Here is a 72,089-nt window from a genome sequence, read left to right on the forward strand (position 1 = left end):
AACCTGCCCCTAACAAGTTTCTGCACAAAGGGAAAGGTTTGTAATCTTTCAGCTTCAAATAGATGCCCAACAAACCATCCAGAAACTTCTTTCCTGACTTATATGGAAATTTCCTAGAACCTGATTTTCCTGGCTCTGACCTGCTTTGATTCTTAAAGGTGTAAGGACAAAATATTGTGCTCAGAATATTAGCTGTCATTAAGGGGGGTAAATGTATGTGAAAAATGTGTGAGTGAAAATGCAAAGAGGGTTACACAAAATTTTAAGACACGGTATGATTAAACACAGGTGTGAATATGTACTCAGGGATTTCTTTCTTTTTTTCTTTGTGCCCATCCTGAGACTTGAACTCAGGGCCTAGGCCCTGTTGTTTTAGCTTTTCCCCTCAAGACTGGAGCTCTACCAATTGAGCCACAACTCTACTTCCAGCTTTTTGGAGGTTAATTGGAGCTAACATTCTCATGGACTTTCCTGTGTCTGCTGGCTCTGCACTCTGATCTTCAGATCTCATCATCCTGAGTAGCTAGGATTAATGATGTGAGCCATCAGAGCAAGATTTAAGATTTCTCTTAGCAACTTAATTGCAAGGAGTTGTCCAGCTATGTTTTGGCCCCTTCGGATTTTGGATCCACTATTTATTAGGCCTTGGTCTAAGTGAGCCTTCGAACAGCTCCAATCAGATAAGAAAAACCATAGCCAAGCATTCCGTAATACTGATTTAATCCACTGTAATTATTTCATTTTTTTCCCTTCCCCTCTGAGGTGGGAGTTTATGGGACTATCAAGAGTTCTATTTATTTTACTGTTATTATTATGTTAGAATTGTCTCATGTTGAATCTCCACAGTTCATTTGGGGCTTTCCACTCCTTGTATTCCAGGGTCATTTTTTCACCGTTTTCCTTGTATTTGTCTTGTGAGGCATTGGGCGGCTTGATCAACTTCCTGCACCTCTTCCTAGAACTCGTGCAGTGACCAGAGAACCCTCTACTGGCCAAATTCAGAGGGACTGGGAGCGGGGTCGCCCGGTGCCCGGGGCTCCTCCAGGTCCATTCAACCCGGCTATGTTGCCTGGGCTCTGGCTCTCTTCCGTCCACAGAGGCTGTTCTAGAAGGGTCAGGCTGGTGATCCTTGATCCGCCAGGGGCCCTGCGGAGCGGACAGGCGCCGGCCGAGGAGCGCGGGATGGGCCGGCTGCGGGAAGCGGCCGCTGCACTGAGACGCCGGGCGCAGGGCCGGGCCGGCGGTGGCGGGAGGCCGGCCGGGCGGCCGGGGCCTGGACCTGGAGACGTAGCAGGTGGCCGGCGGCCTCGTGGACGCCCAGCCTTGGAGGGTGGAGCGGGCGCTGCAGGTCAGGACGCGCCTCCAGTGGCCTTGGACACCGACCCAAGGCACCTCCTCTTCCTCCTCCTCCGAGAAGCTCTCCGAGGAGTCTCCTTCATGCGTGGCGTCTAAACTTGAAGCTGGGGATGGTGGAGGCGTGACCGTGACCGGGGCATGGAAACAGGGGACCAAGAGGACCTCGCGCTTCCTCCGCGCGGGAGAACTGTAAGGAAGCCGGAGGGGCAGCGACATCTGCGGGCGAAGGCGGCGCCGACGACCGAACGGGGCTGCCGGGTCGCGGGGCCGAAGCGAGGCTGGAGGGTTCACGGCGGGGCTGACAGGCCTCGCTGCCTGGGGGTCTGCGGGCCGGGGAAGTACAAAGTAAAGGCCCCTGGCTGCACCCTCACGTCCGGCCTAGCGCCGGAGACCCGGCGAGATGCGCGAACCCTAGGTTCGCGTGCCTCCAAGTCACCAGGCGCAAATTCGGAGGGGCCGGGGTTTCTCGTCGCCTCGTCTTTATAAAGTTAGTCCAACACTTTGGATCATCTATCCTGAGTAAGAAGGAAAAATAGACACCGGGGAGTCGGCCCCCCGAGGGGATGTGGGGGGAGCAAAGAGGGTCCAGTAAGTAGGAAAAAAAAAAAGCCAGTTTTAGCCCGCCGGGCCAGTACAGACCATTGACAATTCAGCCCTGGAAAGGGTTAACTGCATCCCGCTGGTTCGGTTTACAAGTAAATAGAGAGCAGCTGCTCCGCGCGGGCTCCGGCTGGCTCTTTTAAGTTTTTGATTGGTTGCCAATGACATCACCGCCCGTGTTATAACACCGAGAGCCCAAAGCCGCGTCAGATAAACCCTCCTTTAAAGAGACGAGGCCACGCCTTCGGCTCCGCCCTCTCCGGCCTCCGGTTGGCTGCGGGCCTCTGTGAGGTAGCGGTCTTCTTGCTTCGGAATTTCATTGGCCTCCAGGGCCGTCGGTCGTCAGGCGCCCCGCCCCCTCAGAACCTTACATTTACAGTGTAGCAAAAGAGAAAGTAACTATGTTGCTGCTGGAGATCAATGAAGCTAAGTGAATGGGAGCTGAACGTGGCGAGTTCAAAGCAGAAGCGGAGCTCCGGATTGTGGGAGACTATACTTCTTCATGAAGTAAGTGGAAGTCATCACGGCTACTCCTAAGAGCCCAGGAGTGTGGTACCTGTGTGTGTGTGTGTGTGTGTGTGTGTGTGTGTGTGTGTGTGAGAGAGAGAGAGAGAGAGAGAGAGGGAAGGAGAGAGAGATAGGAGAGGAGAGGAAAGAGAGAGGGAGAGAGAGGAAGAGAGGGAGAGAGGAAGAAAGAGGAAGAGAGGGAGAGGGAGAAAGAGAGAGACAGAGAGAGAGACAGAGACAGAGAGACAGAGAGAGAGGAAGAGAGGGAGGAAGGAGAGATGCTGACTGAAGAGCCAAAGCAGGTAAGGTTATAAGGTTCCTACCGTTGGCTTGGGTTGCCCGGTGCGTTTACTCTCTAATGCAGTCAACTTGGGTTAGGGATGAAAGGGAAAATGAGGTGTGTTGGGATGCTTTGCGGCAGTTTTGAACGCCCAGGGCTTGTTAGTGCGCTGTGTGAGGAGGAAGCAGCATGTTGACTGCCCCAGGAGTAAGGAAAGAACATTCTCTACACACTTGGTTTTTCTCTCGATTTGCCTAATGGTGGTAGGGAGACTAGGGAGGAAGGCGGGCGGGGGGGGGGGGGTGGCGGCGTAGGTAGCTGAGGATCGAGAATTTCTCTGGGAGGTTTACTGGGCTGGATTGGATTGTTTCACGGACACTTTGCACACCGGACCCTCACTGCTGCAGGAATGCAGATCTCGTACTCTGTGCGTGTGCGTGTGAGCCGCGCACCCCGTGTGGAGCTGGGGGGGGGGTGGGGGTGGTCCCAGCCTGTGTCTCTGGGAGCACGTTTCTAACAGTCGCCCCACCAAGGAAATGCACTGCTGATCCCGGACATACCCAGCCAGGTAACAATACTAGCAAAATCTTTTACTGCCTGGTCCGGGCTGGGGAGTAGTTATAGCTTGTGGAATAGTACTCGCTCTTAAAAAAAAAAATACTACGCAAGGGAGAGAGAGGGAGGGAGAGAAGCAAGAGGTTGGATCCTTCGCTTGCATCCAAACGTGGGTGAGAGAAACCCGAGTCGACCTGATGGGTAGGTGCCCCTGTGTGTGCGTGTGTTGCTTCTGCCTGTGATACCTTGGCTCTGTGTCAGAGAATGGTGACGGCCCCCCCCTCCATGTGGACAGATGGTACATGACAGTATCCACCCCCCACCCCTAAAGTTCCTTTAGGTCAGAAAGGCTCTTGCCTGGCTTTGCTTACATAGCATGTCTAGTAGAGAGAAGCTAGCTAGGGCCATGTTGTAAAATGGCCCATACTTAGGATGGAGAAGGAATTATGCTTTTGCAGTCACCCTAACCTGCCCCTGTTGAAGGGGGCAGTGGAGTCCTCTTTATGGGAGCCATACTCTCTCCGAGGGGGGGTGGGTCTCTCAGTATGTGATGTACATCTATGCAGCCCAAGGATGTAAATTCTGTGCTTTGCATCAGATAAAGAGAGGAGAGTCCAAGTGGTCTTGTCCTTAGAGGCAGGAATGGAAGTGGGTCTCTTAGGGATGGACTGACAGGGTTGGGATTGCCAGGCCTGGTTCCTTGGCTTGAGGACTACCTTGTGAGACAGTGAAAAGAGGAAATGCAGCTTAACTTGGAAGAAGCTAGCAGAAACTATGAAAGGTTTTAGTATGACTATGTTGTGCTTTTCTAAGGACCCTAAATAGAATGGAGTAGCAAAAAATATCTCAAAGTTAAGGAGATTCACTTAGGAAGGTACTTTCATTCTAATTTGAAAAAAAAAAGTTGAAATCACCCCTGATAAGTGTATGTAATGTGTGTGTATGTATGTATGTATATATGTTGTATATTTCTGTGAGCTATGTCAGTGCTCTTGGTCATCTCTGCCTTTGTGGGTATGTGAAGGAATTAAATGGAAAGCATGCAGGAGTGGGCAAATGGGTCTCTCTAAGTGACAATATTCTTCTGTCTTGAGAAGGCCCATAATAGATATCCACAGAATGTTAATTTCTATCTTCAGATTTTTCTCACTCATTGTGCCTGTGTCTTTCTCTAAGGCTGAACTTTGATGTAGGTCTGTGTTGATTTTTGCATTAATGTTTCCCACAGCAATTCTAAATGTAACCTCAGACTTAGAAGTCAAATAGATGGGACCCTTAGGTTTGCATCCTCTTCTTGTACATCTGAATGAATTTCTAACTTTGAGAGCAGCATGATAAAGGTACCTAGGATGACTTTGTACTTAGCAATAGCCTTTCCTAGGGATGGGGTAAGACTGCTGACTTGTGTCATATGACTTTATTCTTTCTTTCCCCCTTCCTCTTCTTTACAGACTCTTGAGTTCTTCTTGAATTGCCAGTTTTCAGCCTCCTCATGCCTCCATCTCCTTTAGACGACAGGGTAGTAGTGGCATTGTCTAGGCCTGTCCGACCTCAGGATCTCAACCTCTGTTTAGACTCTAGCTACCTTGACTCTGCCACCCCAGGCAGTAGGAAGCACCCTCCTGTCATTGCCACCACTGTTGTGACCCTCAAGGCTGCGAATCTGACGTATATGCCCTCATCCAGCGGCTCTGCCCGCTCTCTGAATTGTGGATGCAGCAGTGCCAGCTGCTGCACTGTGGCAACCTACGACAAGGACAATCAGGCCCAGACCCAAGCCATTGCTGCTGGCACTGCCACCACCACCATCGGAACCTCTACCACCTGTCCTGCTAACCAGATGGTCAACAACAATGAGAATACAGGCTCTTTAAGTCCATCAGGTGGGGTGGGCAGTCCTGTGTCAGGAACCCCCAAGCAGCTAGCCAGCATCAAAATCATATACCCCAATGACTTGGCGAAGAAGATGACCAAATGCAGTAAGAGTCACGTGCCCAGCCAGGGCCCCGTCATCATTGACTGCCGGCCCTTCATGGAGTACAACAAGAGTCACATCCAAGGAGCTGTCCACATTAACTGTGCCGATAAGATTAGCCGGCGGAGACTACAGCAGGGCAAGATCACTGTCCTAGACTTGATTTCCTGTAGGGAAGGCAAAGACTCCTTCAAGAGGATCTTTTCCAAAGAAATTATAGTTTATGATGAGAATACCAATGAGCCAAGCCGAGTGATGCCCTCTCAGCCTCTTCACATAGTCCTCGAGTCACTGAAGAGAGAAGGCAAAGAACCTCTGGTATTAAAAGGTAATGGCCCCTCCTTCTTTCCCAAACACACTCCCCATTTGAGTCGGCTTCCTTTGGGTTTTTCTTAGCCTGGCTACCAAAGACCAGAGTTGACTATCTTCACTACCATGCCCTTTCTTTATTTTGGTATGTAGTAAGAAAAAAGCATCAGCTTTGGTTTGGAAATCAGAAGATTTGGGTTCTAACCTCAAATTGGCTTCTAATTTGCATTGTACAAGTCATTTCACCTGAGATACTGTTCTTCTTACCTTTCCAGAGAGAGAGGCTTTATACCACCAGATGATGTGTCAGGTCATGCCTGGTTTTTAGTAGCTCTATTCAAATCCATAAGCACTTGGGAAGTTTATTGTCTCTAACCAATGGTCAAGTACTAGAGGAAGAAATAGCTGTGAATTCCAAGTAAATCAGTAGGTGCCATTTCTCTGTGTGGTAAGCTTTTCCTCTTTTTCACCTCTCTGACCATCTTGACTTTGAGATGGTCTAGAAAGTAACCTTCAAGAATGACAGAGATCTTTTATTTTTAAGGTGTCATGAAAAGTAGTTTCACTAAATACATCCATTCCTCTACTAGAGTTTCAAAGCCAGAGAGAAATTTTTATGAAACACCCTTCAACCCATTGTTCTTTCTGGCTTCACCTGAAAATGTTTGACATCATGACTCTGCCCACGACTCAATAGTGGATCACTTTCCCCAGTCTAATACACATACAATACCTCTGAGGTTATTGGAGCTGACCTTCGGTGACCCCAATAATAATGTTGTTAACTTAGCAAGGAAGCCCTTGACCCTGTGCCAAGTTCACTTCTATCTCTCTGCCTCTTGATACCGGCCTTGGGGACCCTACATACCACTACCCTTCCACATCCTCGGCTGGGTGATGGTAGCAAGATATGGTCCTCTGTCTCCTCTCTTCTTGTGCTTTGAGCCCAGATACGGAGTTTCTGGATCATATCTTCATCCAGTCTCCCGAAGTGTGTTGATCAAAGGTATTGCTGGGTTCCTTTGAACACACTGCATATTTAAATTGCAATGGGCTATGTAAGTAGGAAAATTAGTTACTTATCTTTATGGGACAGCCCTGCCATCGCCATGTCTTCCAAAGAGTGCGTTCGAGCTTCTTGGAAGCATATTTGATTCCTCTGCTATGGCCTCTTTCCCATTCTCCCATTCTTTCTTCAAGTTAGCTTTCATTGGTTTCAACTACCACAAGAGCACATTTTTTCCTATGGAGAGTAGGCTCTGAGGGGAAGGAGAACATCATAGAACTGGATGCAGAATCCCAGTTCTGGAAGCTCCAGACCCCTGCCCCTTTTTTGAGGTGCGGATGGCAGTGGGTTTTCTTGGAGTGACAGATATGTTCAGGTAGATCTCGTTTCTGTAGCTCTGTATTTTATTTCTGTACTTGTATTCGGTTGACTTTTGAGTATTTCCCCATAGATTTACCCAGCTGTTCTCTCTCCATGCTCTTGGCTTTTCCAGATGAGAAAATACCACCTACAGATTTTGCATTTGTAATGATAGTTTGTCTTGGGGAACAAAGACAGATGTTCTTGCTGCTGTCTTCTCTTCTGTAGAGTATTCTCCATGAAAAACAGTCCTTTTTTGTTTGTTTCTACCTGATGGAAGAGAGTTATCGAGAGACACAAAACAGATGACTCTGAACTTGAATATAGGTAGAGCTGAAGACGCTGCCCTCTCTTTGGCGATGGGCCTTGTGGAATAGAAGAGTGGCCTCTCGTTGCTGGCAAAATGAATCTCCTGGGCTGGGAATATGGCCTAGTGGCAAGAGTGCTTGCCTCATATACATGAAGCCCTGGGTTCGATTCCCCAGCACCACATATATAGAAAACGGCCAGAACTGGTGCTGTGGTTCAAGTGGCAGAGTGCTAGCCTTGAGCAAAAAGAAGCCAGGGACAGTGCTCAGACCATGAGTCCAAGGCCCAGGACTGGCAAAAAAACAAAAACAAAAACAAAAAAATGAATCTCCTGAGGGCTAACAATGGAGACGGGGATCCTTCTTCCCCTTTCCCATGGATGCAGCTGAGGATAGGGCAGGCTGGGCATGCTCCTCAATGTCAGAATAAGGTTGCCTCAGTGGGGCGGGGCCGGATGTGCTACTGACCTCACCGCCAGGCGCCCTGGGCGGCCGCACTGAGGGCTCCTCAGTTCGGGTTGGTGAGAGTCCGCGGCGGTCGACTTGGAAGACGCTCTGTGGTAGAGGTTGGATTAATTGTAGTTTGGGGGGGAATTTTGCTTCATGTATCTGGGCATTTGCTAGAGAATGGGTAGTTGGGGAGCAGAAGAGTCTGCCATCTATTTAATGATTACCATGATTAATTTGGTATCTCTGGAAGGGGGCAGGGGAGAGGAGGATGACCTAAACTCTTAAGGATGGCCCTAAGCTAGGCAAGAAGGAAGAAGGATAGATCATTCTTGGAACCCTCCTTCATATCATTGCATCTGCTCAAACCAGTGGTTAATTCCATAGTACCATTGACGCAAAAAATGGAGTGAGTCTGTCTTAACAGGCTTGGTCAGCAACTTTTCCTAAGTCCTTGAGTGAGTCCAGCAGACCCATCCTGGTCTGGCTTGTCTCTGAGTTTATTTTAGGAATCCCCTCCCTTGATGATCTGCTATTATATTTCAGCAAGAAGTAGTGGTGGTGCCATTTTGGAATGAGTCAATTTTGCAGGGGAGATAAAGCAATGTGTGTGTGTGTGTGTGTGTGTGTGTGTGTGTGTGTGTGTGTGTGTGTCGGGGCTTAGAATGTGTGGTAGGAACATCTGAGGCCTTGCTAATTTATTTTCAGTTTTCAGTACAGTCGTTTGTAATTTATGCCCAGTCCCTCTGAGTCCCTGGTTCATGTTTGTAAGCACTGGTTGCTAACCTCCCTGTCCAAGTTTTATATCCCCCTGTTTCATTTCCAGGGTCTCCATTTTTGGTGCTGCCTGTCATCCAGAGCGGCTGCTTGGTTGCCATTTTTGTAATGCTGTGTCAGGTTGGGAAGAAAAAAGCTGATGAGAGGCACAGAAGCCCCTGGGATTATGTTACTGTTCTAATTTACAGTCCCCACCCTCTTGTGACCTATGTCTGAATCCACATTTTCTTCTCATCTTCTGCAGAATAAATAGTACCCTTCCCTTCTGTTCAATCCAGTAAAAAGGATTCCAGAAAATTACATATTTAGGGATTTGAAAAGAGTGGTAAAATGACAATCTCCTTTACCTAAAGGTGAATTAAAAAATCAATTTAACTTTGTTTCTTAGGCAAACTAAATTTTAAAAAAAATGCTATGCAGTTCTTGATGTTCTGCAATGTTTGGCTATAATGTTTAAAAGGTATCTTTTCTCTTCAACCAAGTTGGATTTAGGAAAATCATTTTGCTTTTCCCCTGAGTTATCCCCATGTAGGATGAGAGGTGTTGATTGCTACAGCTTTCTTTCTTTTTTTTCTTTCTTTTTTTTTTTTTGCTGCCAGTCCTGGGCCTTGGACTCAGGGCCTGTCCCTGGCTTCTCTTTGCTCAAAGCTAGCACTCTGCCACTTGAGCCACAGTGCCTCTTCTGGCCGTTTTCTATATATGTGGTGCTGGGGAATCGAACCAAGGGCTTCATGTATGGGAGGCAAGCACTCTTGCCACTAGGCCATATTCCCAGCCCTGCTACAGCTTTCTTAAAGGTAACACATGTCTTTTAAACCTGGTGATAAAAAATTCCAGACACTTGGAGAAGTAGAAAAGTATATGACTATCCTTATACTTGTTAACCAGGTAAAACAATTACTGGTATTCTTCCTGTTTTTTATGCCCTTTTTGTTGAAATACTTGACAGCATTGATGATATTCTAGTACATTTAGGTATGTTTAATGTTTAAAGTTAATATTTTAAAATTTGATAAATCTAGGATTTTTTTTTTTAGGATGGTACAGACAGGGTCACTGATAAATACTTCATATCATGAACAGATCTGAGTACTTTTTTTTTACAACTTGGAATCCTACTGTGGTTGGCTGATGGTTACATCTGAGGAGATGCTTTCTTCCCTCAGGGTAGGAAGGTCTTAAGGGCGACTTTGACTTTGAAGCCACCTTGAGCCTTTGTCTCTCCCTTTCTGCATGGAGATGTCAGAGCCTGTACTTGCTGAGTGCTGTTAAGAAACAAACCCACTGACTGCTACAGGTCTTTCATACCCCTACCCTGTACCAGAGGTTTTGTGGAATCAGGGAACAGGGGAGATGCAAGGAAATCATTTATAAGGCCAATATGCAGGCAAGAGTCACAGGAAAGTTAGATTTTTACATGGTGAAACTTTCCCTCGTAATTCCTCATAGGTTATTTTCTGTTCCCTAATCAAACAGGCTTCTGAAGTAGGCAATCCGGAGTTGGGTGACAATGCATATGGCTCTACTCAGAAACCAGACGTGCTGTGAAAATATTCTTTTTTTTTCTTGTCTTTATTTTGGAAGGAAGAGATAAAACTTATCTTCCATCTTTGTCTTTCAAGATTATAAGGAGGAGTTTTTAAAAGTATTTGGAATAAAGACATATTTACTTCACAAATTATTGCTATTATTTGGAGCCTTTGATTAATTCCCAAGGCTAAACATCAGACTTTAGCTTTGTTCCCAAAAATGGAGAAATGAAGGCAGAACCTTGAATCCAGTAAGGCTGATTTCTAGTCTTCATTCTCCCTTTCTGAGACCTTGGAAAAATTGAACACTTAGTCCTTCAGTTTCCTCGTTTACAAAAAGAAGATACAACTATAACCATCTAGAGTGTTAGTTTTGGAATTAAGTAAATGAATGCTTGTTGAGTATTCAGAATAGCTTTTCCATGGTAGACACTATCAATATAGATCAAATAATTATTATTACTACTGATTGAGCAGAAATGATCGTATCAATGAAAATGTTATTTTGGTTTTACTTCCCAAGGAGTACAAATAGTATAACGTGGGATGTGTGTGTGTGTGTGTGTGTGTGTGTGTGTGTGTGTATATGTGTGTGTTGCTATGGTCCCAAAATAACTTGGTGACTGTTACCTAATTTAAGTAGTATACAGTTGGAGTGCCAAGTAATTGCAAAAACATGTTGGGTCAAGAGGCCGGAATAATTTGGGCATAGCCTAGAATTATTTATTTATAAAGGAATTTATAAAAACTTGATGATAAATCTGTCCAACTAATGTCCCATAACTGAATAATGAAAGTATAAAACTTTGAAGCTTTGCTTTTTCTGGCCTCTCCTCAGGCCAATTTATTTTTAGAAGAAGGGTTGTAGTCTGACTATAAAAGGGTGGATGGATGGGAGGGGGTGTGGGCTCCTGGATTGTGAGGAGGAGCTGAAGCTACATGCCTGCTCCTTCCTTCCACTGAATCCTGACCATGTCCACTAAAAGAGTGCCCAGTGCATCTCTCTGAGCACTGACATCTACTCTCCTGCTTTCTCATTAACATGTATGTGGAAAGAGAATGGGTGTGAATCACCCCAGCCACAGTCTGATCCAGCTGTTGTTGTTCACTGTGTACTTAACAGAGTGCAGTTCACTCTCTTATCCCTGGCTTCAGACCCACACTTCTCTGCCAAACTAGATGGATGCTTAGGCCACTCTGGTGACATCTCAGAGGCCCAGGGTTTCTCCATTGTAAGATGGGGATAATTTCAGCATCATAGGATAAAGTGAGAGGATGTATATAAAGTGCTGGGCACATTAGGCAGCGCTCTATAAATCAGGCTTCTGGACCCCACTTCCCTGCCCATGTCCTTTAAGATCCTCTTACATTAGAGGAAGAGGAAAGTGACATGTTTTTGACAGAAGACTAGGAGAGCTTGTTAATTATGAATATTCTTATCCTTATTAATTCAGATGAGTGAATTAGCCATCTGGCTTGTCAAGGACAAGTTTAAGGGACTCTTGTCTGAGTAGTAGTAGATAATGATTATAGACTAGGAAAAAGATAAGACTATGGGGAAGAAACCAAGTAAGCAAAGCAGTTTGCCTAATTCTGTTTCTAAAGCATGTTTATTTAGGAAAGGGAGGGGAAAATGGTGCATATGTGCACTTATTTACTTGATCCTTCCTCCAGACAGAAGTTGTACAAAATCTCAGAAAATTCTCTCTGCCATAGTCTTGAGCATATTATCATCAGGACTGGCTGGCATTTATAGCAGATTTGGCTTCCATAGATCCTGTATTATCAGCAGCCAGAATCTCTACCATAGTCACCATCTCTAGAGCAGGTGGGACATGAAAATGTACCATATTGCACTGTCCAGGGAATTTAATCCAGGCTGGAAGAAACAGATGCCTTATATATTAAGGTTGGAAGTTCTAATCCCCACATTTCGCCTTTTCTGAATCTAAAGTTCCAGATTTTTTAATGGGAGGGAATTTGGGGAGTGGAAGTAAGGGTTAATCCCATAGTTATTAATGCTGGTTTAGCCATCCTTAGCATTCCCATCTCCAGAGATTCTGGCTAAATTGATCTGGGGCATAGTCTGCATGTACAGCAAGGGTTTTTTTTTTTTTTTAAGGACTATGTAGAAAGATTTGAGAGCTGTTAATCTTGTCATTATGCAGTTATGGAAATGAGCCCTAGAGAGGTTTGCATCTTGTCTAAGGTCAGATGCGTTATTAATTTTAGAGCTTTGGTTTTTTGTGCTAAAGTAGGTTTGCCAAGTTGGAGTGTGTGTGTGTGTGTGTGTGTGTGTGTGTGTGTGTGTGTGTTCCACTAATTGTAAGGTCCTCCCTGGGAGGGCTATCTCACATATAAAAATATATAAAATGAGATATTTCATCAATCATTTGTAGTAGTACTACCTATTTTTGTTTTGTTGTTGTTTGTGTCAGTTCTGAGGTTTGAACTCAAGGTTTCTCTCTCTCTCGGCTGTTTTGTTCAAAGCTTACTACTTGAGTCATACTCCCACTTCTAGCTTTTTGCTGATGAATTAGAGTTGAGTCTCATGGGCTTCTCTGAACCAGCTGGCTTTGAACTGGGATCCTCAGATCTCAGCCTCCTGAGTAGCTTGGATTACAGATGTAATTCACCATTTCCCAGTTTGTTTTTTGCATTAATTTTGAAATTTTACTAATGAGCCCAAAAGATCTGTAAGTCTAAAGACTTTGGAAACTATCAGCTCATGGTCTCAAAACACAAACCAAGTATTAATCTTAATTTAATTCCATCTTCAAGGGATGGCCTAAGGAATAGCTAAAAAGCACTTATCAAACTGCACCCAGACATTTCAGGCTGTTAGTGACTTGTGGCCTTGTGGTTGGATAATCTGGTAGGTAGAAGAGGGTTCGCTCATTTGTTCCATAACTATAACTCAGTGCCTTTTGTACTCCAGGTGCTAATATGAACCGAGGTATCTGTCATCACCACATAGTCTAAATACCAGCTTGCATGCATGTGAGGATAAAGACAGCCTCCTAGTTCTCCATGCTCCTGTACCACACAGTCTTGTTTAGGAAGCATCATTTTTAGGAAATGTTGTTCTCCTGGGAAGTACACTTGTACTTTTCTCTAATTTCTTCTTTCCAAAGGAAGGAAGGAAGGCAGGGAGAGAGGGAGAATGGAGAGATAGAGGGAGTAGGGAGAGGGAGATAGAGAGGAGGACAAAAGGAGAAGAAGGAAGGAAGGAAAGGAAGAGAGGGAAAGAAAGGATAGGGAGAGAAATGGAAAAAGGAAAGAAAGGAAAAGAAAGGAAACGAAAGGAAATAAGAAGAAAGAAGCTAGCTCTTTCTAAGTACAGCATGGTCCAGCAGAATATTTCCCCAGTGTTTTGATCTGAAAAGAAATTATTGGCTGGTTTCTAATGAAAAAGGAAATGTGCCTGGTCTCCCTGTCTCCGAAGCTCAGGGGTAGCAGGTCTCCTCTGAATATCAGAGTAGAATGTTGTCATTTGCGCTCTAATTTTGAATGTGTTTCTGATAGGAAGAAGGCCTGTGTTTATTTTTCCTGCACGTTCCTTATGAAACAATCCTGGTAAATATTTCAGAGACAAGGCATTGGCCTGCTTAAACTTTGTATTATTTTTTTGTCTCCCCTTTGAAGGGTGAGGCTGGAATTAATGCCTATATTATTTCTCCTAAATGGTGGTGAAGCTGTCTCTTTGGCAAGCTTTCCATGGCCATGTTTCTATATACCACATACTCCCTATTCATAGAGTATAATCTTACTACTTCAGAAAAATTGTGAAGAAAACAGTGAGTATGCATTTTATTTCAAAATTTCATTATGTTCAAGTGGATATCATTTTTAATTATGAAGTACTTGGCTCTTCAGATATTTTCATTCATAACCCATCATTTTTGTTTCCAGAGTATGTCTGTGTCATCTATTATGACTTAAAAGTTGGAAATCTTAATTAATCCCCACCCCCTGTTCCTCCTGCAGGACCTGCATTTCACATAACTTAAAGAAAAAGGAAGGTTGAGCCTTCTTTGCATAGAGCTGAAAGGCCTGGTACTTAAGAAAGAGGCATTTACCCAATCAATGTCCTGCCCCTAGCAAAGTGGAAGTTTATAGGAAGAAAAGGGATTGTGAGGTTTATCAAAAGGAATGGGTTTTGTTGTTTGTGTTTTGTTGGTTGTATGGCTTGAACTCTGCCTGAGGCTGTCCCTGAGCCTCTTTGTGCTTAAGGCTAGTGTTCTACCACTTGAGCCACAGCACCACTTCCAGTTCTTGTGTGGTTAATTGAATGTAAGTGTCTCACAAGGATTTTTCTGTCCAGGCTGGCTTCGAACCATGATCCTCAGATTCAGCCTCCTGAGTAGCTAGGATAGCAGACCTGAGCCACCAGCATCCAGCCAACTATAATGTTTTATTTGTAATTAGAGCCTGCTTACCCTCCTCCAACTTCAGATTTGAGCTTCATAAAAGGCAAAGCCAAGGCCACCCCTTTGTTGTGTTTTTACAAGAAGTTTTGCCTGCATGCCTTCTAGTGCAGGTAGGGCCTTAGTGAGGTATCTTCTGTCCACTTCTAATTTCAGCCAGTCAGTGAAACTCTTCATCCAGGGATTAGTGTCAGACTTTTCCTGCCTGTGAGAAGTGTGACTTTGCCTTTTAAAATAAGACCTCAGCTGATCTTACTTTGTGTCCTGAATAAGGAGTCAATCACTGCCACAAATCCCAGGATCGCCACTATCCAATTCTTCCATCACTCACATTCCTTCCATAGAAGAAATAAATCTCACATTCTTTGAAGAATCATGGACCCTGTGTAGTCCACTTCCATCAGACTGAATATTGCCACTGGGAAATAGGAAGAATAAGTAAATGGAAAGAGAGGAAATGGAGCAGGAGGAATAGAGAAGAAAACACCTTTGGAGGGCAGAGGTTATTGCCAAAGCAATAATAGCAGCACAACTTCCAGTCCAGGACTTGAGTTCTGAGCTCCAGGGTTCTAGACAGTATGATTACCTTTAATCATTATGGAGTCTTTGCATCTGTTTTCAAATAGTAATACACCAACTTCTAAGAGGGCCTTTCTTCGAGGGATAGAAGGGAATTTTCTTGGCTCTTCTATTTCTATCAAAACACTACAGTTTCATAATCATATGTTGAAAGGCTTGGTCTTAAGGTTTCCATGGAGTGATATTTTAATCTCCAGCACGGCATCATAGAATCACATGTAACTACTCTGGGCCCAACCAATCCATTATCTCTGAAGCTTATTTTTTTTTTTCCCCAGACAATTTGGAAAAAAAAGTTTAATAGCTATTGAATGGGGGCTGGGGATATGGCCTAATGGCAAGAGTGCCTGCCTCATATACATGAGGCCCTGGGTTCGATTCCCCAGCACCACATATACAGAAAATGGCCAGAAGTGGCGCTGTGGCTCAAGTGGCAGAGTGCTAGCCTTGAGCAAAAAGAAGCCAGGGAAGGTGCTCAGGCCCTGAGTCCAAGCCCCAGGACTGGCCAAAAAAAAAAAAAAAATAGCTATTGGATGCCACTATTGAATATCTTCTTGTAACTAGCCCTGGTGCTGTTGTTTTCTGTCTCATTTAGTTCTCAGAATTTGGAAACAGGGTGCATATTTTACCTTAGAGATAATGAAATTAGTGGACCAAATTCAACATTTCCACTTGTATTTTTAACTAGCAAATGGGAGAACAAAACTTAAATCCCAAGCTGAGAGCTGGTGGCTCACACCTGTAATCCTATCCACTCAGGAGATTGAGATCTGAGGATAATGGTTCAAAGCCTGCTCTGGCTGGCAGTTAAGTCCATGAGACTCTTACCTACAATTAACCATTAGAAAACTGGAAGTGGCACTGTGACTCAAACTGGTAGAGCACTAGCCTTGAGCAAAAGAGTTGGGGACAGTGCCCCAACTCTGAGTTAAAGCCCCACGCCTGTCAAAACAACAACAACAGAAACCCTAGTTCTTGGGATAGAGTTGTAGGCCACTGGTAGTGTTTAGCTTGTACCAGGTTCTTGATTGAGTCCCGTAGAGCTAGAGATAAAGATAAATGAGCAAGAAAATATGAGGGTACACTTCAGTGTAAGAGCACTGGCTAAGCAGATGTGAGGTCCTAGGTTTTGTCCCCAGCACCACAAAAGAAAGAGAGAGTCAGACAAAGGGAAGGAAGGAAAGAAGGAAGGAAGAAAGAAAGGAAAGGAAGGCAAGCAGTAATTATTCAGAGCCAAAGTTCCTTTTTAGGCTGACACAGTCTATTTACAAGTGAGCTATGCATCTTGTTCTTTTGTGTGTATGGTATTTGGGATTGAACTCAGGCTTCATGTTTGCTAGGCAGGTACTCTACCACTTGAGCCATGCCTCCAGTCCATGTGTCTCTGATAGTTGTTTAGCTGTACTTTACTCTAAGGTGCTTCAAGTCTCATGCCTCCTTCCTTTCCCCAATTTATTATATATCCTCAAGTGAAAATTCTAGTGCTAAGAATAGCACTTAGAGTAGAACAGGCTTTTCAGAGGCCCTTACCGATATTGTGATCCAGCCCTTGGAAACTTTAAATGTGGTCATGACAGAGCTTTTCTTAAAAAAAATCTTTTTATTTTTCTTTTCTTTTTAAGGAGTGAGAAGCCAATCAAAGAAACTTTTAAGAATTATAATAGTTTCTAGCATTCATGAAGTATTTCTTATATACCAGACCACATATATGGTCAGTGTCATATCGGGACAGTGCTACTTACATATTTGAGACGGGAACTCTCTCAGAGATCCAGATATTTACCTAAGGTTATTCAGTTGATATAAGATAGAATCTGAACATAGCATGATGATGGTTCTGCTTGGAGAATTTGTGTGAGTCCTGGGACTAGAACTCAATGCATGAGAGCTGCCCTTGAGCTTTAGAACTCTAGACTAGCACTCTACCACTTGAGCCACTTAAGCCACTTCTGCTTTTTTGGTGCTTAATTGGAGATAAGAGTCTCCTGGACTTTCCTACCCAGGCTGGCATCAAACCATTGTCCTCAGATCTCAGCTTCCTGAGGATTAAGGTGTGAGCCACTGGCACCCAATGATGTGATGCATGTTTAATTCCTGGAACCTTAGAACACATTTTCTTAGTGGTCTATGAATACAAGAATGACGTTCCTTTGTTATGTATTAATATATGTACTCACTTTCCAGAGTGAGCAGTGGACGAGTGAGAAGAAAATCAGATGCAAAGTTAGGTATAATGAATAAGAAGGAATATGTAACAGATGGCTCTGTATGACTCTCTCCTAAAGACCTGAATGTCTTGTTCATTCAGTTGTGCTTTGTATCATTCTCCTGTTAGTGGGGAGGATAACGTTAACTATAGAATTCTTTACCTCATTTCTGTGAAGAAACAATAGCTACTAGATTATCATTTTTCTTTGAGAAAGTGAATTCTCCTGGATGTGTTAGCAGAGTTTCCATCAAATTGTGGACTATTTTTTGGCTTTGATTTCTCCTTTCCTCGCTGCTCTGATCTCTGCTTCCTCATGGTGCAGTCTAAGGCTTACAGACACTCTTGTAGAGATTTGAGGGAAAAGAAGAGATGGTAAAGTGGGCCCACAAGCCCTGAGTTTAAAGCAGCATTATTTTCTGGCAGAATTAATTCTATCTTTGGACAGGGTGTCCAGCCTTATACAGTGGACTATGTGGTTATGCTATTAGGTGTCAGCTATAAAGTGTCATCTCCCTACTCATCCCAAACTATTTCAGGTCCTCCAGAGTTAGGGTAAAAAGAGGTGGGTGGATGTGATCAATGGGGTAGAAGTAACCCACTGAGAGGAAATTCTAAGACTTAAGCCTGCTTAGGTCTGAAAAATAGAAGTAGTCCGTTTTAAGCTTATTTTCCCCAAATTCCAGGGTATTAATTTCACCAATGGTAGATTGACATAATAAGGAGAATTTTCTGGGACACAACCAGGACAACTTCAGAGCAGTTACAGGACTGTGTTGATTATTGTCCCATGCATAGAAGGCATTCACTCACAATATGTTAAAAAAAAAATTTAAAGGGGGTTGATTTTTTTTTTTTTTATGAAGCATGGTATTATATAGTTAGAAAAGACCTTAATGAATATTTGGCTCAACATCCCCATTTTAGAGACATGGGAAAGAATACTTTCCTCGGAAAGAGGTAAGTAAGTGGTTAAGAGGTAAGAGTTTGGCAAAAGATTCATACCCTAACTCTTAAGAATTTTCTTTGTCTCAATGGGTTTTGAATCCTCTGCTGTGTATCCAATGAAGTAGACAAGTCTGGTGGGTTCATATGTCACTTCACGATTCCTTTCTCTTTCTCTTGTGGGATTTCTGATCTAGCTTCTCTTAGAATGAGTACCACAGTGCCCCACACATTACATTCAGCCTTCTTGTTATGAATTTATATATTTTCCCAAAGAGGAAGTAGAGTTGGTGGTTAAGTAGGATTGGGTGGAGCACATTGCTGAATTGGTCTTCTGATTTTGCCACTTAACAGTAATTATAAATATGGACAATATAACTCCTCTGCCTCAGTTACCTCATCTGTGAAATTGGGAGAATCATAGGATTAGTGGAAGACTCAATTAGCTAATGCTTGTATAAGGGAGAATAAACATCGGAATAATGCAGCTGACCTTGATTAAAAGTTTACCACAATAATTTCAAAAATTATAGGAATAATTGAGAGTTCTGTTTCTGTAATATGATCTCTTGTCAACACTAATGTTTTGTTGCTGTATAAATCCTTATGTTTTCAGATTTAGGAAAAAAAACTCCAATATTTATAATGAGGTAGACAGATAACTGCTGCATAGGTGTGTTTTTTTTCCTGAATTGATGCCATGATAAGCTGTTTCTATGTAAGAAAATCTTATACAATGAAGTCTTAGCGAAAGCCACTATGTATCATTGTCTGAACACTAAGAAAACTTAGTAAGGAAAAAAATAGTACACTCATCTTGTTCTGAGCAACCTAGTTTCATTTTTATATGTTCTCTTAATTCTTTACCATATATGTGCATGCTTTGCAGTTTCTTGTATAGAAACTGAGCTTTGTTTTCACTTTATGCTGCCTGTACTTTTGCTGCCTGTATTGCCAGCATAGACTTATTTCTCTAATGCTGTAATCTCTTTTATGACTGCATTCTACTTAACCAACTTGTCTATTAATGGATACTGAGATCATTTTTTGAGTTTGTAATATGAGAAATTTATTGATGGAATGCTTTGTTTGAAAACCTCCCTAACCACTTAGAGGCAAAGATGCTTTCTGTTGGCCAGTTGGCTAATTTGGATATATCTTTTTTATTCTCCTGATTCACTATTTCATTTTCATTCCTATTTGTCACTCCAAATGCCTGTCCAAGTCCTTAGTTTTAAGAGAATTCTTTCTCCTTGACCTCAGGTCCTTGCACAGGTCCTCTGAGACACTCATGGTGATCTTGAACTTCTCCTTTGGTGGGTGCGGTATGGAAGTGTGCAGGCCACAATACATAGCACATTGAGCACCCAGAACCTGTGATGGAAATGAAAGATTTGGCAGGGCCAAACAGCTTGTTCCATAAATATGAGTCACCTCTTGCTTTACAATATTGATAAAATACTTTAAAGGGTCAATAAAAGCAGAAAGAGTTAGATGTGGAGTATAAATATTTGTTTCCCCATGGTGCTTTGTTTTGAAAACTTAGAATGTTAATGCAGGATTGAAGTCCTCTCAAATCCTCATACAAACCTCAGGCAGTAAGAACGCAATCAGAATGGAAAGATTAATTCCCATTAGTTCTTTTTTGCCAAATGGAGGTAAAATGCCCTTTAAACAGAAGATAATTCCTTGACAGTTAATTAGTGTGTCTTCCTTGATAAAGGATGTGAATTGGATTGAATTTATTATAATTGATTTTGCTTATCATGTAAAAATGTATTTGTCTGCCCTTATTAGGTGAATCTCTTCACTTCCACCAGGTAAGAGACTGAGAAGCCCAGCTTACTCTAGTGACAATCAGAAGGCTAGAAAAATGCACACACGAAGATGGAGACACCACTGTTGACATGCACAACATAGTAATATCCACATCTTTTAATAAAAACAACAAGTTGAGAAGACATTGATGCCTGGAAATCAGGGTTGTAAAGCTGTCCAAATAATGACCCTGAAATCAATCTTCTACAAGTGACATTCTTCTAGATTCACCCTGTAAACCTTTTACCAGGGACTGGAGTGGTGTGGTTGCCTGGAGACAATTAGCTAGTGGCTGGTCAGTGGCTCTGGGAAGTGGCCTGAGAGCACAAGGAACACTATCTAAGGAGTCAGCCTGCCTCCGCAGCTTAGCTTCCCTGCCCGCTCCAGCCATTCATTTTCTGTCATGTTGACTACATAGTGCTTTTCCTGTGGCTTTGTCCATCAGGAGCTATCATGGTCCAGAGCTACTTGATTTTTCTAGCATTCAAAAATGTGGCTGGGGCTGGGAATGTGGCCTAGTGGTAGAGTGCTTGCCTAACACTCTATCTCAGCACCACATATACAGAAAAAGCCAGAAGTGGCATTGTGGCTCAAGTCGTAGAGTGCTACCCATGAGCAAAAGGAACCCAGGAACAGTGCCTAGGCCCAGAGATCAGGCCCCAGGACTGGCAACAAACAAACAAAAACAATGGTTCCTTGATGTTCTGGAAGTGATTCTTGTCTTCCTGGTACAATATGGCTAATAGCTTCATAAACTTTAGTCATGGGTCACATCCCTCTGCATATGTGAGCATGCACATATACACATATCAAAACCTTCTTTTAGGTGACATTTGTAGAATGGGGTGATTATGATGATTACGACACTCAGTGTTAACTCATTTACTGGGGATAGCCAAAGTGTTCTTTTCTTTGCCTGTGCTGTCCATTATGGCTGACATGAGCTACATGTTAACTATTGCAGGCTTGAGATAAGGCTAGTTCAAGCTGAAGTATGCTATACGTATCAAATAAATACTGGATTTCAAACACTTAAAGAACAGTGCAAAAAGTATTGATGCTAGTACTGAGGCTGAACTCAGGACCTGGGAACTGTCCCTTAGCTTTTTTGTTCAAGGGTGGTGCACTACCACTTGAGTCACAGCTGTCCTTCTTTTTGCTGGTTAATTGGAGATAAACATCTCAGGGACTTTACTATCTGGGTTGGCTTCCAATTGTGTGCCTCAGATCTCAAGCTTCCTTGGTAGCTAGGATTACAGCTGTGAGCCACAGTGCCTAGCCTTTCATTCTATTTCTTTCACATGATGCAGATCTCTCTGTGGTTATAATGACTATTATTATCCCCACCTTTGTTGAAGAAACTAAGAGTGAGAGAGGTTAGGTAAGTTACCTCAAGCCTATATTCTTTTGACACTGTGGAACTGTTGCATAATAGAGACCTGGGCAGGTCTTTGCTTTCAGTTCTTAGGGACAATCTAATCCTTTAGAATTCCCAGAGTTCTAGAGCTCTTAGGCTCACACCTGAGTTTATGCTAATGAGATGGTGGGAAAGTAAGAGTTTGGTATCTAAAAGACCAACCATGTGATGATAGGTTTGATGCCTTATATTAATTCAGTCTAGTCATGGGGAAAATTACTAAATATGTCTGTAGTAATGAAACCCTAATCAAACTCTGGCTACCAGTTGAGTTCCTCATGGTTGTCCATGACTGTAATACAATTCCATGGGACCTGGCCCAGAGGTATCATGTTCAGGGCCCTCTCCAGGGTTACCCATTGCATCTCATCATTAGGATGGTTCTGACTTCTAGCATTAAAATTGCAATCAAACTGTAGTGCTTTTCTGCATATTATCCTAGTGAATTCATGAACCTGAAAGAACTGCAGAATTTGTAACCAGTTAGTCAGAAATGCGAGTGAGTGGAGGAGACCTGAGCTTGCAGCTAGTGGGTGGAAAGGAAGACAAGATTGTTAGGGACCGTGGTTTAGAAGTGTGGAGTCTATGCTGGATCAAGTTAGTGTCAGGTTGCATTGTGGTATTGTGAGAATAGATTGCCTTTCCTTCCTTAAGTGCTAGGTATCGAGAGTGCCCTGTGGCCCTTGATTGCTCTCTAACCCTATATATACCCTTGGTGACAATGGCCAGTTGTACTCTAGTAAAATGGCACAGTCTTTTGGCCACTGGTTCAACCTGGAGACAGCAGACCTGTGGTGCGTTTGCTAGTTCATCGCATAGATAGCATCATTCTGTTTGTGGTAACTGGTATGTGTATGTGTGTGTGTGTGCATGTGTGGGTGCACACATACTTGCTTTCTTGGTGCAAATACTTGTTGGCAAGCCCCTCTTTGATACCACGGATTCCTAAATATCAATGTTGAGGTTGAGTCCCTTCCAGGAACTAATGTAAGGTACTGGTATTACAGGAAAGGAGTGTTTGGAGGTCTTGTTTTTGCTGCTGTTGTTTGTTTTTGTTGGAGTCCTACACATCTCGAAAAGATTGTCTTTTCTCTGGGTGCTTTTATTTGGATTTTTTTTTTTAAGCCATGATCCTACTGATAGATTTTTTTTTTCCTTTTCTACTTTTGCTTTCTCCTTCCTTGCCTAAAATAGATACTGTCTCTTGTTCTGGTCCTGCTACCCATTATTCTTGAATGTAGGGTCAGGCCCAGCCTTCGTCCAGCTTAGGGTCACCAATCCTAGAATGCTGCCTTTTTATGAGTGCATTATAAGGCTACCCTGGAAGGCAGAAAAGATCAATACAAACTTTGTCTTTACTTCCAGGAAGGTTTTCTTCATCCATAGAAAGCAGGAATAACACATAGAGCTTCAGAGTTGTCAAAGAGAACAACCCATGATGGCTTGCTTGATTGTTCTAACTTGGGGCCAACCTTGGGCACTGTGTGTAATCTGCCACTATGCTAGGCTTGCTCCTCCTGAGTGATCAGGTATAAATGGAGATGGCTCAACCAGATACCTGTCAGCGGCTCCCCCCTGCCATGCTCAGCCATGGTGGCAGTGTTTTGGAACGGTTGCTAAGAGAAGTGGAGCAGATTCATCAGTACCACTTAGAGGCCCCAGTGTTACATACTCTCTTTCCTGAATGTCTTCCCTTTCTGGCGATCCCAGGCTTCATGTCTACATTCCAAGAGCAAAATGCCCTGTACCATTGAGAGATCTAAGGCTGAAACAGAACTTTTTCGGGAAAGAAGAAATTTGTTATGGTATGATCATGTGTCTTTTTTTTTTTTTTTTGCCAGTCCTGAGGTTTGGGACTCAGCGCCTGAGCACTGTCCCTGGCTTCTTTTTGTTCAAGGTTAGCACCCTACCTCTTGAGCCACAGCACCACTTCTGGCTTTTTCTATTTATGTGGTGCTGAGGAATCAAACTCAGGATTTCATGCATGCTAGGCAAGCACTCTACTGCTAAGTCACATTCCCAACCCAGATCATATGTTTTAAAATGACCTCAAGTAACTTGTCTTCAGGTGCACCACTAAGAAAGCAGACACAAAGAACCCAGAATTCATTTCAGTTGCAGTGTAGTATCCTTCATAAGGAAGGCGGGAGCAAGAAGGGCTGCTGGGGATAATGAAACTCTTTCCTGTCTTGTATCTTTGGTTACTGCTGGCCCTGTCTAAGTGGGAGCCCACCAAGCCCTGAGGGCCAAGCTAGACCTTTTTCCATTTCTTATGGCCAGCATGAAGCTCTGGCTCCCCCGCTCACAGCAAGCACTTCATGATCACATATAGAACTGAACTCAGGGCCCATTCCTTCTCATTTGCATCCCATAGGCCACGTGTCCTCTTCTAAGCTTCCATCTTCCATGACTGCTTCCCACCCATCTCTGCCATTTATCATTCATATATAGACTGTCCAAAGAGGTGAGACTGGACAGAGGGAAAGGGGTTAGAGGCCACCAAGGGTGATTTATCTTGGCTTTCTCAGCCTTCCCCAAGGGGTGCCCATTTGTCACATTTAAGGGCTGGCACTCTTGTACTTGCCTCTTCTGCAGCCCTACTTTCCCAGTCTGGAGAGTGACAGGGTTTCTCAGCCCTCAAGCTGACTTCACCTGGCCTGTCCTGCACCTGCTTGCGTGAGTCACAGCCAGATGGCCCCATTCAGAGCAAGCTCACTGTGTGCCTGAAACAGTTTTCCCACCAGTCTTTCTGCTGAATTTGTTCTAATGTTCCTCATCCCTTCATTTTTCTCCAATTAGATTTATCTTTGAGCACTATTTTTAATCTCCCAACTCTCTCACAGAATGCTGAACAACACATAATTAATGGCCCTTTCCATCTGATTCCAATGTTTATCTAATCTAAAAATATTTAATGAGCTCTTGCTATACAAATCAGATGCTAAGCAGCGAGTACTTACAATCGCTATGAATAACTACTCTGTAGTAGCTCATTTAATTCCTGCAGTGACTGGGCCTCTGGTACTGTTATTAGCTCCACTGCATACTTGAGGAAACTGAGATACAAAGAGCTGAGCAAATTTTCTAAGACTCTACTGAGATGTCGCAGAGGGTAGCCTGACCTCACCAAAGTAAACAGTTATGCTGGTTTCTCTAAGACACACACACACTTCAGCTTTGTTGGGGTCCACATTTTAATAGCAATGAACAAGGAAGGAGTCATCTCATGGTGGTAAGCATCCTGAAGGTAGGAAGATGCCAGCATTTCAGGATATGAGTAAAGATAGAGCAGGGAGAGGAACTGGAATTGATTGTTAGAGATGAATCTCTGAGGAGACTATTTTTTTTTTTTTTGGCCAGTCCTGGGGACTGGACTCAGGGCCTGAGCACTGTCCCTGGCTTCTTTTTGCTCAAGGCTAGCACTCTGCCACTTGAGCCACAGTGTCACTTCTGGCCGTTTTCTGAATATGTGGTGCTGGGGAATTGAACCCAGGGCCTCATGTATAAGAGGCAAGCACTCTTGCCACTAGGCCATATCCCCAGCCCCCTGAGGGGACTATTGGTTCTGAGTTCTGAATCACTTCTGCAGGTCTCAAGGGGCAGGTTTTCTTTGTTTTGTTTTTTTACCCCTACTAACCTGCTATGGGTAAGGTACAGTGGTTAAGGTGTGTTTGGATGGTCTTCCCAAGGATTTATGGGTTGGAAACTTCATCTCCACTGTGGTAATGCTGGGGAATGGTGGTACTTTTCACATTTGGAACTTGGTAGGTCAGCTGAGGGCTCTGCCCTTAAAAGGACTTAAGGTGGTTTCACAGGACCCTGCGTTCAGTTTTTGAGGATTTTTTTTTTTAAGGTAAGACTGGCCTCTTCCTCTTCCTTTATTGTCTCTGCTTCCCTCTTTCTTTCCTGTGTCTCTTAATTATTTTGCCATCTGCCATGATGTAACTCTCTCCAGATCTGCTATCATATTATTTGGACCTTAAGCCTCTGAAATTGGAAGCTTTCTAAATACTCAGCCTCTGGTATTTTGTTAGAGTAATGGAAAATTACTACACTCTTGCCACATAGCATGCTTCTAGAGGAAGATTTCTTCTACCTGTTCATTCTCCAGCTGAATGCTCTGACATTTAACTCAATTATGATACCACCTACCTGGAGATAGTGTTATATGTCACAGCCAAAAGGCTTAGTCCCACAAAATTGTCCTCACTTTGGATGCTGGTTGTAGCTCTCTTAGTCTTTTCTGTGCCTTGGACCAACTGGCTATAAATCAAGGTTCTCACAACTCATTCCATTGCTTTGATTCATTTTCTAGCACAGTCATAGAACTCAGGGACAGACTTTCCTTATTTTTACTCTCCTTATTATAAAGAGCCTTACGCAGATGAATAGCCAGGTGTCAGAGACATATAGCTTTTGATTGGATACAAGCATGTACTTACTTCCCTTGGGGTGGTCTGAGGGTAGTAGCTTCAGGGGCACCTCGTGCCTTCTGTTTCTGGCTGTTGGTCAGTTATGCTCAGCCTGATTGGTATTCTTGCCCAAATATAGAATTCAGCTGGAGGAAGTTGTCGCTATGTTTTTTGTAAAGTGAAAACATTGGTTCAGAAACTCTTGGTTTTGATACTGGCATTGATTACTTTCTCTACCAGTTGCTGAACTCTGTATGCCATGGGTATCTGATTTCCACATGGCACCCAAATACATGGCCCTTAAAGCTGTTTGCTGGACATGGGGGGTTGATGCAAAGCAAACTAGGATGCATACAGCATATTTGGCTGCACCTCCATACATAGGTAACAATAGAGCAATAGAACCCAACCCAGGCTTCACAAGTTACCTGGCCTTGTGGCTTGCTTTTCCTTCTTTCTTATCACAGATAATTCTATGATGACCTTTTGTGAATCTAATTTCCAGTGGGGAATGTTTCACAGTAGAAGAATGCTCTCCCTTGAGGCTCCCTCTTGACATTTCTAGAGATTTATTTAATTGGACTTGACTTAGAACCCATTGGGAAACATATTTTTGCTGTGAAGTTGTGACGTGTTTAATTTGGATCTAAAATAAATGTCCATCCTGGGGGTAGGGGGGTGGAAAGGGAATGGAGTGTGGATTGTGAAGCAACAATTTTCCTTTTGTACTGTGGGCTTGTTTAATGAATAGCTTGAACTGGGCTTTCCTCTGTTTGTTTAGCAATGCTGGATTATTTAAACTTCTTCTGTACTGAAAATCAAACAAGGTTTTCTCTCTCTTTAGAGAATTAAACAGTAATGCAGAGAATCTGGTTAGCTTTGGGGGTAAAATATGGCTTTGTATTTTACAAGCATCCTCCTCCTCTTAACATTTCTCTTTATCAGCCTTCTAGATGATTTAAAGGACTTATTTCCTTCTTCTCTTTGATTCACCAATATTGAGCATTTCAATGAGCACAGAGGCAGAGCTTTGTCATGGTGTAGAGTAGCCTTCCAAATATAGAGAAAGTCTACAACCAGGATAGAAACTGTAGGGAAGCCTTTAGCTATCCATAATAAGTTGAGGAGGAATGTGTCTTTGGGAAAAGGATAAACTCCTGTGCTTGTTTCCAGCTCATGGAACTAAGGTTCTGGAAAGTGCCATGGGCTTACCTTCAATGCATAGTACAAACTTGAGTTAACTCCCCGCAACTTTGTCGTTGAGAAGCCCACAGTGTAATTCTATAAAAAGCAGGTATTATAATTTCAATTTCTAAAATTTAAGTTACCCTGGCAAATGAATTTAAAAGCATCAATGCATTAGTCTGCTTAATCTATATGTTAGGGTAAATTAGACTTTGTCAGAAAATCATGCAGACACCCAGGTACAAAGAGCAAAGCAAAGGTTTATTACCAGCAAAGGGACAGACAAGACACCTTACAAGAGAGAAGAAGAGCCGTATATTTTCTAGAGTGACCTATATAACCTATGAGGATTTGGAGGCAGAGACCTGGGTGTGGATGTTCGGAGTAGGGAAATCATCATGGTGGGCTAGGATTTATGGCTGCTGTCCAAATAGTAGATAAGGGGTCCTGCAGCTGCCCAGGCCGGAAGGTCACTCTAAGGGCATCTTGTTGCCTTATATGGTTATAATTGCCCCAAAGCAGCATCATCTCAAGGTAAAGGGGGTGGGGGCTAATTGTTTACTGCCCTCACTAAATGGGCTTAGTGTTGCCTAGGAAATGAGCACGCTAAGCTATGAGAGAGGAGGCTATTGGGCTAACACTATATACATTTGTCTGTTTCCGTTGCTAAAACAAAATGTCTGAGGCTGGATCCTTTGCCAAAGAAAAGGGGTTTATTTATCTCATGGTTTTGGAATCCCAAGCCCAAGATTAGATGGCTCTATCCATTGGGTCGCTAGAGAAGGTCTCATTCATGGTGGATGGATGACATCACATTGGTGGGAGTTGGTACAAAGGAGATCACATGGCAAGATAGGAACTCAGAAATTCAGAGCCTATGTTTGTGGGTACTAATTGGAATCTCTGGAGAACTAGATTCATCCCTTCTGAAGGCAGTGCCCCTGAAGAATCTGATTGAGTCCCATCTCTTTAAGGGTCTTCTAACTCTCCATGTGACCAGACTGAGGACCAAGCTTCTAGTGTAAGGAAACATTGGTGCCACACTCAAACCATAGCCAAACTAGAGCAGACTGTGATGTCACCTGAGGGTCTGATGTCTTTGGCGGGTCTTTTTCTCCAGAAACAATGTCTGGGCAGATGAAATTAGGTAAAGTGGGGACACAGAAGAGTTGGCAGTTCTTGTGTTAGACCCTAAACCCTCACTCTTCACAAAGGCACGCGTAGTAGGCAGCTGCTTCCTTGTTGAATCTCAAAAGCACTTTCCAAAAGGCAAAAATGAATACTTTGACTCAGTGTTGTTTTGTTATAGTGGGCACAGCGCTCAGTCCAGAGGTGGGTGAACTCTTGGTTAGAATGGTTAGAATGAGGCTCCACAGGCTCCAGGTTCTGGGAACTGGGGTAAAGGACAAAAGGGACGGGTGGACCTACCAGGGCCCCCTTCTCTGACCCCCTCTTTCTTCTCTTCTCCCGAGAAGACCAAGGGAGAGCAGCACACCACTTCCCAGCCCCTCTGGCAAGGGCATACCTACCTTCTTCACAGGTTCTTCCTAAAATCTGGGAAGGGTGGATGTAGAGAGAACCAACACCACAAAGTGGACCTTCAAAGTGTGTATGTGTTTTCAAGATTCTTCCCACCCCAGTAGCCCTCTGCTTTACAAAAATAGCTCTTAACAAGCAAATATTCTGTGGACTAATAGAAAATACAAAATATATACATATATTTCTAGCTAGCATATGTCCCTTTCTTATTTTCTTCCTGTCTTCTCCCAATGGGCATCTAGGGCGAGGAGGTGGATGGAGAGAAGAGGAGAGCAAAGGGAAGGGGAAAATGAGGCAGAGTTGAGTGAGAGAACCGGAGAGAAGGTGGGAAGACCACACCCCAGCACCCATGGGAAGGAGCCTGAGCTGTCCCTGCTTAAGAGTCACACTGACTTCTGGAAACTCCTAGATCTTAACTGTTTGAATCCAGCTCACATAAAAGTCATCTGCTCATTAAAGTGGCACAAAGCTGTTTAATTGTTGTCTTTGTGGAAGATGACTTGACTATCTTCAGCTGTTGCTGCTGGCAGTGCTTTCTGTTCTAATGTAAATAAGTGAGGTAACCGATTTAAAGGCGCAGTCTGTATTTGCCTACTAGTGAAGAGACCTCTCCAGCTATCTGCCTGGGTTATTCAAATACTCATACATTAAATGTGTGGTCTCCCAAACTGGTTACCCCATAAAGCCTTCCAGCAGTCCCCATAGGAAGGGGCATTAGAAGTGCACCTTCTTTTCTGGGGGTCTTGATTGGAAGCTGTCTTTCTGGTGAGGCTGGGGCCTCTTTAACAGGCTGAGATTTAATCCCCAGCCATTTTCTTGGGCACCAGTTCTGAGGAATCAGAAAAGCCCCAGGCAACTTCTGAGCTAGGAAGGGGGTAGTAGGCCCAGACAGAATTTTTTAAGCTCTGACAAAAGATTCTAGGAAGGTTTTCAATTATAGCTTTATTTTCAAATTTTGTAAATCATTCTCAAGTCACTGGATCTTTCTGACATAGATCTTTCCCTATTGCAAGATCAGTATTGAGGGTTTTACAATGATTCTATTAAAAGAGGAGTAATGCATAGGAAAAATTATGAGAGATTTTCCAGCTAAGGATTAGAAATAGAGAAGCATACAGAACCAAACACTTACAAGAAACACACTGCTACTTATAGGAAGGTTGAGGGAGTAAAAGTTTTTACTAAGTGTATTAGCATATTTCTAGAATGTTAGATTTTATGTTATAACAAATATTTTGAGACAGAGATGGCCTATAGTCTGAGGAAAATAAATAATAAATACAAAATATGCAAAAATATGCACTAACAGGCGGGATTATACAAGCAACATCTCTTTCCTATATCAGCTTAACCCTACAGAAGAATTTCAAGGGTTTAAACTACAAGCAATACATTTTGCAGAATATTTCTTTTTATACTTCCAACAATTTGAAATACAACTCAGGAACCAATATTAAGTATGAAGAGTGATTTTTGTTTGCCAGCCCTGGGGTTTGTACTCAGGGCCTGAATACTGACCCTGGCTTCTTTTTGCTCAAGGCTAGCACTCTGCCACTTGAGCCACAGGGCCACTTCTGGCTTTTTCTGTTTATGTGGTGCTGGGGAATTGGCCCCAGGGCTTCATACGAGGCAAGCACTCTTGCCACTAGGCCATATCCCCAGCCACTGAAGAATGGTGATCTTTAGTCTAATAAAAGAAGAACATTTTGTGAGGGGTATTTCTAAACCATAATCTTTTCCTAAAGTAGATGCCAGAGACAGCTTCCTGTAGTTTTTGTAAATTATTTCCATACTGTGGTTGCTCGGGTTAGCTCAATACCTTTTTCTAGAGCTTGTGTTGGTATTTACTGAAGAGCCAGACTTGGCATAACATTTACCATCTCAGCAAGTCACTGGTCTTCCTGGGACAGATAGTGAGAGTCTGTGTACAAAGGGACTTGAATAAATGAGTCCTGTTCTACCGGAATATAGGATTATATATACCTTTTCTATACTGTTTCATGTAAATGATATTTCATACTTGAATTTCTAAAATTACTTCTAAAAATTTTTGTGTATATATGTGTATGCACACATACATACATACATGCTTGCATATGTGTATATATCACATCTATTCATGTATACACATATGTATATGTATAGACACATGTACATACGTACACATACATACTCTCCAAGAAAATATACCAGGAATGCATTTTTTTGCTCTTTGCTCTCTGTTTTTTTTCTTTTCATAATCCAAGTTCTGCTAAAATATTGAAACACACCTACCACCAGCCACGTGGCCCAGCTCCTATTTCTTCCTGCATTTGTGGAGTCCACAGCCTTTCCAGGAGCAGGACTAAAGAATGTTGGTTCCTGGTGCCTGCCGGGTTATCCCTCCCCTGGTGTGCTATTGCTGGGCACTAGATCTGGCAGAAGGCTTCCTGTTGTCCACTTCTCTGACCCATATGCACCATCCTTCCAGGTCTCCCCATAGCAAAGCCCACTTTGCTTTGATGGTTCCAGTCTGTGATTGTGCCTCCTGGGCTGACCAGCCTCAGCACTTGTCAGCTATGCCACTGGATAGCTCCAGAGTCTGAATGCTTTCCCAAAGACACCAGGACAGGTGGTTTGCCCACCATCTCATTAAATCTTGCAATAGACCCAAGGAGTACTATGCCTATTCTATAGTTAAAAGAAGTTAAAGCTAGCCCAGAGGATTCACTTTCAGAAAGGCAGGAGCGTGTGTGGCAGACCTGCAACTATAGCCCAAGGCAAAGCTATCTCTTCTATCCCTTGCATATCATAGGTTGCCTTCTAGGGTTAGCTTTTTAAATACTTGGTAAATAACTTGTTTCGTCTACTAGAGAGGCTAGACAGGAACTAAAACACCTCATAGGGTGAAAGACTGACCTATCTCTAGGACTGTCTTCCCAAAAGCTATAATAATATACCCTGCCAAATAATCAACATAAGCTCTGTTGGAGTTGAGATTCTGAGATTGTTTTTAAACAGATTTTAAGTGTATGGCACTTTCTCACTTCTCTCTTTTCACACATTGGACATTTCAGAGATGAGCCAGGCCACACTGGTTGAGGTTGACAATCTGAGGGCCCATGTATAATAATATTCTACTCTGACTCACAGATCCAACCAACAACATTGCCAACTTGCCTCCCTAAATTCTTCTCTTATCCTGCTAATAGAAATGTTTCTTGATCCCTTTCTTTTATCCCTTACACGTGTGGGGCAGGAATCTCACACTCTGTCACAAATCCTCCCTATCTCCTTGTAAAACAAAAACAATGTCCCTGGGAAGAGCAACATAGACAATTTAATTGACACTTCCTAGTACTGGACTTGAAATTATTGGTACTATAAAACACTCAATGACATCCACAAAACAAGAAAAATAGAAATAATTTTTATTGATCTAGTTGGGACTCCAAATACTGCTTCTGTAAAGGTGGGCAATATTCTGCCTTGTGAATTGAGGAGTTACTCTAATCTTCTCTGATGGTTTTAGCCTTAGAGACCTGACAACAGCTACCATTTTTTGGTCTCATATCAGATCCTTGTGAATGTAGGACTTTGAGATCCACAAATGATATCCATTTCATACCAATATTTCTCCCATTTATAATATCTGGTATGTGGTACACCATTATGAAACAGATAGTATTATACCCAAACTACAGATGTAAAAGCTGAGGTACAGAGATGTTAAATAGCTAATCAGAGGTAAGATAGCTGGTAACTGACAGCAATCAGGATTTTAATTCAGTCTGACTCCAGTCTGTGCCCTTTACCATTATCTTGAAATTACTTTTTTTTTACTTTAAAAGGTGGATAACCCATTAGGAAAATCAAATCAATGAATGGGTGATCAATATGCTTGCTTGCCAGTTCAGAATACCTGTCACTTCCTTGAACATTAATTCTGTTTGCAGACTTTCAGTTAACATTTCCCCCCTTTAATTGTCTGGGAAGTGCTCATTTCCCAGCATATTATAAAACCACAAACTCCTATGTGGAACTGTGGTCCATCTTTAGAATATGGAAATCTCCTGCTTATATACATTCTGCATGTAAATGTGGATTCTTTAGCTTCCTTCCCATCCAAAACCCATCTGGGTCACCTCATAGATTCTGTGTTCGAGAGGACAGTAGGCCTGAAAAGCAAAGGGAGCTGGAACACATCTTCAGAGCGTCTCTACCAAAGCCAAACCCCATTGCTTCCCTTTACTGTGGCTGAACTGACCTGTTAGAACTAGTCAGCTAAGTTGTGTTCCTACTTCCTCCTTTCTAGTGGGGGCTGGGTATTCTTCCTTGTGGCCATTCAGAATCATTGTGCTGAGCACACTCATTAGTTTTGAAATAAAGTTTGAAAACGGCCCCCAACCCCAGCCTGTTGCTCAAAAATATTTGCATTATTAAAAATATTTGCTTTGACGAACTGTAAGCTCTTGGTGTGCTGAGAAAAACTGGGCCAGCTTGGTCGGGATTAAGGAGAGGAAAGAGAGAAGGAGAAAGAACAGTTCTGTTTTAAAATTTCAGTCCTCCCCCACTAGCAAACCCAAGCATCCCAGGTCTTTGTTGGGAAAGCTAAGCCTAATCAAATGAGATCAGATGTATTTGTACAGGAAGGATAGGGGACTGTTGTTTCCTTTGTGACAAAATTGCAATACTCAAACTTTAAAACTGTTCAACTAAGTGGATCCCTAGTTTTACTTTTTTAAATAAAAATTTTAAGGTACAAGTGCTGAAACATGAATTATCATCTAGCATTTTAATTATTGAGTAAAATTTTATCTTAAATAATTTTCCAAAGTAATGAAAAAAAAGTGCTTTCTGTGTGCTAAGTATTATTTCAGCATACTTTATATTACTAATCAGCTTATTCTTTACAGTACTTTGAGGTAGGTCCTGCTATTGTCCTTGCTTTCCGCCTGGGGAAATGAAGGGAGGAAGAAGTGGGAATGCTGCCCAGGATCGCACAGCTAGTATATGGCAGGGGAGGGGACACTGCCCTGCCTTGCCCTACCCTGCCCACAGGGCATGTGTGAATGCATAAGTTAATTGGAGGTGAAGATAATGGTGGTGATAGTGGAGTATTATTCTATATCAAGCCCTTTATAAGGGAATCCTCTTCCAGAACCTTACGGGTTGTTGATCCCATGTCCACTTTGTAGGTGGGTAAACTGAGGCTTCATCAGGAAAAGTAGTTTGTACCAAATGTCACATCCTACAAAGCAAAAAGTCCCTCTGCCTCTGCTTTTTTTTAACCATTGTTAAATCACATTAACCACATCATTAGACCACATTTAACCACACTCTGTGCCATGTTCTTATAATAGTTAATAACAAGCATAACCAAAGCTTTTCATTAAGCCATCAGTGTGGAGTATGGTGGTATTTGATGAAGAAGGGTGGGCAAAAGTAGTTGTAAGAAGCAATCATATTAGCTCCCTCTTGCTGCCAATTCCAGCCCCTCCTCTACCAACCAGGAAAGAGAAAACATTCTTCCTGAAGAGTTTTCTTAAAAACAAACAACATGGGCTGGGAATATGGCTTAGTGGTAGAGTGCTTTGCCTTGCATGCACCAAGCCCTGGGTTCATAAACAGAAAAAGCCGGAAGTGGTGCTGAGGCTCAAGTGGCCGAGTGCTAGCCTTGAGCAAAAAGAAGCCAGGGACAGTGCTCAGGCCCTGAGAGTCCAAGCCCCAGGACTGGCAAAAAAAAGAAAAAAAAAAAAAAGAAAAAGAAAAAGATACAAAAACAAACAACAAACAGAAAATCTCACAACTGTGAGCTACCACTGCTGCATGTTGCGCTAAACCCTGGTCATTGCCACATATAGAGGCACATTGCCCTTAAATGACATCCACATTGATGAGAAACTGGCAATGGAACAAGCCATTGTTTCTTCCTGCCCTCCATGAGAATTTCCTCATTGAGCTAATATGTTTGAATGATAGCATTGCCTTTTCTATCTGCCCTCCCCTAAGTATTGTATAAGCAGGGCTTCCCACATAGCTCAGACATCGTATACACATAATTCGGCACATGAGCACACAGCCTTTGAAGCATTCTGTGTCTGTCTCAGATTCCCTCCACTTCCCCCCTCCCTCACAGCCCCCATGGGATTTTTCCCCCCATTAGGCAAATGGAAGGCCCATGCCACCTGTTAGCATTACGTCATTGACTCCCCAGAACACAGTTGCACCAAAGGCCTTAAACAAAGTAGTTCTTCTTGTATTGTTTGCACTCAAAGAGCTGATAGCATGCCAACTGATGTCATTGTGTGTCTTTGTGTAACTGCTATGGCAACTGGGCAGGTGGGGAGCCTCCAGCTGACGTCATTGGGAAAGGAGGTGTGGAGACAGAATTTTAAAAAGCTCTGTGATGGGTGTGTGTGTGTGTGTGTGTGTGTGTGTGTGTGTGTGTGTGTGTGTGGTTTTTCCTGACATACTTCTTGCTTTTCTTAAAAATAAAAATTAAAGAAAAAACAACCCCTAGGCTTTTAAGATGAATTGCAGCTTGCATACCCTAAGTAAGAACAGAAAGAAAACTGTCTCTCGCCCTCCTTTTAGACCCTCATTTTGAGATTGTCATTTTCTCCTCTCAACTTATAGAGAAAAAAAAGTCACAGTGGATTTTCTTAAGAAAAGAATGCATTAGGCTCCTATCACTGGATCAGTGTGCAACTGTTTACTAGGGCTTTTGTGGAAGGAAAGCTGAGCATATTTTAAAATAATTCCTTTGAGTCCCTTTGTAGAGGTAAATTCGTGGCAATGGATAGTTTTTATTTTAATGTCTTCAAACTATTCACTGGTGAAGTTTTTCTGGTGTTTCTTTTTCTCCTCCTCCTCTTCCTCTTCTGCTCTCCTCTTCCCGTTTTCGCCTCTTCCATTTTTCTCCTTTCTCTTTTCTTTATGAATTATCTCAGGTTCCATACCTTATGATCATGATTCTATGACATAATAAAATAGCAATATGTAAGGACAGCTCCACTGTAGAACAGTTAAAGTGATATTTTACCTTTTGTTTATAGGATTTGAATTTACTTAATTTTTTATGAGAAAAATGATCATAGTATTGATCTTTTGAATGCTCTGTGGCTCCTTACAATGAAAAGTTGGTTTACCTCCTCTGTCCCACTCTGTCCCACTGGTGCTATGTCTGTTGCATATGAACAAAGTCATGAGACTGCATGTGGGTTCCAGTCTGGGGCTTCCTGTGGTGGCTGCTTGAAGATGAGCCTTGAGATGGAGAAGAACATATGTTAGGATAAGAAGTAAGTGGTCAGGTTGACTTCCTGTTCTTCTTTCAGTAGAGCCATGTCCAGTTCCCACATTCTGTTTCCTCCCTTATCTCTAGGGCTCTCCAACAGAGGTGAGGCTGCTACCTAGGAGCAGCTGTTGTGGTAACTTTCAGTGAATAGGCATGTTGCAATGCCTCTCTCCTTACAAAGAGAAGGCTTCAGTGTGTATAGTTCAGTTTGATTAGCAGTAGAGTTCATTTGGTGGCAAGAATATCAGCCCAGAGTTCATAGCCCTTTCCTATATAAGTTGACCCCAAAAGAATCTGTACAGTATATCCATATGGATGTAACAAATATTAAAGAAAAAAAGGAAACAAATTTTCTAAATTTATAAATTTTCTAACTTAAGCATTCAATCTTTATTAAACAAATTTTTTTCATTGAATGTTAAATGGAAATACTTGGCTTTCATTCTATTCTCCTCAACTATTCTTTTAACGTCCATGTAGTACTCCATGGAATAAAAGTAATAAGTCTCCCTTTAAAAAATTTCTGTTATTTACTTGACATTTTCTATCAGTCAGATAAACTTGTGTTGAATATCTTCATGTATGTAATTGAATGTCTTTGGTTAAATGATTTTTCTAAGATTCATTCTCATAAATGAGACTGCCCTTACCTGGGGGGATACTTAGGTTTTGAAAATGAAACAGGCAACAACACACATTCTAATGTTTTACACCCATGTATTTGGGAGGTACTACAGGGTTACATTCAGAGTTCCAATAGAGGATTTAGTGGGTTAACATGTCCACATTCTTCTAAATACCAAGTACCAAGGATTGAGCTGTCCTTAGATTTCATTCTACTGGATGTCAAGCTCAAGCTTTACATGCCAGAATCATGGAGATCCTAACAATTTCCTAGTCCATCCAACTCTAGTTTGTCTTTCTCAAGTATTTCTTTGCTAATTTTAAGTTTGTGCAATCACAGAAGTAACAGTAACAACACTAACATGGCAGCTAATGAAATGGCCTGATGCATGGTACTTATTCCTCACAAAAATGTCTAAGAAGCTCATTTCCAAAGCGTGCCATGCAGTACCTTGTAAAGATGGTCCTGGGCTTTTGCTTTTTATTTTGGGGGGAAAAATGTACACATACCACTACCACCAGCAACAATGCATATTCGTTCCAACTAGGAACTTGTCCTTTTGTGCTGGCTCTGAAACCTTTGGCACTAGGGCTAATCAACTCTGGCTTTCTGTGTTTGTTTTCCAGGTGGACTCAGTAGTTTTAAGCAGAACCATGAAAACCTCTGTGACAACTCCCTCCAGCTGCAAGAGTGCCGCGAGGTGGGAGGCGGAGCATCTGCCATCTCGAGCATGCTACCTCAGTCTGTCCCCACCACCCCTGACATCGAGAATGCGGAGCTGACTCCCATCCTGCCCTTCCTGTTCCTGGGCAACGAGCAGGATGCTCAGGACCTGGACACCATGCAACGGTTGAACATTGGCTACATCATCAACGTCACCACGCACCTTCCCCTGTACCACTATGAGAAAGGCCTGTTCAACTACAAGAGGCTGCCGGCCACAGACAGCAACAAGCAGAACCTGCGGCAGTACTTCGAAGAGGCTTTTGAGTTCATTGGTAACTACCTCTGTCTCCCTTTCCCTCTAGCTTGTGCTTTGATAGCAACTCCAAGTTTAGTCCTGTGTTTGAAAAAAAAGCAACAAACAACAATGTAGCTACTGAGGCAGCTGAGATCTGAGAATCGTGTTTGAAGCCAGCCTGGCCAGGAAAGTCTGTGAGACTCTGATCTCATTAACCAGCAAAGCTGGAAGTAGAGGTGTGCTTCAGGCAGTAGAGCACCAGCCTTCAGCACAGAGCAAAGGGACAGTATCCAGGCCATGTGTTCAAGCCCCAGGAAGGTCCAAAAATAAAAACTAAAACTAAACAATAAAAACAAAGTCAACAATAACAATAAATATCCCAAAGGCTGCTCCTGAGGTATCCTGGGCTCTGCTACCTCATGTAGCCTAAATGTTCTCATAATTTATAGCCCATGGAGACACAACATATTGGATAAACATAAAAAATCCAGTTGTGTTAGCTTTTTCAGTCTGTGAGAACAACTGAAGGAAAGTATGATTTATTTTCACTCATGGTTTTAGTGGTTTCAGAGCTGTCTTTAGCTCTTGATTCTGGGCCATGGTGAAACAGAGCACCATGATGGTGGGATTATGTGGCAGAGGCTACTCATCTCATGGTGGACAGAAAGCAGAGGCAGGGGATCCAACATCAAGGGCTCACTCCTGGTAATCTACTTCAGCTATAGACATCACCTCCTAAAGTATCCAGAACCTTCCAAAAGAGCAGCACCATGTGTTCCACATATGAACCTGTGTAGGGCATTTCATATTCAAACCAGAACAATAGTCGTTGAGTTTGGTTGGCCTGTTCAACTAGACAGTTGTTACCCTTCAAGTTCTCAATAAAAGAATGCTAGGTATTTATATGCACAGAGAACACTTATATGCTCTGTGACCAGAAGAATCAAGGGGACATTAGGAAGTAGAGGGTAGAGCTGCTACTGCTGCTACATAATCTACTAGCAAGAAAGAAAATGGAGTCAATGTGAAAATTCCACCTGCAGCCGACACTGTGATCTGAAGGATTATGGTTCAAAGCCAGCCCAGGCAACAAAGTCTGTGAAACTAGTTCAGCAGCAAAAAGTAGAAGTAGAGGTTTGGCTTCAGTGGTAGAGTGCCAACCTTGAGTGAAAATGCCAAGCAAGAGTGTGAGGCTCTGAGTTCAAGCCCCAGTATCAACACAAGAAAAGAACAAAAAAGGGGGGAGAAAGAAAAGAAATTTCTACTTAGAATTGCTGTCATAGTGCTTAACCGTCATCTAGCCTATGAAGGGATTCCATTTTCCTACCTTCAGATACTGATTTGTAATTGGAATGATGTCCACACCTAAGGTTCATGGTAGCATAGGATATAGGGTTGGTTCTGACAAAACCCTTAACAATCAGGCCACGGCTGCCGTGAGCTTCTTTCTGTATTGCATCATTATGGACGAGAAGACAGGTGCAGAAAGTTGTTTTCCACATCTGTTTCCTTTATCTCAGTGGCTAAACAGTAGGTAACAACAGGAGTGAGCGTTACTGCTGGTAAGATGGAGCCCTTCAACAGACTGCTTCAAACTTACCAAAGTAGGAAAGGTCACCGTCGTAGAGCCCTTGTCATTCCGGTGGAGGAGAATCTCACAGTAGCAAGCTCTCACCTCAAGAATGGAGCAGCATCCTAATAGTATATATATTTCCTTTGCCTTTCCTGTAGCTTTCAATTGCTATAAGGCCCAAATGATCATTTGGAGAACACTCGCATATCACAGATATTCAACATTTTTTTCAAGTGATTCTAATCATAAAGAGATGACCCAGTACTTTTCCTCATTAATGGCTACTGCCTCAGGAAGAATATACTCTTTTTTTTTTTTTTTTTTTTGATGCTCCTTTGTCAGAAAAATGCCTCAGGTTTGATTGCCATCTGGTCTGGTGGATTTGCTGGCAAGCTGGCAGCTGTGATTACCTTGCCCAGCTATTTTCCTTGCCAATTGTACCTTCATCCTAGAACCATGGAGGATTCAATGTGGAAGGAAGTTCTGAGTGGGCACTGGACTCAAGTAAACTGACTTTTCCAAGGTCATGGGAAAGCTAATATCCGAGAAAGGTTCCTGTGTCCCAGGTGAGGGTTGTTCCCCCCCCCACTTTAGATTTTTTTTTTTTAAAGCAGGATACTGGGAATATGTTTACAGTGCCCTATTAATTAGTCCAAACTGGCAGTCCTGGGTATAAAGATGCCTGAGGTTCTTTGTTAATAAAATCTGAGCCATGACTTGAGCCCTGAGGAAGAAATCATCAGTAAATAGATGAGAAACTTCCTGGTTTGTATGTGCTGTTAGAACGGTGATTCCAGGTGGAGGAAGTTGAGAAATCATTTTCCACTTAATGAATGGCATTAGATATGTTGGTTCTAAGAGGATTTCAGCTAAAGTACTCACATTCCTTGTAGATTATTCAGGCTTCTTTGATTTTCTACAGGGAAAACAAAACCAATACCAAATAGCATTTGGCCTGGAGGACAATTCGGAATCTCACCACCAAGCCTAGGCACAATTTTGTTTTCCTTGTTATCTTATTGAATAAACTGAAATTTTATAGTATTGTTTGAGGGGAAACGCAGCCGAATTTATAAACATAATGACATCCACTTAGCATTCAATATAAACTCAGCTAAGTCCAAGTTTAGGGTTTAAATATGGTATTTAAACCTGAATCAAGTGATAGTATTCTCACATTTCCTGAGACTGGTTAGCTACTATCATTACCATTTTTCAGACAGAAGGATTAAGGCTCTAAGAAGTTATACATACAACTCAGTCACTCATGGTAGAGTCAAACTTGGCATTTAGAATCTAATTCCCAATATCAAGCTTTCTGATCCATTTATAGGGTGTGCTAAAGAGAATAAATTGTAAATGTCCTATAACCTTTTTTTTTTTTTGGCCAGTCCTGGGCCTTGGACTCAGGGCCTGAGCACTGTCCCTGGCTTCTTTTTGCTCAAGGCTAGCACTCTGCCACTTGAGCCACAGCGCCACTTCTGGCCATTTTCTGTATATGTGGTGCTGGGAAATTGAACCCAGGGCCTCATGTATACGAGGCAAGCTCTCTTGCCACTAGGCCATATCCCCAGCCCGTCCTATAACCTTAAAATACTGTGATTTCTCATAAGTAAGTCTCATCTATAGATGCTTAAGATAAAAATTTATATCCAACTTCTTGGTTCACTGGTTAGTCACCAGTAGAAGCAGTTGAACTAAATCACTGCTATTTTCATTCACTACCACCTCCCTTCCTGACCTTTTCATCTGATTGGTATTCCTTCAGGGAAACTTTCTCAGGGATGCCTTCTAGTCTCAAAATGTTATTAATGTTTTGTTCAATGCTCACAAGCTAGTCTCCTGAGCTTTTCAGTATTGAAAATTGAGAATTTGGGGAGTGTTGATTCTGTCCATTACCCTGGACTGGGCCATTGTAGGCATTCCCTTGTCTGCCAGTCATTGCCCTGTGGAAACTGCTTTGTGGACTCAGAAGAGGCTGAACACATAGGAGAGGCGTGATACCTGGCTCCGAACACTACATGTCTTTATTTATCTTTGCAACATTTGGCTTTTCTGGTAGGAAGCTGGACATCATAGCTCTGTAGTTGAGGTTTATTCCTTAATTCTGTTCAGGGTTTAGTAAACCCTGTGGAGTGTCATGTCCTATACAGAGCTATTCTGTAAAATAAAGAAATATTGTTGTTGTTTTTTTCTTTTCCTGTATCACAAGTAAGATAGGCATTGTTAGTGACATAGAATTGTGATAGGTTACATGACCCAGAAAGTGATATTAACATCTCTAATTAGAAGAAAAATTATACTGACACACATACATACTTAACATCTTTATGGTGTATATTTTTTCTTATTTCCTCATTCCCTCCTTTTAAAACTTCCTTTATTAATTTCTCTCTCTCTCTCTCTCTCTCTCTCTCTCTCTCTTCTTTTGTAGAAGTATGGTGTTAGAAAAACAGAATAGGAACCAGATATTTTTGAGTGAGCTCCAGCACACAAGTTCTTCATGCTGCATGTCTGCTGCTAGCATGAGTGGAGTCCACTGCTCATGTGCCTGATTCCTTTACTCTGTCTTTAAATGTAGATGTATAGCTTCTTGCTTATGGTAATACTGAATACGAGACATTGTCAACCTCAGCTACAAGTTAATTCCATCCATATCTTTCTCCTTCTTTTCACCTCCGTCTCTCTCTTTCTCTTTCCAGAGGAGGCTCACCAGTGTGGGAAGGGACTTCTCATCCACTGCCAGGCTGGCGTGTCTCGCTCTGCCACCATTGTCATCGCCTATTTGATGAAACACACTCGAATGACCATGACTGATGCTTACAAATTTGTCAAGGGCAAACGACCAATTATTTCCCCCAATCTTAACTTTATGGGGCAGTTGCTGGAGTTCGAGGAGGACCTAAACAATGGTGTAACACCGAGGATCCTTACACCAAAGCTGATGGGGATGGAGACTGTCGTGTGACCATGATTCGTGTGGAAAGGATTGCTTCTAGGAGACGAACTGAAGGGAAGATTGAGTCTGCTTTTTTTTTTCTTGTTCTATTTTCCTTTTTGATTTTTTTGTTGTTGCTGTTTTTTTTTTTTTTTAGTTGGGGGATAAAGTTTGTGAATAGTAACAAACTTGTTTAAAGGCTTTTTATTTTTAACAAGTGTGAGAAGACTATATACCTTTTGATGCCATTGAGATTCACTCCCTGTAAACTGATAAAAAGCAGGGAGACTGAAGAGCTCACTTTTCTAAGCCAACAATAAAAATGTAATCAAACTTGTTTCTCCCCATTTTCCTTCTAAGCTATTTGTAGAGTTTATGACTATATAGTCTGTGCAGGTTCATAGACGGACGATATCATCCTTTAAACAAGTAGAAAGAACCAAAAGTAATAGAAGGCCTGGGACATGCCTGGACCATCCATACAGAGAACAAAATCTCCTAGACCAAGCCCTGTTGTGCTCATGGATGCAAGCAGAAGATCAGGGCGGTGTAAGTGGTCTAAGTATACATTTCTCAGAAGACAGAGGCTACTCTTGATTTGATGTGTTTTCTGGATTTTCTTTTCCCTCTATGTTTAAGAGGTGTTGGTTTTTGTTTTTGTTTTTTGGTAATAGCAAGGAATTGACCATTATATATCATATGCCTTCATTGGCTCTTTGTGCAATAATATGGTGTTTGGAGTGTGCAGATAAGTTAGAGCTGGCAACTCAGTGATAGAAAAAGAGTTCAAGTTTGCCAGCTTGGAGAGAGAGAGGAATTCAATAATATCAATTACTTTCCTTCCCACCTTTTTCCTTTTTTGATTTGATTCTAGTTACAGTGCCATAAACCTTGTTACATATGTATATCAGAATGTAAAAAAAAAGACAAAAATTTATTTAAAAATATTTTTCGCAAAGAAAAAAAAACAAACCTTGATGTGTTTCTGTTGATTGTGTAAAAATTTATTTTCATTATATAAACAAAAATCATTTTGGGATGTGTCTTTTTTGCTCCCTCTTTCACCTCAACTCTCAGGATCAAGCTTTTCTTAACTCAGTATTTATGCATCACATACTTAGGAAGAAAACATGTTTTTATGGAAGGAAATGGAGATTAAATTGGAAAGCAGAATGCAAGCTCCAGGATTCATCTGTCCATTTGTGTTTTTCTCTATTTGCTGTTATGCAGGAAAAGTGACCTCACAGATAGGAGGGGTTCATGTTGGCTTTTGGGCTTTCCCAATCAAATCACTGTCAAATTGATCCATTAGAATTTGGTAGGCTCCCCCGTGGCTGGGTCTTCATAGTCTCCATTCACCTCCATCATCACCTGTTTCTCTCTCTCTCTCTCTCTCTCTCTCCCTTCCCCTTCTCTTTTCTTCTCTCTCATTGGTTGAACTCTGGGTCTGTGTGCTGTCCCTGAGCTCTTCAGCTCAAGGCTAGAGCTCTACCACTTGAGCCATAGCACCATTTCCGGTTTTGTGGTGGTTAATTGTAGATAAGTCTCACGGACTTTCCTGGACTTTCCTGCTCAGACTGGCTTTGAACCTTGATTCTCAGATCTCAGCCTCCTGAGGAGTTAGGATTACAGGTGTGAGTTACTGGCGCCTGGCACATCCTTGGTGACTCAGCATTACAGTACATTACAGCAAGTTTACTTTTTTTTGCCTCAGCAAGGTAAACTCAGCTTTGTCATACATCCTGCCTATGACAACACATTTGGGGGTGGAGAAAGAATACAGTCCAATAGTTTTCTATGTTTCCTTAAAATACCTGCCTACAGGGAACTGGCCACCAGGAAATTTTGTAGCACAGTGAACTTTTCCTGGTGTGAGTAAGAGCTGAAGAATTCTGGCACATCTTGCTCTACGTGACTACAGTGGACATAAATATTTTTGTGAACATTCGCTTATAAATGTTATAACAAAATATCTTGACTTTACTAGCTTTTATGACGAAAATGATTAAAATATTTTTCTTTTGTTAGAAAAGTTAACAATGAGGGGTTTTTAGAATTAGCACATTCAATGTTTCTGAAATTTAGTTGATATAAAATATATCGTAATTTGATTTGTCAGACTTTCCTCCCTATTTTTCAATAGCTTATATTTCTAATAGTAAAATTCCCTCTTTCTTTCCTTCCTCTCTTCCTTTCATCTCTTTTCCTTCCTTCCCTCCTCCCTCCCTTCCTTCCTCCTTCTTTCCTTCTTCTTTCCTTCCTTTGCAAGGCCACAAAAAGACTCAATTTAGTTTCTTCTCTTTAGCTACATGGAAGTTGTTTATGTTTTTGGAAGCTTATGATGTTAAGAGAAAGTTTGTCCTAGGGAAGACAGGAATTCAGTCCTCTGGCATACCAAGCATTCTGCAAAGGGACTCAAATCTTTTCTCCTAATCTGCTTTGAATCATCAGCCTCCATTTCTTCATGAGGGAAATGAACTACTTCACGGTAACCCTATGGGTTAGCTAAGCCATTGCCTTAGAAACCAGATTCCCCAGGTTAAAGAATCTCTCAGTTAAAGAATCTCTCCTTAGAAGGAAGACTTCTAGACCAGCAGAACCTAAAAATGAGAGTAGAAAGAACAAATTTTGCAAGTAGATCATTACAGATAAAAGTAAGAGGAGTGCCTCCCATTCGATCCTTTGATTCTTAGACCTAGGAATCCTAGGTAGTGGAGAAGGAATGGGGTGTGTGTGTGTGTTGATAATTTAGAGAACTCACTACATATTACAGAAAATTATACTACCATTACATTTCCATCTGACACAGTAAATTGTCAAAAGCACCATTCTACCTTGCTACTGCTTCAGGGTGATGAATAATATGGTAAGACTATTGAATTCTATGAGCAAAAACCTGTTTCCACTTTTAATTTATTGCACATCATTTCTTAGTAAGAAGGAAAGTAGAGGGCTGGGGATATAGCCTAGTGGCAAGAGTGCCTGCCTCGGATACACGAGGCCCTAGGTTCGATTCCCCAGCACCACATATACAGAAAACGGCCAGAAGCGGCGCTGTGGCTCAAGTGGCAGAGTGCTAGCCTTGAGCGGGAAGAAGCCAGGGACAGTGCTCAGGCCCTGAGTCCAAGGCCCAGGACTGGCCAAAAAAAAAAAAAAAAAAAAAAAAAAGTAGTATACCACGATGACACGATGATGGTGAATAAAAGAAAAATACTGTAAGTTTACAAATTCCAATTTTAGAAATAGCATTGCAGGTAGAAAAGGCAAATCCATATGAGGAATAGGTTTCTATGATAGAAGTGGTACATTGTAACTGCCTTGCCATCAGAGAGCTGCCTGATTCTTAAGAATATAGCATGCTATTCTGGGGTCTCATTGTTGGCCTCACTTTGGGTTGATTGAAATTATCAGTTGCTCTAGCCAGCCTAGCCTTTGGTGAGTTAAGAGTTCATGTTGGTGAATTCATGAATACCCTTCCATATTTACCACCCTGGCTACCTTGATCATGAGCTCATTGTGGAAAGGAGAAAGACCTGACAGGATGTATCATGTTGCCCCTTACTAAAATCCTTTTCTGTGGAGGTTGGGTGTTGATGGACATTCACATGGGACATTCTGTGCCTATTCAGGGAAGTATATCTTGTTACTTCTTTCCCAGGCTTTCCTGTAACCAATATTCCTTCCATGTTTCTTCTAAGCTCCTGATTAGCTACCCATACCTTAACTGCTGCTCATAAACCAATGTAGATCCTTGTCTCTGTCTCTCCTTTCAGGAAAAAAAAATCACTAGGTGTACTGATAGAAGTTCTGCCCACTGGGAAGTTTTTCCCTGGTCACTCTAGAGAATGATTGCAATCACATAGCCACGTAGTTGAGGATGATACCAAGGTATTATGTAAACCTTTCCTTTAAAAATACCCAGTGCTATTTCAGACCATTGGTCACTAGAAATATCCCATGAGTCCATAGACGTATTGTAGCAGATCATGGGCCTCTGAGTCACTTGCTTGTTCATTGTGCTATTGCTTGTTCTCATCTATTCCATTTCCACTTGCAATGAAATGCTGTCACTCATGTACATCTTAGACTTGCTGGGCCAACAATAGTTGGTTTGTTATGGGCAACTCAGGTTTCATTATAATGGGATGGTGCGTCATCCAATTGCTAGATTCAATCTGCTATCAAATAGAAGAAAAAATGAGGAAATTATAGCTTTTGTTCCCGAGAGTCTGTTCTGTGTAACATAGTAGACCAGTGGACCCATATTGAATCCCTGACTAATCTAGATGTTCTTAGTACTGTGAGATCAACTTATCTAGATGTCGAAGCAGCTGCTATGAGAGGATTGAACTGCTATGGAGACTTTTCCTTGTTCTGGACCTCACTCAAAACGAGTAACATTTCATCTTACTTGGTAAGTGGATTAAAGCAACATGCTCAAGAATATATGCATTCTTCCCTATACCCCAAAAGGCTCTCATGTCTCTTTCTTAGTGGTAAGGGGTTTCAGATATAACAACATGTCACTATTTCCATGAAAAAAAGTAGCATCTTAGCATGCTTTAAATCACAAGGCCCCTGAAAATTGCACTAGTGGTAAGCCCCTACATTGTGGAGATTTTTTAAAAATTGTCATTGTAAAGGTGAGGTACAGAGGAGTTACTTTTACACTAGTCAAGTAATTAGTATATTTCTTTTTGAAGTTTCACTGCTTCCTTGGTTTCTTCACAGTTTTTCCTCCCACCCTCCCCCCTTACAAGTTGTATAGTTCATTTTCAACGTAATGTCTTATGAGTATCACTGCTGCATTTGCTCACTCTTTGTCCCACCACTTTTGTGCTTCCCCTCTTACCATCCCCCATTTTGGAGGATTTATTTCCTTCTTTTCCATCATCGGGTGTGAGGACAGAATGTATGAGATCATGCACACATGTACGGTGAACAAGCAAGTGACTCAAATGTCCATAGTGTGCTAATGCCTGATGTATCTTAGCAACATATCTATATTAGGTATTTCATTGTTCCACCAGGTACAGTCAGCATGGTATCATTAACATAGTGAACCTTTATAATGTCTGGTGGAATGGGCAGACAGTGATGGTCCTGAGGGCTACATTATGACATAGGTAGAGTTGAAATAGCCCTAAAGCAGGAGAGTGAAGGTGAACAAACCACTGGTACTTCCAGCTGAATGCAAATTATTTCTAGTGGCCTTTAGTGGAGGAGGGTCAGGAAGGATTTTCCATAAAGAGCCACATAAGCAATAGATCAGGCTTCAAAGGACTGTTCTCCATCATATGCTCATGGTGGCACAAAAACAATCATAGAAAACATAAATGAGTTTGAGCTAATAGAACTTTTTTTTTTTAATCCAGTCATGTATATTTGGTCCACAAGCTATACTTTATAAAGTCTTGGTCTTAATAACAGACAGAGAGAGAAAAGCATTTGCCAGATCAATAGCTACTTACTAGGTTGAGGAGTAATATTGATTTGATCCATCAATCAAGCCACATCTGGAATAGTAGCTGCATTTGGAACCAACAACTCACTGGTATCTGACAAATCCCACTGTCTTCCTTCAGTATTCCTGAGTGTTCTACACAGGACAAATGAGTGAAATAAAGGGGCCAAAGAGGATGGTATTCTACCCTTGCATTTTGATTCAGTCCCCATTTGTGGAATTAATCCCCACAAATTTTTAGGAGCTCAAAATCACTTTATTGACTATTTTGGCCTGTGGCTTGTTGCTGTATAACAAGTTACTACAGAATTTAGTAGCTTAAAACAATAAAAAATTATTAGTTTTGTGCATTAGTTTGTTTCAAGAATATTTAATAGGGGCTGGGGATATAGCCTAGTGGCAAGAGTGCCTGCCTCGGATACACGAGGCCCTAGGTTCGATTCCCCAGCACCACATATACAGAAAATGGCCAGAAGCGGCGCTGTGGCTCAAGTGGCAGAGTGCTAGCCTTGAGCGGGAAGAAGCCAGGGACAGTGCTCAGGCCCTGAGTCCAAGGCCCAGGACTGGCCAAAAAAATAAAAAAATTAAAAAAAAAAGAATATTTAATAGAAGGAATCATCACAAATCATAAACCCACTGGAAAAAGAAATATTTTCCTTAGACATCTTTTCTTTTTGTTAGTCATGGAGCTTGAACTCAGGGCCTGTGTACTGTCCCTGAGCTCTTTTAGCTCAAGGCTAGTGCTACACCACTTGGAGCCACAGCGCCACATTCAGTTTTCTGGTGGTTATTTGGGGATAAGAATCTCATGGACTATCTTGCCTGGTCTGGCTTTGAACCATGATCTTCAGATCTTAGCATCCTGAATAGCTCAGATTATAGACTGAGCCACAAGCACCTGGCTATATACATCTTACTTGGGGCTGGAGAACACACCACTAAGATGGCTTGCTGAAATGACTGGCAAGTACTTCTTATCATTGCCTTGGAATTCAGCCAAGCTTGTCTGCTGAAAATGCCAGCTCCTCACCAAATAAACCATTCTTTAGAGAAGCCTGGGCTTCCTCAAGACATGGAAACCAGTTTCCAAGAGCAAGTATTCCAAGGAGCCTGGATGAAAGCTGCACGGCTTCTAAATCATGTAAACTCCAATGTTTCATATCACTTCTGGAATCTCCTGTGTATTAAGTGAATCACAAGTGTAAGCTCAGATCCAATGGGAAAAGAATTTGATTTCACCACAGTTCACTTTGCACAACAAAGCCAGTACATGGGAAATAACCTATGGGTGACAGTCATGTTGGAATGATGGGAAGAGACCAATGACATTAACTTCCTCCAAATATTGCTTAAATATTGTATAATGGAAGGCCTACATTTGAACTGTTCTTCGGCCTCCAAGCCAAAACAATGGAAAGGGAGAAAAGAATATGAATGGAGAGCTATCCAATGGTTGCCTGCATTCTCTGTCCTGAGCAAGTGTTGGTTTTCTGAAAACTGTACTTAGTCTGTCCATCTTATGTCACCCAGCTCAGCCTTAACCAATGTAGATTATTTTAAATGTTTTTTATTATCTTAAGTATTTGTACAAAGCAATTGTTATTCAACAAACAATTCATGAATACAATGCATTACCTAACAAATCTCACCCATCCTTCCCAACGCTTCCCTTTTCTTAATTTTGGAGGATACACCTGGAATTTTTCCCTAATATTTTTAAGGTAACTGATGTGGAACAGAATTTTTATATCCCATAACTCATCATAACGTTGGGAAACCTCCTTTCTTCATTTTGGCTTAATATACTTTAAAAACAAACCTGAGTGGCCCTGAAGGACCAGTTTTCTCAGAAGCAGGTCTTGATAAAGGACTTCTCAGCTGATGAGGCGATGGCTCTGATCAGGGAGAGGGAGACTAAAACAGAAGTTCAGAGAAGTCAATAAACAATGAGTTATCAAAAAGTTGAAAATCAAGTTTAATTCCTGTGTTAATAGGTAAATCAGAAGTGTCATCCAAAAGGGTCAGGGCACTGCATATCTGTGAAGTATCACTAGCCATCAGATGAGGCATAGCAGTAGGTGTGTTGATCTTCTGGCCCTTCCAGTCTCCTGAAAGGACAAAAGTCACTAGTGTTTGGTGACGGAATAAGGTTATGGTTTGCTATCAGGAGGCTGTTAAGCACTCCACAGGCATATCAGATATATTCTTATGTTAAGAAATGATTATAATTATTCAAGTTCAAAGTGAATGAGTACTTGAATTAATTAGCTTTTTTTTTGCACTATTATGTTCATCATATGTGATAGGTAAGATTTCTCCTCTCGATGAATGTCAGCTGAAATAATCCTGCAACATAAAATACCACACTCTTTTTTTCCTGTTTTGTTTTTATTTTTTTATGTAGCCCAGACTAACCTGAAGCTCAATATCTTCCTACTTCATCCTCCTGAGGGCACTGTACCAGAATGCCCAGTTTTAAGAGTTCTCCAAACATAAAAAGGCTTAGCCAGGGTGTCCTGTATGACACTGAGTTATTTAACTGCCATGCATCTTTTTTGACATCAAAGAGTGGCCGTGAGGATTGAATGAGTTAATGTGGGCAAAGTACCTAGGATGTGACTAATACAAAACAGGGAGTCTGACAATATTGTTTCCTCCAGGTAAGTGTTTTGCATGTGAAGACAATATCAAATTTTACAAACCTACTGAGTCATTGGATTCCGGTGAATAATACTTTATATAGCTGAGGGTCTACTAAGTCAAGTGAAATAGCTAAAGATACAGGAGATATTTAAAGAAAAGACCTCAAGTGTTTACCACTTAGTTTTGGCTCCTTACATCTGCCTATTCCAAGCAGGTCATCACGGAGACATTTCCTTTCTCTTAATCTAAGCACGAGTGGCTGGATATCTCTTGAAAGCGACTTACAATGCCAGGCATCACTGTGCTTTAATCTCCACTTATTACTTATTCAACAAACACTTCATTTTACCTTGCAATTATCCAATGCATAGCAAGTCTGTAGCCTTGTCAGCCCCCACAATATCCTGTATAGAGTGTACAGACTATATTTCTTCAGCAGAGGCTTTTACTCTTCCATTTAGAATTGTTTGCTCTTCCATACAAACACCCTGTTTGTAGGGTTACTCACTATTTTATTACTGTTTGTTTAAAACATTTTCATACTACTAGTTTCTACTATCTGAAACTTAACTCACAGAACTCCAGAATACTAATTCTCAGGAGCTGTGTGAGTTTTAATGAGCCAATATATTTACATGTTATGGTATTAGAAAAAAAGCTTTCATAAGGTTACTGTAGCAGACAATACCCTCAAAGGTCTATTTTGTTGTTGTTGTTATTCATCTAGCTTAAAGTTTTCCCTCCTTGTTTTAAATGGAAGTGTTGGAATGAGAAGAAAGACAGTGCCAGGATGGATGCCAGAAGAGCAGCAAAATAATAATTATCACAATTGTAATACCCTACATTTCATTGGCAATTTCTCTTCAAAGGTCTTATGACACTTTTCTGAATTTCCCTTTTAAGTTCAAAAGTATTTATGAAGAAGGTAGAGTAAGTATATTAGCATTTTACTCTGAAATGTAATTCAGTACATGAAAAATGGCTTTAGTGAAAGACAGGTGGATATTTTAATGGCATATTTTTTTGAAAAAAGGGTTGTCAGTGCCTCGGTCTTTGAGGAAACCTCTTTTTATTTTTTTTTTAAGTTTTTATTATAAAACTGATGTACATAGAGGTTACAGTTTCATACGTTAGGCATTGGATACATTTCTTGTACTGTTTGTTACCTTGTCCCTCATACCCCCCTCTCTCCCCCCCTTTTCCTCCCCTCCCCCCAGGTGTTCAGTTCACTTACACCAAACATTTTTGCAAGTATTGCTTTTGTAGTTGTTTCTCTTTTTTTACCCTGTGTCTCTCAAATTTGGTATTCCCTTTGAATTTCCTACTTCCAATACCCATAAACACTGAGGAAACCTCTTTTTAAAAAGAGGTGCTAACAGATTTTCAGATATTGTGTAGGGATACAGGACAAAGTTGGCAAGCATCAGAATAATGAAAATCACCATCTCCTGACTTTAGCCAACAATACTGGCAGTATTTTAAATGACACAGCCTCAGGACCCTGTTACCACACAAAATATTCTGTTCCTGCAATAGCAAGGGAAGCTTGCAACAATAGCATTCTAGTAAGATGATCAAGTGAACAAGAACCAGATCCAGGAAAGTATCTAAGACAGAAGAGAAGTAGGCAATAGATGGGTGAGGAAGCTACAGCCCACATAGGTTCTTGCCTGTGGTCTTTGGAACATGAAGGAGAATACAAATGGATCTCAGGGTTTCTGAGGACTTTCAGGAGCCACATGTAAATTTGTGTCCCTCTTCAAGCACATTCATGATGATGAGATTGTCTATACTTTTCTTAAATTTCCCCAATGTTATCTTAGCCAAATGGCATAGGAACTGCCAGCTGAGAGATCTCTTCAAGAGTAAACTTGGTATTGCTCTTAGAAGGTGGTCCCAAATTTCACTGTTTTCTCCAGTTTCAACTGAAGGGAAGTAGACACTAGTAATGATATGGTAGATTTTGGAGAAAGATTTCCTGTATTCATATACCCATCCCATCAATTTGCAATTGTGTGACACCCTTCACATTTGTAGCAAATTGTTTTTTTTTTTTTTTTTTTTTGGCCAGTCCTGGGCCTTGGACTCAGGGCCTGAGCACTGTCCCTGGCTTCTTCCCGCTCAAGGCTAGCACTCTGCCACTTGAGCCACAGCGCCGCTTCTGGCCGTTTTCTGTATATGTGGTGCTGGGGAATCGAACCTAGGGCCTCGTGTATCCGAGGCAGGCACTCTTGCCACTAGCCTATATCCCCAGCCCTGTAGCAAATTGTTTTTATGCCCAATCTGTCTGCAGCTCAGTTTTCTTATGTCTACATGATGACCGTAACGATAGTAAGTTGCTATTTTATTGGCTTTGGAGACACACTAAGCTCTACCATATTGATCTTCTCCCTTTATATCAAATACAATATTCAATTCTGCCTCAGAGTTTTTTTCCCAAGCTATTCTCTTGCCTTGAAAATATTCAGCTCGCATCCTTTTACTCATGGACTACAGATGATCCCGCTGAGCTCAGTTCTCATTCCACTCCATAAGTAAATCTCTGAGTCCCATCACAGAGACCATTCTTACTTTAGGATGTTCTTCTATGACCTTCTTCTCACACAGACTACAGCAAAGTGGTTGTAAAATACTCTGGCACTTTGTAAGCTAGCAATAGTTGGTAGCTTGAAATCAACCATAGTGGAAATATTTTGACTATAAAAATTGGAGGATGCAGCCAGGCACCAGTGTTAGAATCCTAGCAACTCAGGTGGCTGAGATCTGAGGACTGTGGTTCAAATCCAGTCCTGGCAGGAAAGTCTTTGAGTCATCTTTAAAAATAAACTTAATTTCATTTTAGGTAAAGGTGATGGATAGAGGGGTTACAGTTACACAAGTAAGGGAATGAGTATGCTTCTTGTCAAACATTGTTACCTTTTCCCATGTTTTTCTCCCACTTTCCCTCCTTCCCAACTTGCCTCCGCCTAAGTTGTAAAGTTCATTTCCAACATAGTGTCTTGTGAATATCTCCAGTTAACCACCAGAAAACTGGAAGTGGCACTGTATCTTAAAGTACTAGAGTGATAACCTTGATTGAAAATACTCGGGGAGAGTGCCAAGGCCCTGAGTTGAAGCCACACCACCACCACCACCAACAGCAACAACAGAAATTGGAAGATGCTAGATTCTACTAATCAGGACCTTTAAAAAAAATAAAAGGTGGCTTAAAAACAACTGATACATGCAACATTTTGTACCTTGTTTTTTGGTCATACATTACAATTTAACCTAAAGGCCTCTGAAATGGACTAGAGATGATGCTTTAGTACTAGAACACTTGCCTAGTACAGCAGGAAAGGCCCTGGGTTCAATTCTTCCACAAGAAAACAGCAAAATAAACCAACTACCCCAAAGAACTAAACAAAGCCAAGATGACTGATATCTACCCTTATGTCTTAACAGCTGGGCTTCAGTGGTCTATGAATGCCTGCCAGGTGTTAGAGTGTCAAGCCTGACCATGACCTTGGCATCTAACAAGCCACTCCCAAACTCCTGGTGGGGTGGGGTGGGGTCATGGCGGGGAAGACTTCCTTTTCTATCTTGGGCAGTTAACCTCCACAGGAGCCAATTTCATCCAGAAATAGACTCGTGTGGGTCTTCTTAAGACAGAGTGCCCCCACTGCTACCCAGAGGTTTGGCAGGGCCAGGCAGAATTGCCATGAGTGGAACCTGACTTCAGTGGAAACAGTCTATACGGCTGTAGGAATGCATCAAATCACTTCCCCAACTTGAGGATGCCCATCTCTCAGGTAAGTGGAGTATGAATCCTAGAATATTCATTTACCAAAACCAATGGAAATCCTAAATCAATGGTCAGAGATGTGGGGTAAGGGTGTCTTTCCAGTCTAGAACCTTTGAATCTTCATTTATGATATGTGATGGGCAAGACTTTGCCCCAAATCTTATCTTTAGATCAATGTGTAGACTGTCAAAGCCTTATAGACTGGACATCAGGGCTACCTTGGAAGCCTGACACAATTTCTGATGGAAGGAGTCCCAACTTTAAGACTTATTTTCCTCCTGATCACCAGGTATGAGAAAACCCAACCAAACAATAGATAGCCAGGTAATTGCTACACATGGTCTCATGTCATTGTAAAATTGAGTTTATTTAAAAAGTCTACTTTTAACACTCCCCTCCCAGAGAGCAGAAGTAGAGCTTCCTTCAGGTTATTTCTCAGACTTAATGTTCCTACAGCTCACTAGGAGACCTTATTTCAAGGCAGGTTCTGATTTAATAGATGAGGCTCAAGGTTCCATGTATCTATCATATTTTCTGAAGGTGCCCAAACTGCTGATCAAAAGACTACACTTAAAGCAGCAGGCCTAGGAGAGAATACATTCACAAAGAAGTAATTGGAGACTGAGGGCTCCAGGAATTCAGGTGGCTTGCTGAGACCTATTGTGAGGGTCCATCTGTACATTGAAATCTACCCACCAACCCTCAATTTTTAGAAAATGCAAATTATATTAAGGATTATAGCAAGGTGTTAATAACACCTACTCTTTCTCAGCTTGCCCCCAGGACAATCAGGAAAGAATAACAGTGACCCCGTATTGACAAAACCAAAGTGCTATGAGCTCCTTACTTAAGTATATCTTTGTTTCATAATGACTAATGTCTCCACAACTCTTTGGAGTCAGGGTTGGGTCCACGTAACATATGCCCTGGCATTCTTTCTTACCTACCTGTTTTTCTTTTTTATTTCTAGTCATTCACGTTCAAATATAAGCTGTTATGGTCACACAGTATCCATCCACAGCGTCATCCTAAACTGATTTGTTGTTTTTCATGTGCAGGTGGCAAACCTGTGGCCTGGCTAATCAGGGCTTATAAATGTCAGGATGCTTTCTTGGGGCTGATGTGGTTTTTCATTCCTAAATTGCATTTGACAGCCCGTGTGAGACCAAAAGGCCAGGGCACTTTTAGCTTTAGTTAAGCATTGTCAAAATCCTCCAGGTTGGAGCTAAAGCCTGTTGTTGTTGTTGTTGTTGTTGTTGTTGTTAACTGCTTTTAGAGCACTAGCTATGGCCATAGAGCTTTTTCAGAGTCAAAGGCACAGACACAGACATCAGCACAGGCACAGATGGGGCTGCTCCGGGTTGATTCTCCTATATTTAACACAGTCCTAATTACCCACAGGTCTCTGAGTGAGAGGGGTTGACAAGCAGTTCAAGTTCCCTGCATAGAAGTAACCCCAGAATAGTTCCAATGTTGTTTCTAATTGCAATGGATGAGCAGACTGTCTCATTAATCCTCTCCTATCAGTGTGCACACGGGCTGCCCCAGAATAGCCCCGAGTTCAGCCAGCCCACTGCTGGCTTTGGGTTGCTGGTTTTGTACATATTTGGAGAGGGCAAGATCTCCCTAGGGATGGGAGTAGAGTGTGTGTGTATGTGTGTGTGTGTGTGTGTGTGTGTGTGTGTGTGTGTGTGTGTGTGTGTTTGGGGGTAAAGCAGTCTATGGATTTTGGAATCTTAGAGACAAGATGCGGAAAAGTACAGAATACCACAGTGGACTTGGGAAAGAATGATCTCTAAAAGTGACTTTAAAAAATAACTGAAACATGTTCTTCGAATGCCTTCATTTTATTCAGGCTCTTTTACATTTTTGTTGGAATGGATATTATACTCAGATCAGGTTCTTACTTTTCTGTCTCTATTAAGTGTGGGATTTGATATCAATCATTTACATCTTAGTGAGAATGTACCACTAATAGGTTTCAACATGTTTCTAGCTTTACCAATAACAAAGGTCATTTGCTGTTAGACCCTCTGGGCAATCTTGTGAGGTGACTAATGACAGATATGATTCTCATTCTGCAAAAGACCAAAGTGAGGCCCAGCAACTGAGTTTGTGAGCCAAGTTAAAAACTGAGAGTTCTCAGATAAGAAACCAGATCAGTTTAAGGAGACACTTGGTTCCTTGTTAGAGACATAAAGTATAGTTGTTATGGTCAGATGGATGCAATGGCAGGAGAAATCTCTGAGACCAAGCATACTGGGATTTTAATCTATGAAACAGGAACATTTAAAAAATATCTCTGAGCTTCGGTTGTAATAATTAGATAACAATGAACATTGAACAAGGTGCAAATAAGAAGGAATAAAACCTGTACTTCCATAATAACCAAACTATTTCATATTTTCCCTTAGGAAGAACAGATGGTTCTTGCAGGGAGCAGGGTTCATACAGTGACATACAGGTGAGATGTTCTTCCTCCCCCCACTTTCCTTCCTCATCTATTTATGAAATTAGTCTAGATACGAAGGATATGAAATGATTTGGAAGTCAATTTTCCCTGATGTTCTAGACATACTATTCTTAATACTCAAGTGTCTCCACATGGTAGAGATGAAAGAGAAAGTGGCAATTGTCTCACTGTACCATCCAAAATGGAGAAAGAAAAACGTATGATGGAAAACAAATTTGATAGGTTTTTCCAAGAACAAATAAATGAATGCAAATAAACATAAATATGCCATCTACAAACACAGACCTCTAAAGCACAATAAAGTTGCTTTCATAAGACACTGTCCTTCAAAACCTGCCAAGGCTCCATTTCCCTGCCCTTTGGAGGACTTCCCAGACCTTCCTTTCCTCTCCCTTCACCCCTTACCCAGGCAGAGTCACCTTTGCTCCTCATTTCTCAGTACATTTTACATATTCTGCCTGCATTACTGTATGTGATTTAACACTTGAAGTGGCTCTTCTCTGTCTGTCCCTTCAGAGAGATGTTACCTTTGCTGTCCGTATAGCCACTATATGGAGTAAATGAAGAGAACTTGAAAGTTACTAAGTGTTCACATCTGATGTCTCCAGCCACTGTCCCAAAGCCTTGATAGCTATCATCGCATCCAGTTCTCCAGGTGGGCATTACAAAATCCCTGTTTTATGGTTCATGGAGGCTTTGCAAAGTTCAAATTTTTAACTTTTGTCCAAGTCTTTCAGAAAGGGTCATATTGGGTCCTCATCCTGGAAGCCCAGTCTGTATGGCTTAATGCTATTGCTTTTTAATCTCAGTGCTAACCTTTCTCCTTTGCAAAAGAGCTTGGTTTCTTGTATTGCTTGAACAAGTAGATGAATAAGGGAACAAACACAGATGGGGGAATCGGTGGACAGTGGGTAGATGAAGGAACTCATCACTTAACCTTCCAACTCTCCTTTACCAAGTCAAATTCTGTCACGCATGGCTGGTGTTGATCTCTTGATGCTCTGAGTAGCTTCCCCAGGGAGGTGAGCTTTCTAAAGAAGTGGTCATATGACTCTACAACGACGAAGTTCATGTGTATAATATGGTTAGTGTACAACAAATGTTGATTTTCCTCCAGATTTAACACGAAAATCTTTATATGCTTGTTTTAAGTTGAGACAAGTCATCCCTTCACGACAGCTTTTCAGTATTCTACTTTAAGTATTTTTACGCTTATAGTGGATAGGGCAAACTGATTTCTCCCATGCGCCTCCTGATAGCATGCATGGGGAAGAGCATGATGTCTTTTGTGTCTTTAGCATACTAAACCACATATTCGCAATCAAAGCATGCACACAGTGAAATGAGGGGCATTCTGCAAAGTAATCATTCTGTCGAAAGTTAACTATCACAAGTCATAAGACCAAAATGACTAAGAAACTTTATGAGTAAATAAGCTAAAGACAGAAGGCCACCACAGGTAATCTTGGATCATATCCTTTATTGGGAAAAAGTAAAATACAGGACATTTGGGGGGAAAGTTGGCAAGATTTGGATATAGGCTTAGTTTTACAATGATATCCTGGCTTTTCAGTTATCAAATTAGATGCCTTCTCCTACAGAAAACTTTCTCTGAGGTTCTGACATCTTTGACTTCATCCCTCCAGCTCCTGCTCCCTACCCCCATTGGGCCAGCACTTCTTTTGATAGCTCTATCTCTTTTGTTTTGTTATAGCCTCTTTACATACTTGTCTGTGTACTCCAGAAATTCAAGAACTTGGAGAATTGCCTATGTTTATCCTCAGTGCCTGGCATATCTCTTTGCATACAGTAGATTGTTCTATCAAGTGCTATTGAGTAAATTCAGTAATTAGATTAATATAACCCTGAAAATATTTCTTTTTTTTCTTGTTTGTTAATCCTCCTCAGAATGACTCATCACTGTGGATAATGGTTTTCATCTTGTATTTGTAAGAGTAGCAGTTTATCTAAAAGGTACATTAACAATCATACAAAAATAAAATCAAGACTCGGAGGAACTTGACTCTAGGTTCAAGTATTCAAACACAGTTCTGTGAATGGAGCCAGAATTCCCCAGAATGATATGCTTGCTTTGTTTCTTTGAGACCAAGTCTTGCTCACTGGCCTGGGAAATCAGGACCCTCCAGCCTCAGGCGGCTGAGTGCTGGGATTATAGGTATTCATGCACCACTACAACTAGATTGCTAGATGATTTTTTATTTTTCCATAGTATAAGACCTTGCCTCTAGCAATGTGGATTTGTTGATACTGGATGGACCCAGAAGGTTTCCTAAGTGATCCTGCAGCACTGCCTGGGTTACAGAATCACTGGACAGACCCACCAGTTACTCAGTTCTCACAGCTAGAAGTGTTGACTGAAGTGGGTGTCAGGACCCTCAGCTCCTCCAGAGCCTCTCAGTGCCTCATTTCCTCATTGGAACTCCTCCCTCCAATGCAGCAGCATGATTCACTTCTCATCTGGCAACCAAGTGGATGCCTGAGAACAGGCCCCCTTTCCCTTTCCACTGAAATAGACAGATTTCATGGCTGACTGGAAGAATGTCATAGGGTAATTCTGAAGGTGATGGCTTTTAGAATGGAATGTTCTGCCAGGGGAGGATTGTGTTAATAGGAGACCTTGTTTCTGTTGCTATGTTGAGCAGGTACAGTGTAAATCAGGTGCTGGTTTTGGAGAACTACCAGTAGCCATAGGGTCAAAAGTCCCATCTACCACTATTAATTATGCATTACTTTCAAATGTTAACATATTTAATGTTACACTACTTAAAAATTATATATGTGTAAATTTTGGGGGGTGCTGGTAATTGGACTTGAACTCAGATCCTGGGTACTGTCTCCTAACTTTTTTACTCAAGGCTGGCACTCTGCAATTTGAGACACAGGTCTATTTTTGGCTTTTTGATGGTAAACTGGAGGTAACAGTCTCACAGACTTTCCTTTTGGACTGGCTTCAAACCTATGATCCTCAGATCTCAGCTCCCTGAGAGAATAGGATTCCAGGTGTGAGTCACAGAGTCCTGGTTGAAAATTGTATTTTTAAAATATCACCATTGATTCCATCATACAAAAAACAACTTTTTTTTTTTTTGGCCAGTCCTGGGCCTTGGACTCCGGGCCTGAGCACTGTCCCTGGCTTCTTCCCGCTCAAGGCTAGCACTCCGCCACTTGAGCCACAGCGCCGCTTCTAGCCGTTTTCTGTATATGTGGTGCTGGGGAATTGAACCTAGGGCCTCGTGTATCCGAGGCAGGCACTCTTGCCACTAGGCTATATCCCCAGCCCAAAAAAAACAACTTTAAATAGTAGGAATTTATCGAGCTTAATGTCTTGGTACAAAGACTGTGTTCTGTGAGAAAGCTTGGTCATTTCCCAAGGGAAACTGATCTACATACAATCCCTTCACATATGGAAGAACAAAACACAGGGGATACTAGCAGACACCTAGTTGTCTTCACCAAGTTGTGTGTTTTATGGAGGAGAAAGGAGAGTCATTTGCTGATGATGCTAAGTGTAAAGGCTCATAAATCAGGCTAGTTTCAGTCCTCTTGGCTCTATTCTATTCTATTGCTCAATTCCTATAAGCTATGATGGGGTAGACTCTTAAGCTAGAATAGCTGAACATTCCGACCACCCTAGAGAACATCGTCCATCTTACAATCTATTGGGCCTTTCTTCCCTCACTCTGGGTGAATATGAAGCATTAGAGTGACAGTGTTTTAGTATTTATATGATGCTATAATGAAGTACTCAAGGCTAGATAACTACAAAGGATGAAGTTTTGTTTTGCCTCATAGCTTTGAGCCTTGCTGTAGCCTTGGCTGCTAATGAGGGTTATATGGTAGATAATAAGTATCAGAGAGAGAGAGAGAGAGAGAGAGAGAGAGAGAGAGAGAGAGAGAGAGCATGGGTGTGAGAGAGGCAGGGAAGGAAGAAAAAGACCAGGAAAGGACAAGGTTTGCTTTTTTGTTTTATTTTTTATTTTTATTATACAGGTGAGGTACAGAGGGGTTACAGATACATAAGCCAAGTAATGAGTACATTTCCCTTTGAACAATGTCGCCCCTTCCCTCAGTCTCTCCCATTCTTTCCCTCCCATCCTCACCCACAAGTTGTATAGTTCATTTTTCAACATAATGTCTAGAAAGGACCACTGCTGCATTTGTTCACCCTTCAGGTTTACTTTTGTATAATACCTCCCTCTCTTGGGAACTAATGTAGTCACTCAGATGGGACCTACTCACCCAAGATAGCACAGATCCATTCATCTTCAAAGAACCTCATAATCTCATTATTTACCTTTAGGGCTTTTTGTTTGTTACACCATTTCAACATTATCCCCATGAGGACTACAAGAACTTTTAGGGACACACTTAAACCACAGCCAAACCATAGCCATCCCATAATAAAAAGAGCAGGCCAGGGGCTGGGAATGTGGCCTGGTGGTAGAGTGCTTGCCTCGCATACAGGAAGCCCTGGGTTCAATTCCTTAGCACCACATAAACAGAAAAAGCCAGAAGTGGCGCTATGGCTCAAGTGGTAGAGTGCTAGCCTTGAGCAAAAAGAAGCCAGGGACAGTGCTCAGGCACTGAGTTCAAGCCCCAGGACTGGCAAAAAGAAATTTAAAAAAAAATAAAAAGAGTAGGCCAGAACCTTGAATTCTGCCTAGTGTCCCATTGAGTGGACTGCTTACTCAACCTGCTTTGTGGAAGTTGTTCTACTCTAGAGAACCTAAACAAGCTGTGCCAGATTACAATCGATTATTCATGTTGTATACATGAAAGGGGCCATGATTTGACACTTTAAAAATAAATTAGTATCTTATAAGTAGCAAGCCACTCAGGACAGTGCATCCTGAAAGAGTGATATTGAATTGCAAAGATTTACATGTTCTCACTAGCCCTATCTTCTAAATGATGAGTAAAGTTTGTACTGAAAGTCTTTGCTTTTCTGGGAAGAATGTGAAGTTTCTCCATCATAGTTTGTTTTGCTCTCTGTGATTCCTCACTGAATGTTAAACATAGCTAAACTGACCTTCCCAATTATTGATTTTTTGAGAATCTCATTTATTCACCCAAGAAATGTTTACTTCTTGGCCAATGTGTTCCAAGCACTGCCCTAGGACTGAGAAGTGACTGGAATATATTACAGTTGACACTTAATATGATTGATTTCAACCACTGCACTGAAACTTAATTTTAACTTCTCTTTTCTTTTCTCTTTCCCTGGCCCCATGCACAAGAAAAATCTGAAAAGTACGTAATAATATCCATGAACCCACACATTTTGGCCAAAATGCATTTCAGGATTGACATTTCTCTAGCTCAGAGAAAATTTCAAACTGTAGCTGCCTGTGGATTCTGCATAAAAGGAAGATTGGCCTAGGCCATATTTCCAGGAGCAATTAGAGCCCACTGTCCTCAAATGGATATTTGCAGTTATTGGCAAAAGATGGAATTAAGGAAGCCATCATAGGGGCTGGGAATATGGCCTAGTGGCAACAGTGCTTGCCTTGTATACACGAAGCCCTGGGTTCAATTCCTCAGCACCACATTTATAGAAAACGGCCAGAAATGGTGCTGTGGCTCAAGTGGCAGAGTGCTAGCCTTGAGCAAAAAGAAGCCAGGGACAGTGCTCAGGCCTTGAGTCCAAGGCCCAGGACTGGCAGAAAACAAACAAACAAGGAAGCTATCACAAAGAAGGACCTGTGTCCTTTGAGGGCCATTTGGTTGAGTCACTCCACATGAAATTAGACCCTGGGCTTGCCTCACATTTCTTAGGTGCTCTTCACCTGAAAAGGAAAGAGACAGCAACTGTAATTTTACTTTTGTTCTTCAGTGTCTCCAATCAACATCCTTCTCCACAAGTATGCATGAGGCCAAAGATGTGACACTAAAATCTTCCAATAAAATGGAAGGGTTTGCTATTGATTACCTTGTTCTTTGGGGTCCATATTCATCTTTTAAATAAACAGTAGTGTAGGTGAACAGAAGCAAAATATCTTGTATTTGAAAGCAAAGCTAGCATTTTCTATACACACGAGAGTAGGCAGCTTCGTTGCAGCCAACCTTAAAATGCTAGTGGTTGGGCTGGGAATATGGCCTAGGGGCAAGAGTGCTTGCCTCATATACATGAAGCCCTGGGTTCGATTCCTCAGCACCATGTATTTCAAAAAGGCCAGAAGTGGTGCTGTGGTTCAAGTGGCAGAGTGCTAGTCTTGAGCAAAAAGAAGCCAGTGACAGTGCTCAGGCCCTGCGTCCAAGCCCCAGGGCTGGCAAAAAAAAAAAAAAAAAAAAAAAAAGCTAGTGATTTCCTAACAATGGGTAGGGAGAATGGGCTGAAGAATTGGGGCAGCTCTGAAATCAACAGTATCTTACAGATATTTTCCTAGAGCAGCGAGGCAGAAGGCTTTCAACTGCAGGCATTCCCCATGCCAGTGATGTTGGTATTCTGTTCAGATCACCAGATTTGAATGGGAAACTCCTTTTGCCAAAGGCCTTGAGACATGTTGGGAGAGGAATGTGGATGGCTGATTTGGGGGCATCCCAAAACAAGGCAGCCCAATTTCTTCTTTTTTTTATTTTACTGTTGATATTGGCATAGGGAGGATTCAATGTATTGATGAATGTAGACAGATTGGAACACCGGGATCTCAGAAAGGGAAGAGACAGACAATCTAGTGCTATGATTTCTGGACATGACTGTCCTAACACCATAACTAATCAACATTCACCTATTTCTTCATTGCCAACATAATCTCCAAGCCTAGAGAGAAAAAGAATGCACGATGGGAAAATCCAAGTGTTTACTCCCAAAATGGGCTTAACCTGGTTACAGAATAAACTACTGTGTTGTTACAGTTCAAAGGTGTGTACATAATAGAGGTTTCCTTGTTTCTGTGTTTATAAACAAAGAAGAAACACAGACTTTTACCCATTTGAAATTTTCTCATTCCACTAAGGAGTATAATAAAACATGTTTGCTGAAAGCAGAACTTCAACAGGTAATTAAAGCAACTAGCTAGACATCAAGAACATATTCTCAAGAGGAAGGAGAGAGGAAAAATTAACTGAGTTTGGAGTCTCGGAGTAAAGAGCAGAGAGGGGCAAGCAAATATTCTGATGGAGAATTGGCAAGGAGAAAGTCTCCCAGGGGCACCCAGTAGAGGACCAAGGAGACCTCAGTGCCCTGGGTGAGAGCAGACAGAATCACCTGGGTGGACTGGCTGAAAACCACATGCTATCCTTAACAAGATGCAATTGGAAATAATATCCACATGGTAGCTATATTCTTATGGGTTGGAGTTACCTATATAGCAAACTCTATAGAGTACCAAGATGTTCTAGAATGTAAACTAAGGAGGGATTTGGTGCTGTCAATCTGATGGAGCAGGTGTTACTGAGATTCTTGGGACTGTAGCTACAAAAATTTCATAGTAAAGCTTTTATCTAAATTGAGCTTCTGTTTGAGCTTCTGTTTGGCTTGAGTGAGGGCTTGTATAGAATGTAATTCCCCAGATAACTCTTTTCCAATTACCCTCTGTTTTCATGTGTGTGTGTGTGTGTATGTGTGTGTATATACACACATATATCTACATATACATATATGAGATGATATATATGATACACTTTAGTTCATATATATGTGTGTGTACATAAAGTATGTGTGTAGTATGTTCATTGTTATTGTCAACATGTCCTATTGTCTTCATAAAGCCTAAACATAAACAGAACTTAGCAGGCTGACATAAATAGATAAATGGATGCCATTGACATGGCATGGAGAGTGGAGATAGTAGTACATGTAAAAGATGAATTAGACAAGTGATTTTCTGACCCAATGTGGCTTTAACAAGAACTGTTTACATTGGGGCAAATGGTAAATTCATTCTTTCAAACCTTGTGACCTCCTGCTGGGTTGCTCTATTCAGCCAGCTGTCTGCTTCAACACACACACACACACACACACACACACACACACACACACACACACACACTGGGTACTTTCTCTTTCACCAAGTTACATGGCAGCAGCATTAGGAGCCTAATTATTGTCTAGAAATTCTAACTGTGCTCTTTCTTCCCCATCTGTACCTCCGTCTACTCGCAAGGGCAGGGGGACTTGAGTCAGCTGAGCTGTCTAAAGTCCCATCTCCCCAAATTTGTAATTAGGCAAGAGATAAGAGGTCAGTTTCTGTCTGGAAACCTGGCTGTGTACCTGATAAATTTAAGAAGTGTTGCCTTCTATGGCTTGTAGGAAGCAGAGAAGTAGATATTCTGAAGGCACAGAGCTAAGAGGTATAGGGAGAGGATTCTTCTTCCACCCCTCAGTTCCTGATCCCCACCCACTTTCTAAGAGCAGTGGTGTGTTTTCTTAGCCTCTTTGACCTATGATTGAAACCTTAGAATGCTTTTCTTTCCACCTTGTTGCCTTAAGTTGAAGAAGTAGTTCCTATTACTTGTATAGTCCAGACTCTGAACTTTGAAAGTGGCTCCAAAACACTGTTTTATTGCCCCAGGCAACCTGAAAACAGTCCATCACTCCACCAGCATTTCCCCATTTCCCTTTCTCTGCTGGATTGTACCAATAATTATTGTTAAATCTGATGTCAGTAATCATTATTAAATAGTTAAATCTTACCTTTAGCATCATTAACGGCTATATCCTAACTTTAGCGTATACAGGCTAAAGGGGAATTAGATGCATATATATGGTACAATATATTTTTACATGAATGTATGTGTGTATATGTATATATATATATGTATTTTTTTTGCTAGTAATTCAACTTTGGAGCTCTGAAAATTTATTCTAAGCAAAGCATCATGGATCATGGATCATATATATAGAGATACTATCCACTATTGCTATCTTGTTCATCTTAATTTACCCTGCCATTTACCTTGTGAGTTTGTATAAGTAAGTATTAAATTTCCCAGAGTTACTGAAGTCTAGAGAGAGGTTATGTCTTGAGATCTTTTCAGAGAAAAATTATATGAGTAACCCCTTCTCTAAAGCAGTCTATGCTTCAATTACAGATATAATATATCCTCATTAAATATGAGTCTTTGAACAGAAAAGAAGTATACTCTTTGTTTCTGCTATAAATATTTTGCTTTATGTCCTGACACTTTTTTAGGCCTTTTTTATGTAGTTGTGGTCATGATATTTATACATTTTAAAAATTACTTTCATTGTTTGACATAAAAGCAAAAAAGTATTTCTGGAGTAATAAGTCTTGCTGACCATTTGTAGTAATTGAATAGTATATCAATCCATGGTTCTGTTTTCTAAAGTATGACATGTTAGAATAGTGGGGATGCTTTCTACTATTGTCACAACAATGGACGTTTTCACTTGTGTCTTTCATACTGAAAATAAAAGCTGGACATGGTGATGTGCAATTGTAATCATAGAACTTTGAAAGCTGAGGCAGAGGGATTAAGAGTTCAAGACAAAGTTGGGAAATGTAACAATACTCTGTCTCACAAAAGAAAAACCAGTAAACAGCACAAAACGAGTGTACAGTCCTTCCCCAAATGGCTCTTTCCTCTGACTGCACAGACTTCTTCCAATTCTTTACTAACCCACATCTATCATTCCCCTAACGGCTGTCTGATTTCACTCTAAGCTAACCATCATCCCTCATTATGAGATCAATTCTGTTTGTTTGTTTTGTTTTTTTGGCCAGTCCTGGGGCTTGGACTCAGGGCCTGAGCACTGTCCCTGGCTTCCTTTTGCTCAAGGCTAGCACTCTGCCACTTGAGCCACAGCGCCACTTCTGGCCGTTTTCTGTATATGTGGTGCTGGGGAATCGAACCCAGGGCCTCATGTATACGAGGCAAGCTCTCTTGCCACTAGGCCATATCCGCAGCCCCATGAGATCAATTCTGTATCTTGACCATACTCCATCATCTCAGCTCTCATCCACAAAGTGTTGCTATCTGCCATATGTCTGCATGTAACACTGCTTGCTTGCTAGTTTACTGCATTCTCCCACTCACTGTACTATTGAGCCCATATTTTCAGGAGAGGAAAGAGTGAGAAAAAGGAAGAGCGTTGTTTCTGCTCTTTTGATTGGGGGGGGGTGCGGTAAATAGTATGTGCTTCTTTTTCTTTCTGTTTGCAGTTGTTATTATGAAGGTGCCATACAGAGAAGTTACAGTTACATAAATCAGATAAAGAGTACATCATTTCCATTTGTACAATGTCACTTCTTCCCTCATTCTCTCCCAGTTATTCCCTCCTGTCCCCACCCACAAGTTGTATAGTTCATTTTCAACATAGTGCCTAGAGAGTACCACTGCTACATGTGTTCATCCTTTGTTCCTCCATTTCTGTGCACCCCCTTACCCTCTCAATAAATGAACAAAAAGACCAGAGAGAGAGAGAGAGAGAGAGAGAGAGAGAGAGAGAGAGAGAGAGAGAGAGAGAGAGAGAGAGAGAGGAACAGCAAAGAAAAAGAAACCTCTTGTTTTCATTTCCTGGAGTTCACTTCAGCAAATATTTATTATTTTACGTGATTAGAGGCACATAGGCATTGAGTCTTTGTTCCTCCCCTAAGTGTATCATCCTTTGTTTGTTTGTTTGTTTGTTTTGAAACACAATCTTGCTATAAAAGCTCTAGCTGGCCTAACATTCATAATCCTCCTGCTTGAATCCTCTTGCTTGAAGCCTAAGTACTAGGATTATAGGCATGCACTACCATGTATAGCTATCAGTTTTTTGATCACATGTTAAAGTGAGTTACAGTTTTGTACTTAACTAGCACTGATATGAGTTCACCTTGTGGTATTAACTACTATGCTTGTCACCTGGCATGGTATTCTCACCATTATGCTAGCAAAAACTTTTCCTGGTTTTCTGCCTTACCAACATTTACCATTCAGGTGCATATATTAGTAAGACAACATACTACAGAAGTTCATACACAACCATTTATGCTAGGACACAGAACAGTCATTTCAACAGGCTCTTTACCCACGGAAAAGTTAATTCAGTCCACATTTCTTCTCTCTGAGACTTTGAGATGGTCCATTAATCCTTAAAGACAATTTTTTCCTTTGAGGATGTTCTTCTTTTATTTGAGGCTTTATGCTTACTACAAAGATGAGATTTAACAAAGGCCACCGGACAGTTGAAAAACATACCTCTGAAATCTTGAGAAATGGGTTGGATATTTGGGGAGAAGACATGAAATCCAATTAGTAGAAAGGCGACAGAGGGACGACAGCAGCTTGTCTTCAAGTTCAAGGGTAATTCTACTGAGGGCATTGCTGGAGGGGTTTGTGTTTTGTTTTCCTTTTTAAAAAACAATGTTAAATCTTAGGGTAGAAAAAAAAAAGGAAGCCCAGGAATGGGGAAAGCACTGCTTGAGGTTCAAACCCTGGTGATGAGAATTCATTGGTTTTTGTCCCACTCTGCCTTCCTGGTGACATACCCGCTGTGGGCCAGGCTTAGGCTAGGCTTACTCTGTGATACATGTAAACTCACACAAGCTCATCAAAACCTTCCTAGAATGTTTACTTAAACATGATTGTAATGCCTGGGAATGAGCAGTTTCTGGAAATAACTGTCATCAGTGGGGTTTTTTAAAAAAATATATTTATATATGGTCCAAACAAATTCTATATTTTTTTCATCATGTCACGTCTAACATCTTTAACCAGTGTTAATACTGTGATCACAACTATATCCATATATGTTTTAGTTCTTATTGAATTCCCATGCTCTCTCTGAACGCCTCCCACTTCTGATGATGAATAGTATTTACATACATACTTTCATTTGGTATTAACTTTTTGTTTATGCATTACTTTTACTTTTAATCTGGCATTCATATCCCTGTAAACAAGAACATCCCTGTAAACAGCAAAGAAGAGATGTTTGGAGAAAATAAGGATTTTAGCCACTGGAGAATCTGGACTTCCTGTGTAAATTCTCTTATAACAGGGAATTCAAGTGACGCTGTGAACCAGACTCGTGTTCTTTACTTTAAATACTCTGAATATGAGAATGCATTCTGCTTCTAATCAGCAGAAAATTTGAATGCTTTTCTTGCTGAATCCCTCTGTGTTAATGCATCAATTTATTCTAGTAGGAACATGAAGTCTGTAGGTCAGAAATGGATTGTTTGCTCGGAACATTTTAGCACCGCTTCCTAACATCCTGATTCCTGGCAGGAGGACAGATTGCCAACCAATGCCCTGCATGTGTGGGGTTGCTCCTTAGTAAGGAACCCCATATTCTGACACTTGAAGCTGCAGATGATAGCTGGCTCTTGTGTCCCACGAGGTGGAGACTAGGACTACTTGTTCCACGTACGTTAATGTTCTCTGCAGAGAGACCAACATTTTCATTCAGTTCATTCTAACCCTTACACTGCAAGCCAATGCAGACAAACATTGAAATCTCTGCAAAGCAACGCACCATTCCTGTTTTATTAGACATGCTTGTTATTCAGTCATCCGTCAACCCACGTTATCAGTAATTTTCCTGAGAAAAACCCTGCCAGGACAGCAATACAACACTGTTTATGATACATTATTTCTCAAAAGTCTTCCACTTATGGCCATTGTGGAATAAGTGACACTAAATTTTCACTCCCATAAACAACCAGAATATTGGACAAAGTATAACATGGTCAGATGTTTAACAATAGGAAGTACAGACTTTGCATCCTAAAAGAAAGGAAACTGGCAAGGCAGGCCATAATGACCTCAGGTTTTTGGTTTTGTTTTTTTTTTCTGTTGTTGCTGTTGTTGTTTGTTCTATTTTTTTTAGGAGACCTTTTCTAGGACTAGCATGTAGGGACAAGAAACATGGCGGGACATATAGCTCTCAGTGAATGAGGATACAGAATTCCAAATTCAGGGAGACAGGACATCAGAGAAGAGAAAACTAAGAGATATAGTTGCAAAATCAGAATAGGAATCCCTTGAGTCATTGCCTGAATACAGAACTGAGCATGCATAGGATAAACTCTGAGACTGGGACAAGAACAACCTGCTAAGATGCTATAAGTAGAGTCCTTTCCAACATGGCTCACTGGTGGAGGCCAGTTCAGTTCCCAGCAGCCACAGTAGAGAAACATTACTGAATACCGGGAACACTTTCCAGAAACATCTTAATGGTTGAACTTCGTGGCAGGATTCAGCTAGCCATAAAATAAAGATCCTTCTTGATCTGTCTTAATAAATCTCTAAAAAACCAACTTGAGAGGACCTAGGTACCTGCCCCAAAATATTAAAGATCCCTTGCACTCTTACTTGGATTTTTTTTTTTGCTCACATTTGGTGCCCTACCACTTGAGCCATAACTCCAGTCTGGCAGTTTGCTGGTTAACTAGAGGTGGAGCTTCACAAACTTTGCTGCATGGACTACTTTTAGAACCTTGATTCTCAGATCTGTCTCCTGAGTAGTTTGGATTATGGGCATAAACTACCTGCAGCCAGAAGTTATTAGTGTCATGAATACCACCAAAGTGGAAATAGCCTGTCTGCTCAACAAATAATAGATGAGAAAAATGTGCTATATGCATATACTAGGATATTATTTGGCCATAAAGAGTGATTATGGGATTGCGGTACCAATGCATGCAAAAACATGAACATGGTTGAACCTTGAAAACATTAAGCCAAGTGAGAGAAGCTGAACCCCTGGGGTCACATAGCATAGGAAATATACTAAATGGGAAAATTTCCGGAGGCAGAAAGCTTGGGTGTGGCTGCCAGGACTTGAAGTGGGAGGAATAAAGAGTAATTGTTAATTGATCTGGATTATTTTTTTTTACTATATGGCAATAAAAAGCACTCTGGAATTAGATAGTTGTGAGGGTTGCATGACTTTGTAGCTATGCAAGCACTCAAATTCTGTGTCTAGGGAGTGTGAATTTCGTGCTCTGTGAATCACATCTCAAGTTTCAAAGCTTGACAGTCACCCTCTCTCCTGACCTGTGTATGGGAAAGACTTTTTCTTCCATCCTTTTCTTTGTCACCTGCCCTTCCTTCCAGGGGACTGAGGGAAGGGCCACAGAGGACATAAATTTGTTGCCCTTTGAACCTAGAAAGAACATGAAAGAATTCATGACAAACTGTCTCTGCACTGACATGTTCCAAAACACAGTGCAAACAGCAGCACTGGGGCATTAAAAACAACAACGAAAATGACACTGGCCCTGTCCTTTCTCCCTGGCTTCTGGTAAGGTTTCAGTGACTTTTGGAAAAAAAGAAACAAAACACCTGTTGAGCTCTCCACCAACTTGAGAGCCAATTAAAATGCTGGTTCTCAGTGACCAGATCTGGAGTGGGACCTAGGATTGTGCATTCATCATGCGCAGAATCTGAGGGATGGGCTGATGCGTTTTGAGTACGCAGGCTTGGGCAACTTGGAAGCAGTCATTCATCAGCAAAGTGTGCTGAGGAGTATAGAGCAAGTCTTGAAAGAAAAGCACACATCATTTTCCAGAGCAAGCAATAATAACTCTCATGGGTAAATACAACAGTGGCAGGTTGACTCTGTCAGACAGGCACAAGCAAATGATGAGCAGATGGATCCCAAGGGGCAGAGGATGGCATGTCAAGGCATGATGATTTCTTATGACATCTGGACCTGCCACACTCAGCCAGCGATCTCAGGAGTGTGCCCACTGGAACACACGTGCCATGTCAGCTCATCATGTACCAGCTTAGGTATGCAGTCAGAGCAGGGCCCAAAATCCTGAGACTCAACACATTATTCATCTTCACTAAACATAGGCATAGAGCACATGTTCCCTTATCTTTTAAAACTGAGATCGTGGAGAATGATGAAAAGGGGTGATGTTGCTCAAGGTGCCTGTACTATATTCATAAACGGTTTTGTAGCATGGCAACTCCTGTGTACAACTGCTTAAGATAATAAAAATATTAATTAAAAATAGTCGAAGCAAAAATGACTTTATGTCAGTAGTTTTAGGTTTTAAGGTTTTCTCTCTTTGAAATGGTGATTTTTTTTCCAAATATGGATTAAACGTTCAGATAACTTGGAATAGTTTAGAAACACAGATTCCTAGGCCTCAGCCCCAGATATTTTGATTTGGCTCACCAGAGGATGGGGATCTGGGGAGTGGAATTTTACAAAGCTTCCAGGTAATTCATATTTCAGTATCCATGCTCTGACCCTTATCTAATCCAAGTACAATCAGTGGGCTACCCGGAGGGGCAAACACTGAGCATCTTAGCTCAAAAAGTCAAAGGACTAGGACAGCCTCATAAATTCTTCATAAATTACTACCTGTGTCTAACAGATTGTATTAGAGTGTGGTAAGGACTATACAACAATGGTCAATAGTTGTCTGTGGTTCCATAAATAATTCCTGTACTCACAGGGAATAGAAGCTCATGGAACTCCCACTTGTCATGTCTAAAGATGGGCATTGGCAGTTTATAGGGAATGCCCAGGAAATAAATGGATCTGACATTATGGAGGATTAGAGGAGTCTCCTTAAAATGATTGGATGGGTTGCTTCAAATCCACTTGGAAAAGAATCATGACTTAATAGCTATGAGTAGTTTGGCAAGAAAGACCAGACAAAGTACAGACCACAAATATATCTGATGTCAAAGAGCAGTCATAAAGGGCTTAATTTTATTTGTATATTTTATTTCTTAAATTAATTCAATTATTTCTTGCTAGTTTGTTGAAGTATAATTTTCTTAGGCTAGACTGCTTTTAAGAGTACATTTCAGTAAGTGTGACAAATTTACCCAGTGGTGTAAGATGTATGGTTCATTTATTTTTTTCCACTCTGGTTAATGCA

The 72,089-nt window shown here is 41.6% G+C and overlaps 1 protein-coding gene across 2 annotated transcripts; it reads left to right on the plus strand.

The window, feature by feature from the left end:
• Positions 1 to 3,208: 3,208 nt before the first annotated feature.
• Dusp10 (dual specificity phosphatase 10) lies at positions 3,209 to 42,933 on the plus strand. 2 transcript variants are annotated; one of them, XR_007212508.1, is made up of 5 exons: positions 3,209 to 4,085; positions 4,750 to 5,601; positions 37,065 to 37,436; positions 41,675 to 42,026; positions 42,057 to 42,933. XR_007212508.1 is itself a non-coding variant. In XM_048356761.1 (4 exons), exons 2-4 carry the CDS (start codon positions 4,791 to 4,793, stop codon positions 41,938 to 41,940), a joined length of 1,449 nt encoding a protein of 482 aa, XP_048212718.1. In that variant the 5' UTR covers positions 3,209 to 4,085; positions 4,750 to 4,790; the 3' UTR covers positions 41,941 to 42,045. The 2 variants fall into 2 exon arrangements, 1 of the variants encoding a protein (XP_048212718.1); XM_048356761.1 differs by lacking the exon at positions 42,057 to 42,933 and having other exon boundaries at positions 41,675 to 42,045.
• The last annotated feature ends 29,156 nt before the right edge of the window (positions 42,934 to 72,089 follow it).

This window comes from Perognathus longimembris, chromosome 11, assembly GCF_023159225.1.
Source record: "Perognathus longimembris pacificus isolate PPM17 chromosome 11, ASM2315922v1, whole genome shotgun sequence".
Classification (NCBI taxonomy): domain Eukaryota; kingdom Metazoa; phylum Chordata; class Mammalia; order Rodentia; family Heteromyidae; genus Perognathus; species Perognathus longimembris.

Bases quoted from the DNA above. Each gene is read 5' to 3' on its own strand.
- Dusp10 (XM_048356761.1), top strand. From the start codon at position 4,791: ATGCCTCCATCTCCTTTAGACGACAGGGTAGTAGTGGCATTGTCTAGG. The intron at 5,602-37,064 runs GTAATGGCCCCT...TTTGTTTTCCAG, and splicing joins AGAACCTCTGGTATTAAAAG to GTGGACTCAGTAGTTTTAAG. The intron at 37,437-41,674 runs GTAACTACCTCT...TTCTCTTTCCAG, and splicing joins AGAGGCTTTTGAGTTCATTG to AGGAGGCTCACCAGTGTGGG.